Source organism: Miscanthus floridulus, chromosome 5 (assembly GCF_019320115.1).
Source record: "Miscanthus floridulus cultivar M001 chromosome 5, ASM1932011v1, whole genome shotgun sequence".
Classification (NCBI taxonomy): domain Eukaryota; kingdom Viridiplantae; phylum Streptophyta; class Magnoliopsida; order Poales; family Poaceae; genus Miscanthus; species Miscanthus floridulus.
Genome location: NC_089584.1, coordinates 104,530,507 through 104,602,595, shown reverse-complemented (window position 1 = coordinate 104,602,595; position 72,089 = coordinate 104,530,507). Strand labels below are relative to the sequence as shown.

Below are 72,089 nucleotides of genomic sequence, written 5' to 3'. Positions count from 1 at the left end.
GAAACACTAGTTAGCAATGTTATTTTTCCATAGCAAGTATTTCATTGTCATCTACAAAGTTTATATTTGTTGTAACACGGCCTCGGCGGGTGGCAAAGGCCTCCAACGGCGGGGTGTCACCAAGGCGTCTTCGACCGTCTTAGGGCGGAGATCTAGCGCTGACTAAAGGAACTTTCCTAGCTATGCTCGTAGGGTGCTGTATGAGGCTCAGCGAGCTTGTCGTGGATTCCACCTAGGCCAGGCACAGACATATCCGACCGCTCAGGTAGACGCCGCCTCGTTTCGGCTGACGGGCATCTCCGACGATGAGGGCGGAGGCCGCCCTACCCCTGAACTAATCAAACGAACAATCTTGCCTAAGTGTGTGCAGGTACCTAAGCGTAGGCGCCTGTGGTCCGCGCGAGCTCGCCAGCATGGCGCCCACGTGGCCGGGCGGAGACCTACGGATGATGTCTTCGACCAGACCGGTGGAGACCTGCGAAGGCAACGGCGCGCCCCTAAAGACGGAGGCCAGCATCGGGAACCTAGGCCTCTGGGCTGAAGACTGAGGCACAGTGGGCCGGTCGCTTATGGGGGCCCGTTACTTGAAGACGGTGTGGCAGGATTGCCCTGCAAACAAGAGGCTAGTGGCGGAATATTCCGGGAATGTACTGTAGCAGTTGAGGGGCATTATAATAAATTCTGTCAAGAAGTAGTTGAGCCCTATAAATAGGGAACACTTGTAACTGTGCAAGGGGGGTTTGGAGGAATTAATGAAACCATAGCTTTTCATGCCAGCTTCCTACACGCCCACCTGTCGTGCCTATCCCGAGCCTCCGCCCGAGGGCGGCGCCTGGCGGGCAGAGGCCTCTGTCTCCCCCACGCTATCTAAGACCGCTAGTCTCAACATTGGTGCCCACCATGGTTTGGCCAAGACAAACCAACTATGGCAGGGAAAAGAAAAACCACCACCAGAGCAGCAACGACCACGGGTCAGAGAGGAAGGCCTAGGCACACCACTCATAGCACCTACGCAATCTCGCCAGCGGAGGATGGCACCAGAGCAGATGCCTAGGGTCAACAACTGGAACCCCAACATCTAGAGATCCAAGACCCAGAGGCCAACCAAACTTAGGTACAACACTCGAGCAAGAACTGCAACAGCTACAAGCATAGTTGCAAAGAGCGCAACAAGAGAGGGACAGAATGGCAGCAACATTCGTAGCTAACCAGCAAGCTACTCAAGCGTCAGCACAAGCAGCAGAAATAAGGCAGCAGTTGGCAGTCTCACATGCTAAGATGCTAAGTATGCAGCATGTAGTACCTCTGTCAACCTTCGTGATCCTAGCCTCTGCAGCAACACCAACTGCAACCATGCCTCCGCCAGTGATCAGCCCAACCATGACGCCATCTTAGGCGATGTGGAGGCCTATCGAAACCAAGTCCCCACTCTCTGAAGGCATACAACAATCGCCATGGCCAACGGCGTACAAGCCAATCACACTACCAAAGTTCAACAGAAAAATAGACCCCCATCAGTTTATTATGAGTTACGAGGCAGCAGTAGCCTCCACCGACGGAGACGACGCCGTCTTGGTAAAGTCATTCGTTATTGCTGCCAAAGGTGACGCGTTGGCTTGGTATTCCATGCTCAAACCAAGCACGGTCTATTCTTGGGAAAATCTCTAGGACAAGATATTGGCAAACTTCAAGGGGCTAGGAGCATAGTCGCTGACATCCACAGATATGTTCTAGTGCAAACAAATGCAGGGAGAGACACTACACGACTACTTCTAGAAATTCGTGCAACTAAAGGCGAAGGCACCAGACATCCTAGAAGAGATCGCCATTGAAGCAGCGATCAAAGGCCTCCGAATCGGGCCGTTCGCAGCACACCTAGCAAGAAAGAAACCAACTTCCATACAGCAGTTGTATGACAAGTTCGAGAAGTACTACAGATCAGATAATGACCTTCGAAAAAGGCTAGAGGAGCAGGGCCAAAACAGACAGCAAAACTGCAGCAAAAACTCCCAGAAGAGCTATACGAACTAGAATGCATCAAATTAGAAACCAAGCCAGGGGCAGGTGCTCAGCATCGAGGGTCAACCTTACCCCGAACAAGGGCAATTGGTAGCGCCAGCAGGGCTGGAGACCCAGACCAGGAACCAAGGTTGGCAAGGTTACCAAGGCAAAAACTAGAACAAAAACCACAACCAGAAACAACGCAGGCCATATTGCGTTTTTCACGATGAAAGCGCAGGGCACAGCACCAAAGATTGTCCGAAGACAAAAGAGACACAGGAAAGAATGAAGAACAAGCAGACTGCCCAACCTATGGCACAACAGAGCGCAAGAGAGGTCAACAACACCTACACAACTGGCCACCAGCAGTACTGTCCAATGTACCTAGCGCTAAACGCAAACCAAATACATCCCTCCACACTGGCCTCTGCCTACTACCTAGAATTCCTACCGGCATGGCGGTCAGCGCCCTCGCAGCAGCCTCCGGCGAGCAACTATAGGTCGGAGGCAAGCCTGACCTACATAAACCCAAAACCTCCCCACATAACCTACCTCGAAACAAACCAACCGTCATAAAACCAAAATAGGTTCGAGCATCTGTCGCAACAGCAGCACATACAGCAACTGCCTCTACCGCCACCTCACAACCAACCCTCAACACCAAAAAATGAGCCAAACCCAGAAAACCAAGTCAACCCTCATGGAGCACTACCAACAATAGGTATGCTACTGCCAATCGCCGGAGGATCATCAATGGAGTTTCAAACAAAAAAACAGAAAAAGGATCACCTCCGCCAGGTAAATAATGTAGGAGTCCAAGGCCCAACGAAATACACAGATTGGTCTAGAGTCCCAATCACCTTCACAGAAGAAGATCTCCAGCTAGAGAGCTACCCTCACATAGACGCAATGGTAATCAAGACCAACATAGCAGCATGGGAGATAAGCAGAGTACTGATTGACACTAGCAGTTCAGTAGATATCATCTTCGCAAATACCTTCGACCAAATGAAGCTCAGCAAATCAACTACAGCCCTCTGAATCCCCTTTAATAGGATTTGGAGGCAAGCAGATACAAGCACTAAGAAAAATCTCACTCCTAGTGTCATTTGGAACCCAAGCAAATGCTAGAACCGAGTACATAACCTTCGACATCGTCGATCTGTATTACCCATACAATGCCATCTTGGGTAGAGGATTCACAACCAAATTCAACGCAGCCCTGCATTTGGCCTACCTGTGCATGAAAATACCAGCACTCCATGGTATTATCACAGTCCGAGGCAGCCAAAAAGAAGCAAGAAACATAGAAAAAGCTATCTACAAAGCCCAAAGAAATATCAATGCAGTTGAGTCGGCAGACAAAGAACTAGAGCCTCCAGATATGCCCAGAGGAAAAATAGATATGGCAGGTCAAGAAGAGACAAAGATGACCCCTCTAGAAAAGGAGTTACCAGACAGAAAAGTAACAATCAGCTTAGAATTAAGCAAGGCAGAGGAGGAAGAGCTCATGGAAACTCTAGTAAAAAACAAGGATTTCTTCGCCTGGTCAGCCTCCGACCTCCAAGGAGTCAGCATGGATATCATACAGCATGAACTGGATATCAATGAAAACATAAGACCAAGAAAGCAGAAACAAAGAAAAATGTCAGAGGACAGAATCCTGGCAGCAAAGGCGGAGGTGCAAAGATTGCTAGATGCAAAAGTGATCAGGGAAGTCAAGTATTCAGAATGGCTTGCAAACGTAGTACTGGTACCAAAGAAGAATGGCAAAATGAGAATGTGCATAGATTTCATAGATCTGAATAAAGCTTGCAAAAAAGATCATTTCCCATTGCTAAGAATAGATGCCTCCATCGACAAGGTAGCCAGATGCTAGAGGTTCTCTCTCCTCGACTGTTTCTCTAGGTATCACCAAATCTGGATGAAAAAAGAAGACGAAGACAAGACAAGTTTCACAACTCCATTCAGGACATATTGCTACACCAGAATGCCGGAGGGCCTCAAAAATGCCGGTGCAACCTTTGCCAGGATGACAAAGGAAGTTTTGGGCTCACAACTAGATAGAAACATCATAGCCTACGTCGACGACATAGTGGTCATGAGCAAGAGCAAGGATGATCATGTCTCCGACTTATAGGAGACCTTCGCCAACCTCAGGACAGCTGGCCTCTGCCTTAACCCAGAAAAATGCATATTTGGAGTCACAAAAGGGAAGATGCTCGGATATATCATAAGCAGCGAAGGCATCAAAGCGAACCCAGACAAAACCAGAGCAATAATGACAATGGCAGAGCCCAAAAACAAGAAAGAAGTGCAAAAGCTGATGGGAAGAATAGCAGCGCTCAACAGATTCATCTCAAAATTAGCAAAACGCAGCCTACCCTTCTTCCAAGCCCTAAGGGGCGGAGATAACTTCGAGTGGGGGTCCAAGTAGTCGGAAGCATTTCATAACTTGAAAGAGTATCCGACAAGCTCACTGGTGGTCTCCGTCCCAGAATCAGAAAGCCACCTATTGCTGTATGTGGCGGCCTCCGACCATACAGTCAGCGCAGTCTTAGTTCATGAGTTAGAAAAAGAATCAGGCAAAACTCAAAAGCCAGTTTATTTTATCTCAGAAGCACTGTCCAGAGCCAAGCTAAACTACACTAAGGTGGAAAAAGTTGCCTACACAGTGCTGATGGCATCAAGAAAACTAAAGCATTATTTCCAAGCCCACGAAATCTCAGTTCCAACATCGATGTCACTACAAGACTTGCTCAGAAACAAAGAAGCCTCCGGTAGAATAGGCAAATGGGCTACAGAGCTATCACAGTTTGGTATCTCGTATGTCCCCAGAACAACAATCAAATCACAAGCACTAGCCGATTTTGTAGTAGATTGGACACCTCCGACAGAGCCAAAGGTACAACCAACCACTCAAGGATGAATAGCATTCATGGATGGAGCCTAGGGCCAAGCTGGAGCAGGAGCCTCCGCCATCCTAACGGCACCCTCCGGCATCAGACGGAAATATGCAACAAGGCTAGAGTTCAAATCAACAAACAACATAGCAGAATATGAAGGCCTGATCTTAGCGCTGAGCAAAGCAAAGGCCCTAGGGGCAAAAACATTAACAGTCAAAACAGATTCTCAAGTGGTCACTGGCCAAGTAGAGAAAGAATACATAGCAAGAGAGCCAGAACTCATCAAATACCTATCCGTTGTTAGAAATTTGGAGCAGAGATTCGAGGGCTTCACCCTGAAGCACATCCCAAGATCAGAAAATGCAGAGGCAGATGAATTGGCAAAGGCTACGGCAAACAACCTGCCACTGCCACCAAACACTTTTTACTAGATCTTGAAGTCTTCAGCAACTGTGGAGACATCTAAGGCACCAAAGCCCATACTACACCTGCAAAATGAAGATTGGAGAAAGGCAATAACAGAATTCCTAGAAGGCAAAACCACCGAAGAAGATGAAGCAAAAGCAGCAAGAATATAGGCCAGGGCAAGAAATTACACAATCATAGATGGTGTACTATACAAGAAAGGAGTAGTCCAGCCTCTCCTCAAGTGCATATCGCAGAGCGAAGGCATAGAGTTGCTTCAAGAAATACACTCAGGAATTTGCGGGTCACACATTGGCTCTAGAGCATTATCAGCAAAGGCAATAAGGCAAGGCTTTTATTGGCCAACACACATACAAGACGCAGAGCAGATAGTCAGAACATGCAAAGCATGCCAAGCATTCTCTCTAGGGTAGTCAAAACCATCGTCGGAGACCCAGCTTATACCTCCGACATGGCCGCTACAAAGATGGGGTATGGACCTGGTCGGCCCATTACCGCCATCCTAAGGAGGAAATAGATTCGCAGTAGTGGTAGTAGAATATTCTACAAGATGGATAGAGGCAAAGCCGCTGGCAAAGATAACCTCAGAAACTATCAGAAAATTCTTCTAGCAAAACATCATTTGCAGATTTGGTGTACCGAGGATTTTGACAGTAGACAATGGAAAACAATTCGATTCAGAGAACTTCAAAGAATTCTGCAAAAGCATAGGGACAAAATTAGCCTTCACCTCAGTATACCACCCAGAGTCCAAAGGTGCTGTGGAAAGAGCGAACAAAATAGTGTTTTTAGCAATATCAAAAACATTGCTGGGCCTACGCAAAGGAAAATGGATAGATGAATTACCCAGAGTGATTTGGTCACACAATACATCTATCTCAAGATCAACAGGATTCACACCATTCAAACTGCTTTATGGAGAAGAGGCCATGATGCCAGAAGAAATCAAGCACGAAAGCCTCCGCGCAACGAGACAGCTAATGTTGCAAGATGAAGAGTATGCAAAAGAAACAATAGAAGCCATAAGACTGGAAGAAGTCAAAAACATTGCAAAATATTAGTCCCAAACCAAGAAGTGGAGAGACTCTCAGGTGGTAAGGAAAGACATAAAACACGGAGACCTCGTGCTCAGAAGAAAACCCAACGCACAACTTGTTGGCAAACTACAACCGAAATGGGAAGGCCCATACACAGCAACGGTAGCAGGCCGCCCTGGCTCATTCCACTTGACCGACAGCGAAGGTGTCACGACAACCCACACCTAGAATATCGATAGCCTCCACAGATATTACATCTAGGCAGTGTACCAAAGGGCAACCTCCACAAATAATAAGCGAAGGCTCCTCTGTTCATTTACCTTTCAGTTTATTTTTCTTCAACCCAAAAAATGTAAAAGAGCCTGTACTCTTTTCCTCATAGGAGAACTCTAAGCGGAGGTGAGGTTTTTAACGAGGCAGGCTCAATGTAAAAATCCTCTACAAGTATAAAGAGGTAATCCCCAAAAAGAATGCTTGAAAAGTCCAAAACCAAAAGCGGCCAGCTCTGGCGCCGCAACATTCGGTGAACAATAATAAGCACAGGTCCTTTCAAAGCGCCGCCCACAGGCATTGGTAATTTGAAACGACCTCTATGGCCAAATAGGCCTACGACCCTTGACAAAGACCTATCCAAATTCAGACATCAAGGCAGAAATCAACCTGGCCAAACAGGCCTACGACCCTTGAAAAAGACCTGTCCAAATTCAGGCATCAAGGCAGAAATCAACTTGGCCAAACAGGCCTCCGACCCTTGAAAAAGACCTGTCCAAATTCAGGCATCAAAGCAAAATCAACTTGGCCAAACAGGCCACCGACCCTTGAAAAAGACCTGACCAAATTCAGGCATCAAGGCAAAAATAACCTTGGCCGAACAGACCTCCGACCTTGACGAAGACCTAAACAAATTCAGGCAGCATGGCAAAAAACAAAATCGGCCAAAATAGGCCTCCGAAATTAAGAAAAAACCAACCCAAGCACCAGGAGCAACAACATTATGGCACCAGAACCAAAAAAAAGAGGAAGGTCTCCGCCATCGAAAAACAGCAAAACGAGGACAACGTCCGACAAAACCCTATCGCTTAGGCACTAGGCCTATTTACTTCAAAAATCTCAAAAGACACGAACAATACAACCAAGATATAGGCCATTAAAGCCAAGATATGTTCCAACAAATAACGTACCACAAATTTAATAACCAAAAGCCGCCACACCACTATAAAACGGGTTCCCCCAACGCCCTTAAAACCTCAGTCAGCATAAGGCGCAAGGGGGGGAAGAGGGCAGAGCACAAACACAAGCCACATCAATGACCATGGAGGTAGGGGTCTCCTTAGATATCTAAGTCAGCCGTAGATATTGTACGAAAACTCATAAAGTTGGAGGCACTAGTAGACGGTCGGAGACAGTGGGAAAAGATACAGGAACTACGGCACGGTGATGAACAGCGAAGGCCTACGGAAGAAGGGGGATATCGTACGAAATCTCATAACATCCCCCTGACGTCAAAGACCTAACCTGCCATCTCCACAAATAAAACAAGTCCCACGGGGGTGCAGCGTCAGAGGCTCATGCCACTAGATAGCTAAAACACCTAGCTAAAGAAATACCAAAAGTCTCTGTCATCTGCACAAGCTGCGCCAAACCTCTAGTCGGATCAAACACCGATTCAGCAAGCCTCACCAGGCAGACTTCAAGTATGCCTCCGCCAGTCAAAAAACTGCCAACACTTCTACCCTGGCCATCAAGCAAGCACAAAGAAGGAGAAAACATGGGGCGAAGGTCCTGGCCACCACCTCTGTATTGCGCACGTTCGCCCAAGCAAAGGACAACGGTGTGCAAACTCAGGACTAGATGAGATATGTAAACTAGCACAACAGGCTCAAGCCCCCGCACAAATAATCAAGAAAGTGAACCTGTCTTGTATTCCATAAAACATCAAGAAGCATTCTTACAGGACACAAACTTACAATAAAATCCCAATTATTGTGGCGGAGGTCCACGCCAAGCAAGCGCGCGAGTAAACCCAGCGCGCTCGTCGTCTATGTCAAACTTAACTGACTCAAACACGTCGCGCGCAATGCTGCGGGAAAAGCCAAACGTCAATACTCCCAAAGCTCTCTGCTCACATAAATACCATCATTGTAGAGAGTCAAGGGCGCAACATCTTGCGCAGGCTCCCGATTCGGAACCTGCACAAGGTTAAAATTTCCTACAAAACCATTCAGAACAAAATAAACTTTATTCACAAAAGTCCAACTGGACTACAATATACACGCCAAAACAACTAAGTGCTACAAAGAGCCTAGACCTCCGGCGCACCGACCATGGTAGAAGTCCCTGGAACGGAGCCCGCATCAACTGTGGGTGGGCACGGCGCCTGCGGCCTCCGACCACTACCACCGCCGATCGTAGATCCCACCGAAGCGCCAGCGGCGGCGGAGGTACCGCTCGCGGTCGCCGAGCGCGAAACTGACGGAGGCCTGCCCGCAAGACTCTTCTGCGCGTCCTACAGCACAGGCTAAAGTATTAGGGGCACAAGCAACGAAAGCCTTCGCAGCTTCGCAAAAAGCAAGGAGACAAAAATAACGGCTACAAAGACTAGAAATACCTTCGCCTTCTTTTCATCCGCCAGTTTCCGGGCAGCAAATCTCCCAAATGGAGCCCAAAAGTGCCTAATGAAATTTCTCAAGGTTTTTCGCAAACCAAGAGAAGTCTCACCGAGCTCCTCTAGACCCGATAGCGCTCCCTCTGGAATACTTTCGGTATGCGTACACCCACCGCGTGCCAAAAGCTTGGTGTAATTCGCTACTCCCGCTAGCGCCCCGTAGTCCATGCAGCCATTGATCAGACCGGGGAGTTTTGCAAGGTGACACTTTAGCCAGGAGGCGAGGGCGTACACGCTGTCTTCCTCCAAAGGAGCGGAGGTTTCGCCTCCGAACTCGGCGACGGTGGCCTGGTAGTGGCCAACGGTTGCAGCAAGGACCCCCTTGACCGAGTCCAAACGCCTCATCATCAAAGACAGCTGCTCCCCCACCGCAGCTATGAATTCCTTCTCAGAGGCAAGCTCTCGTCGGAGACCCTCGGCCAGCTCGTTCGCCCTACAGGCCTGCTCGGTGAACAAAGCCTCAGCATCTCGGGCCTTGGCGAGATCAGCCCTCAAACCATCCTTTTCTCGTTCCTTCTCCACTAGAGACAGGCGGAGAGCTGCAAGGGAGTTGGACAGACCCCCTTTTTCTCCTTCTAGGCGCTCGATCTCCACCTTGAGTGCTTCAATTGCAGTATCTCGGTCGGAGACCTCGCGAGTGCAGCACTCTTCCTTAACAACAGCCATGTGATACCCCTACGACCAGAAAGAAGAAGACCAAAGCGATCAGCAACGGAATCAAAAACAAGTCTAAAAGCGAACATACACAAAAAAAAGTAATAATAAAAAAAAGAGAAAGGGGCAAACCGCCGAAGATGCACTAGGCTCTGGTGTTCTAGATGAACACGGAGAAGTTGGAAGAAATCCATGTCCCTCAAACGTAGTTTGAAGCGATCTGTTCAAAGAAGAACAAACAAACACAAAACAATAAGGTGAGAAAAGCAAATCTCACAATAAACACACCAACAGCCAAAGACCACCTCCGACGTCTCCAAGAACACCAAGATAACACTCTTCCCAACCTAAGATAGAAGTGTTGGAGGAGCCTGTGTAAAAAAAATAACAACAACAGCTCAGGTCAGAGGGCCGATCAGAAATAGGCAATAACAACAGGCCAGCAAAATAAAAACATTCTATACTCACTCGGATCCGGCGCCATAAGCCCCGGCTGCCCCGGACCAAATCTGACGCCGGCAGCGGCCGTTCGCTCCTCTAGGGTGAGGAGTCCAGCCATGACATTGCCTACAAAGCAACAAGTACACAGTATTAGCACTTGGCATAATATGTAAACAAATAAACCGGGCGAAGACAGTAAACACAAAAATGTGCACCAAATAAACTTACTCATAAAAAGCCCAAGCTAGGCCGCTTGCCGCGCCCCCTAGGCAGAAGTCTCCACCATATCATGCGTCGAAGGCCCAAAGGGCCGGATCTCCTCAGCCAGTGGCCTGGCGGGCGGAGGACTCGAAGAAGACTGAGCCGCCGGGGCCTACTCAGCAAGCATGACCTCCAACTGCCCGACATCAGCCACCGGCACGGGCGAAGGCGCAACAATAGCGGGAGACGAAGGAGCATGCCACAAGATGGCCTCCATGCCCTCTTCAGAACTTGAACACAGCCCGCCAAGAATGTTGGGCATAGGCTCAAGGGCGCTACCATCCGGCTGTTCGCCGACACTCACAGCACCATGCAAGGAGCGCGCCAGAGCAGCGTTGGCTCCCAGACGCCTAGCGCCACTCATAGGGCACACTGGAGCTACAGGAGAGTCAAGATCCTCTCCGCTCGCAACCCGCACGTCCACTGACGGGATGGAGGAGCTCTAAATGTCCTCACTGCCGGTGGAGGCAACGCTCGCACTACTGGCAGAAGACACGGCCGGCGCGATCAACAGAGCACCGCTCTTCTTCTTTTTCGTAGGCGCCCGAGCAACAACGGCACCCTTCCTCTTCTTAGACTCGGCCTTCGCCGTAACATTCTTCGCGAAGGCCTTCTTCTTCTTCTTCTTAATCAAAGCCAGGACCTCGGCGGGAACCTTGCGTTCCTGGTAGACAATCACAACCTCCTCAAAAACTCGATTGAGCCACGGCATGGTGCCTACCATGGCCCTCCGAGATGTGTACTCATGCTCAGAAATCTTGCCAACCAACCCTACGGTGGCTTCCTCAACCTCGGAGATGAAACTGTCTTCCATCACCCCCTCCCCCAAAGACTGACCGAAGCGGGGGAACAGAATCTCGGCCTTCGGCCCAAAAACAGGAACCTTCACTTGTTCTAGCCGAAAGGCTAGGTTGTTTTTGCCTAGGGGCCAGTAGTTAGAGGCCATAATCTCCTCCACCAGGTCGCGGCCACCGGAGTAGCGGCACACTGCTGCAAAAGCCTGGTCGCAAGCCTCCCTCGCTGGAGACACCTCCTCCGGTGGATCCACGCACGTGTGCGGCGCCATCTCCTCCATCCTTGAAGTCAATGGATACTCCGAGACCTCCACACCATCCTCAGTAGTGCTACAGACCCCGTAGGTCTTCACGTAGAACCATTGCTCAAGCTAGCCGTGGTCCCACTTGCCCTTCTGGCAAAAAGAGATCTCCAGGCGGTCTACACCTTGGTTTCTCTTAGACATAAAGGTGCAACTACCGTACTGGTTGGTCACCTCCACCTCCTTGCCCTCTCGCACCTCCTTCTTCTTCTTTGGCTGCTTCTACAGCTCGTAGTACGCGAAGAAGGTGTCCACATCCGGCTCAGCACCATAAGAAACACACGCCCAGCAGAATTTGCTAAGCATAAGGAAGGCAGTAGGAGTCAGATGATGGAGCTAGACATTGAAGGTCTCCAACACCCGGCGAAGGAAGGGAATGTAAGGAAGGCGGAGGCCGCAGGTGAAGAAGTCCCGAAAGACCACCACATATCCCTCCTCTGGTTCCGGAACAGTCTGGCCAGGTGGAGGGATTTTTACCCTCGAAGAAGGAAAACATGATTCCTTCAACATCTCCGCGATTGCCTCTTCAGTAATGGAGGAGGGGCCAAAATCCCAAGACTTTATCGCCATATCTCTGGAATCCGCAGCGATCAGGTCTCCGACGGAAGTAGAGACACTCCCCAAATCCTCCTCCTCTAGCTTTTCAAACTCCAATGCGGAAGCAGAGGCAAGCATGCACTCCTCAAAACACGCACCCCAGCCGGTGGCCCTAACATCGAGAAGGTGGCGATAGGGTCTGAAAAAGGCGAGAAGGCGAGTTTGTGTGGAGGCAGAAAAGAAAGCCACCGCAACAGCAGCCTAAGCGCGAGACGCAGGCAGAAAGACAGAATGCGCGAGGGCAGCAAAAGGCGAAAGCGAAGAGAGCAGAGAGCGATTTATCAGAGGCAAGGAAAGCGAATGAGCAATACAGGGGGACCCTGCCACCAACAACGCCCTTATATAGGCCATGGGTAGGTGGTCCGGCTCCCGCCATACAACGGTCATCTCCGGAGAATTCACCCGCCACACAACGGTCATCTCCGAAAAAGTCGCAAGGTATACAATGGAAACTGACACGGCAAAAACGGCTGCACCGTAGGACAATGGCTAGATTTGCTGCCCAACAGCCACTATCAACAAGACCAGCGGCCACACTAGAGCGGGCCAGGGGGAAAGTAGCGGGGCCTCGCTCAGAGATGCCAATGCATGTGGCCTCTGCCCCCGCGGACGCCTTTGGTCAAGGCGTTTTGAGCTCACAGCACGCTTAGGCGAACCATGGTCTCAAAAGGGGGGGAACTGTTGTAACACGGCCTCGGTGGGTGGCGAAGGCCTCCGACGGTGGGGTGTCGCCAAGGCGTCTTCGACCGTCTTAGGGCGGAGATCTGACGCTGACTAAAGGAACTTTCTTGGCTATGCTCGTAGGGCACCGCATGAGGCTCAGTGAGCTTGTCGTGGATTCTGCCCGGGCTAGGCACAGACATCTCCAACCGCTCAGGCGGACGCCGCCCTGTTTTGGCTGACGAGCATCTCCGGCGATGAGGGCGGAGGCCGCCCTGCCCCTGAACTAATCAAACGAATAGTCTTGCCTAAGTGTGTGCAAGTACCTAAGCGCAGGCGCCCGTGGTCCGCGCGAGCGCGCCAGCATGGCCCCCGCGCGGCTGGGCGGAGACCTACGGATGATGTCTCCGACCGGACCGGTGGAGACCCGCGAAGGCAACGGCGTGCCCCAAAAGATGGAGGCCAGCATCGGGAACCCAGGCCTCTAGGCCGAAGACCGAGGCACAGTGGGCCGGCCGCTTATGGAGGCCTGTTACTTGAAGACGGTGTGGCAGGATTGCCCCGCAAACAAGAGACTAGTGGCGGAATATTCTGGGAATATACTGTAGCAGTTGAGGGGCAATGTAATAAATTCTGTCAAGAAGTAGTTGAGCCCTATAAATAGGGAACACTTATAACCGTGTAAGGGGGGTTTGGAGGAATTAATGAAACTATAGCTTTTCGTGCCAGCTTCCTACACGCCCACCTGTCGTGCCTATCCCGAGCCTCCACCCGAGGGCGACGCCTGGCGGGCGGAGGCCTCTGTCTCCCCCACGCTGTCTAAGACCGCTAGTTTCAACAATATTCCAAACTTTATTTAAGCGCCACATATATGTTCTATAGTATTTTTGTTTAATAAAAAATAGTTTTAAACCCTACTTGATACATATGAGTTATGGAATAGCTTATCATTTAACATTTTTATTGATCATTTTAGGTTGCAATACTCCATCTATTCATTCCATCACATGCATTATCACGTAGTAATTTGTTTAGGGCATAACATTGAGGGTGTTACACGTCGTCCTCAGATCAGACAATTCATCTCCTCCTTTTACCACTATGCTGCATCATCACCGTCTTCCCCATCCCATTGCCGACTTGACATCGGCGCCAGGAGAGGGCGATGGGCATGGACATGCGACGTGCGAGTGAATGGTCCAGTGATTTCTCGCTTCGACGTGCGTATATATTGGGATAAGACGTCGTCATCAGAACAGACAATTCAACTCCTCTTTTTACCACTGTGTTGCATCACGTCGTCTTCCCCATCCCGTCGCTGACGTCACTGCTACAGGAAATCTTTTGCGAGGTGGTCAGAAACGGTTTTTTGAGGTGGGCAAAACAAATGTCTCGGAGGAAAGGTCACGATAAATGGTGGGGTTTCACAGGTGGGCAAACTACCCGCCTTTGTAAATGAAATTCGCAAAAGAAAAAAACAAATCCAGTCCGCAAGTCCAATGGCCCACTAAGCCCGCCCGTTGGGAACCGCCGCTGCCACTGGGAGCACCACCGCTGGATGTAGCCAGCCTCCCGTAGCTGGATTCGGGAGCATACCGCCTCATTGGGCCACCTCGTCGTCGGGATCTAGCCTGGAATCCACCGTCGCTCGCTGGAGCCACGCCACTGCCCCTACATGCCTGATCCGCCGCCGCCAATGAGGTTTTGGCTGGATCCACCGCTGGAGACGAGGTGGCGGTCGGATCCACTACCGGGGACAAGGTGGGGGCTAGATCCACAGCCAAAGACGATGTGGCAGTCGGATCCACCGCCGGAGATAAGGTGGGGGTCGAATCCACCGGCAGAGACGATGTGGCGGCCGGATCCACCGCCGGAGATGAGGTGGCGTCCGGATCCGCTGGTGGAGACGAGGTGGCGTCCGGATCCACCGCCGGAGATGAGGTGGCGTCCAGATCCGACGCCGGGAAAGAGATTGGAGCCGTGTCGCTGTGGTGGGAAAGAGAGGGAGGTGGTGCGCCAGCGTGGTTAAGGGAGAGGGAGGAGGGGCCGACGCCGGCGTGGTTGAGGGAGAGGGAGAAGGGGCCGGTGAGAGAGGAGTGAGAGAGGGGCCGTAGTGCGTGTTTGGTGAGGGAGGAGGCTAAGTGGCTGAGAGAGAGTTTGGAAAGAAACCCTAAGTGGCTAAGTGCGTTATATATACACTGAGGACGTTATCGGGCCGAGATGGCTTGTTTGGGCTCCGAGATGGGCTAGTATTATCCGAGCCAGGCCTTATAGTATGCCCGCCTCGGTTAATATAACCACCTCGGTTAATCGATATTAATTGAGACGGGCATTTTAAGGTGCCCGCCTCGGTTAATAAAAAATAACTGCCTCGGTTAATGCTCGTAGGCCTATTTCAAAACGTTGTCGCAAAAGATTTTTTGTAGTAGTGCGTGTCATCGATGCCAGGAGAGCAGGTCTCTGAAGACTACATTCCCTCATGTCCCTACATGGGGTAAAGGGCGTATTAGGTTTTTGGGAAGTGCCGTCGCGACTGCTTGCTAAACGTCTTCTTCCCTCTACGCCGGTGTTCGTGGATCTCCATTGACAACCTGCTTCATCTACTTTTGCACTATCTCTAGCGCCGATAACCCCACTGTAAGGATGCATACACTTTCTCTGTTGTTCGTTCTCGCGTTCCTTCTGTTACTAGGGGGTGTTTGGTTCGAGCTACTAAACTTTAGTAGCTACTAAACGGTGTAGTCACTTTTAGTAACTCCAGAGTTACTAGAGAGGACTAAAACCCTTTTAGTAGCTTTTAGTCATTGCGTTTGGTTAAAAAATTACTAAAGTGACTAAAAGCTACTAAATTTAGTACCTACTAGGCGAACCAAACAGGCCCTAGCACTAGAGAGTTTGAGGTTGCCTTAGGTCGTAGTGCTAATGTTAAATCACATACCTATAATATATGCTGATGTTTTTTTTCTCAATATCAGAGTTAATTTATGAATCACTAAGTTACTATTATTTCCAACAGTCTTCTCGTGCCCCGTTGGCTCAAGCTCAGCTCAGGTACCTACCTACCTACCGGCCATTACAAAAATCAGATACGAAGTACTGTAGTTCCTAAACCCACCCATGGAGGGAGTAGTTGCTAAGGGCGCGTTCAGATGCAAATTTTTTTGGGTTTTGGTTATTGTAGCACTTTCGTTTGTATTTAGCAATTAGTATCTAATTATGGACTAATTAGGTTCGAAAGTTTCGTTTCGCGATTTCTCATCCAACTGTACAATTAGTTTTTTTTCTATATTTAGTATTTCATGCATGTGCCGCAAGATTTGATGTGATAGGTACCGTTTAAAAATTTTTGAAACTAAACGTGCCCTAAACCCATCCACTGATTCAGGCAACAATCGGTGATCCTTATCCCGACCGCAGCAGCTGCCGCCCATGCCCGTATCTCCATGCGATCCTTGTGCTGCACAGGCCACACGCAAATCCAAGCATCTGCGCCTGCTGCTCTCTGTCATCATTCATCTCTCGTCCCCGCCGACCCGCGCGTGACTCGTCCAGCTCGGCGGATGCAGATCGGCCCAACGCGCCGCAAAATTATTATTATTATATATACTGTGCATATGTGCATTAGTACTCACCTGACACTTGCAACAATGCATGCCATAGATGGATAGACGGATCGGCCCAACGTTTAGGGCCGGTTTAGATTTCAAAAAATTTTGTGCATTATTCGTCACATTGAATCTTACAGCACATGTATGGAGTACTAAATATAGACGAAAAAAACTAATTGCAAAGTTGAGTGAGAAATCGCGAGACGAAACTTTTAAACCTAATTAGTCCATAATTAAATATTAATTACCAAATACAAACGAAAATGTTATAGTAGCCGAAATCCAAAATTTTTTTGATCTAAACGGGGCCTTAGCTCATCTGCACTCATAGCGGCCGCGCCCATGTGTTCCATATCATCACCCAATGCAAAAGGTTTTTTTTTTGTGTGTTCTTGCCCTTTATTTTGAAGTGTCATTATGATTTTGCTCTTGTTTTTTTAATTTTGTGATTTTGCTCTTCACTACTAGCAAGTCAACGCGATTTTGTTCCTGGTCTTTATGAATTTGCCCCTGTTTTGACCGTTGACTAGGGGGCAAAATCGCATTGACTTGCTCGTAGTGAAGGGCAAAATCACAAAGTTAGAAAAACGATGACAAAATCACAATTGCACATCAAAGTAGGGGCAAGAACATAGGAGCCCCATGCAAAAAAGTGCAGCAAGTTTTTATTTGGTTATATATTTATTTATTTATCCGGTCTATGTCACAGCATGCGTAAGCCGGTTCGTTACACGTCACATGCACGCGCGTGAGCTGGCATGCTAGTTGGTTTCTAACCACCACTTGTGTTTAGTTCTGATTCCAGGTGTGCTCCGTGAACGTTGCGGCTAGCTAGAAAAACCCTCGGGTTTATCCGACGACGGACCTGGCGGCGATGTGATTCGTGAAGGGCCGCCGCCCGCCGGGGAAGATCGCTCGCGAGGGCGCAAAAGCTAGCTAGCGCTGCCCTCTGTCCGTCATTATCGGCAGACGATGATGCTCTGTCACTAAAACTAGGCGCGTGTTGAAATGGCGGCGGTTTGGTTGTTGAAGACAAAGGCACGCAACGTCCTTCTGAGTTCTGACCAACGGGGCTGGTCGTAGGTGGCATCCGATCCTCCTCGCGCCAGCCATTTCTTTCGCTTTCATTTAGGCCGGCCCATGTGAAGATTGTTTTGCACGTACGGCCGTTCCCTGAATATTCGATGCGGATCGACAAGCATGGTCTCAATACATTTTGTTGGTACTATATCATCATCAGCAGCCACTAAACATACAAGCACCTTAAAAGGTTCGCGATCGACTTTTGCGTCGGCATATGATTATGAATGACTGGTACGTGTGCAACGTGTCGCCGCCTGCAGGGAGAATTTTCCGGTATCGCGCCTGTGGGCCGGCCGGGAACGGTACCGTACCTGTTAACGGGTTGCAATAATATATGGAACAGATTGGAGTGAAGTGCTAAATTTACGCGCATTTTTTTCCTTTTAGTTACGTTCGAAAAGTGAAGTGCTAACGTGCAACATGCCTGTAATCGCTTTGGACAACTGTAGTACTCCCTCGCAAAGCCCAAATATAAATAAGTAGTTTAGGACACCACGCGGTCCATTACGACGTTACAATTTTACTTATAACTTTTTTTGTTAATTAAAAGACGTCATTTCAAATGGTGAAAGCTACATGCTACGACAGTATTTTTTTTCATAATGTTTTCATATATTAACTTAACGGTTCAAGCTAAAAGAAATCAGTAATGCTGGTGTCAGGGCGTCCGTGTGCCCGGACGCTAGCTTGCTGGGCCTCCAGGCAACTGGCATATGGCTTCCCTAACTCATCTGTTTACTACGTGTCGTCCATAACATGTCCCCACTCCCGACCGCAGCGGCCGCGTTCGCCCGCCTCACTCTGCCTCACTGCCACGGCCATCCCCGCCGTGCCCCATCCCGTGCCGCACGCCTGCCCCAATCCCACAGCATGCGGGGCGTCCTCGCCACGCCCCCATCCACCTCACCATCGCGGGCATGGCGTGGACCATGCCACCACCAACCCGGCGCGACAAGGAGGAGGTCGCTGTCGATCCCGACATCGTCTCCTGCGACCGGCCAAAGACACCGCGTCAGGAAGGGGATGCTGCGGTTACGCCTGGGTGTACGCTGGGCCGTTGCTCTCAACGTCCCCCCCCCCCCCCCCGTCCCAAGCTTGCTGGCTACCGCAGTTCCCCGCCTGGTAGGTTGTGGCCGCCAGTGACGCCGTGTTTCAGGCATTTCATACTTATGTTTCAAGTGTTTCATTTGGATATTGCATAAGTAGATGTGGGATACTGCATATGTTGCAATGACAATATACACATGTTGCAAGCCTATGTTTCAAGTGTTTCATCTGGATATTGCATATGTTGCTATGGATATACACGCATGTTTCAAGCATATGTTTCGAAAAATATACATCTAAGTCCCTAAAACTACGAGGGCTGCACCTAGGCTTGCGTCCACACTTCATGGAAATAGATATACATTATCGTCAAAATCTAGCAGATATCCGTATGCGAATCCAAATTCAAGACATTCTTTTTGTATTCATATCCAATAATATCCGTATTTGCATTGTATACGAATTCGAATAAAAATGTGGTAAATAGTGCTATATGTATTCGATTCCATGCGGATCCTATCAGAATCCATCCTTACATGTACTAGTGTAAATGGTACGGATATTTTTCAACCGTATTTGATTTCAAATTCGAATTCGTTTAGAGGAGTTCTGATCCATTCATATCCGAGTTCGGATATTCAACATCCGATACCATATCCGCATCTGAATACTCAAATCGCATATTTATGATATCGATACTCATTCATATCCTATCTGACATAGCTAGATTCAAATCCGAATTCGAATAGAAATATGAAAACAAATATAATATTAGCGATATTCATCTGTATCCGATCCGATCCGTTTGCCCGCCTACTTACATGTCACCGCACAACCAACATGGCATAGAGATAGACTCGGTTATCGTGTTTTGGACATCACATTATAGGATTAAGTAAGTTCAGAAACTTTGATATCTATTTTATTGGAACCTAATTAAATGACATCCGACCCGACGCGCATTTTACTCCTAGGATACATGTAGCGACGGAGATTGCATGGTACACGTAGCATGGCTGGATTGGCACAGGCTACTTTCACTGTACTCTACCCTGATTGCTACTCCTGCTACTACTTCCAGGAATATGCGCATGGTACAGCCTCCGTTCCCACTGGGACTGGGACTCCGGCAGGGACTGCCGAGTGCCGACTCCCGACTGGGCCACTCGGGTGGGTTGGCTGCAGGCTGTTGTACGTGATTGACATCGAACCACGGCTACACCGGTGCTGTGTGACTGCGAGGGTTTACTGTTGGGCGAAGCGAGGCGCCTACGGAGTACTTTACGGCATGCAGATCTGGCCGCCTGCAATTTCCGCAGCATTTCATTGACCAGCGAAAAATGCAAATACTAGCACTGTCCAAAATTGACGACGAGAAGGAAACAACGGCCCTCGTCCTTGGAGTATTTATAATATATCACTGAACTCTTATTTACCTAGTACTCCGTACTTACTATACTATAGTTACGTTACAGTACTTCGTATGAAGGCTTCTACACAGTATTTTGTCATATTCGATTGCCTGATAAGCCATGGCTGAAAGGACCGTTGACTGATTTGTTGTGAGAGAAAATACTGTTAGTTGGCTAGAAAAAATATGACTTATAAACCGAGCGAACAGTACGTTTAGCTGTAGCACTGTGCCTGTGCCTGTGCGGGGTAGCACTGCACACTAGCGCCTACCAGTGGAAACGGTACACTAGTATAGAAACAGGCTTTACTCCCGGTTGGGAAACCCCTTCAGTCCCGGTTTTCCAACCGGGAGCACGAATCCAGGACTAAAGGGCCCCTCCTTTAGTTTTGGCTTTTCGTCCGGGACAAAGGTGGTGCACCTTTAGTCTCGATTGGTAAGATCAACCGGAACTAAAGAGGCCTCCCGGTCTGGCCACGTGGGGTGGCCCTTTAGTTCCGGTTGGTATTACCAACCGGGACTAAAGGTTTCTTTTTTTTCTTTTTTTTGTTTCTATTTTCAATTGATGATTCGTTTTGGTTTTCGAATAGGTTTTCGAATACGCATTCTACGCTGCTAGTAATATACATATTCTACACGTTTATAAAGTTCGAACATTTTGTACAAACTAAAGTATGAAACTAACATATATATTACATGCATATACATATATTGTACGTTATTTTATGTACATATAATATATATATATATATATATATATATATATATATATATATATATATATATATATTACAAATAAAGCTTGCATTGTATATTTATCATATCCTTGGGATAACAAATTCACTCCATCTGGTTTGGCTTCCATGTTTCGTTGACGTCATTGTAGAACTCGTCGGTGGGGTTGAGAACCTGGTCATTAAAAAATCCTGCTATGGTCTCTTGAATTGCTTTCAGTTGGTCACGTCGTATGACTTTTTTCTTCAACCATAGAGTCTTCAATAAAAGTTAAATGAAAAGTATTAATATATATATATATGTGTTGGTCACGTGATTACTTATATATATGAGCAACAAAAGAAATTGTGAATATATGAATATATTTATATAACATACTTTGAGGATCTCTTCAGGAGTTCTTTTTACGTACGCCATGATGAACTCACAAACATAGTATACGCAGTAGTTGTTCCCCTGTTCTTGCCTCAGAACCCACTTTTACGAGAAAAAAGATCCGGTGAATTGAAAGCATACATGGTGTTAATTGAATTATATATATATATATATAAATGTAGCTAGTACTTACTTTGTGTGCGATTACATCCAGTGGCGCTTTGCAATGCTTCATGTGGTGTTCCTCAATGAAACTTTTCCAAACCCTGTGTCCAATAAAATAAAAAATTAATTTGGCCTTTAATAATTGTTGCAGTTAAGAGATCGGGGTATATATAGTTGCTAGAGAGGCCAAATTACCCTTGGATAATATCTATCATGTCTTGGTACTCTGTTTGCTCTTTTCTTAACGAGTCTAAGATGCTCAACCGACTATTGGCTATATCGATGACCATCAATATCCAGTGATTGTTGCATATGTTTTTATACACAAATATGATCGACATTAACTAGAGTCAACATATATATATATATATATATATATATATATATATATATATATATATATATATATGGGAGATAGCTTAGCTAGTAAGCAAATAATTGAACAAATGTCCATATGATCGACATTAATTATTTAACACTCACTTGAAGTTGTAGGGAAAGAGTATGTTCTTATTTTGTTGGTTCACTAAGAACCTCATGAGATTTTTCTCGAGTTCAGCTTTCCATTTAGGTGGGGGGTTAGGGTGTTTGAATACGCTATTTGGATCAATGAAACCAACATCATTATCATTTATCTTTCTGAGTTCTGTCATTTTATATCTGCATATATAAAAATATAGTGTGAGGATATATAATTTATATATATACATGTAGCTTTATATATATATATATATATATATATATATATATACTTTAATAGTAGAAAATAATCACACTTACACATAATAGCAGCTAATGAGACTTTTATCGAGAGAGTCCAGGTGGCATAGTTGGTGTAATTCTACAAACTCGACATATATAATGTCATCGCCACGGAAGTAATGTTGGTTTCTAACTCTGACAGGAACAAATGCCTCTCCCCGTTCACACGCCGCCATGTACCACTTGTTTAGCAGGTATATTTGCGTACCCAGTTCACCTAAGGCATCAGGGTTGTATAGACTCTTTCCATATTTAAATTTTTTCCAAGGATCCACTTTCAGAGCAGATGGTCCTTCAGCGAGCACTTGGGCAAGGTCTAAACCAGTTTCCTCGTAAAACCGAGTCAGCTCCTCAAAATTGACGTCTAAGTCTAAGTTCGAACCATATTCATTACAAATGACAAGACTGATTGTTGCGATTGTTATCCGAGTTGTGCAACACCTTTCCCTGGTCTAGTCTTTTTCTGCGCCACCTCAAATGACTTGGTGAGAGAGCGGTCGTAGTCCGATTTTGGCAGGGTCTTTTGAGATTCTCGCTTTTTCTAGTCTACCTTCTTTCTTAGAAGATCTGGAGGTAGGAAGAAGTACGGTTTCTCTGAGTTCTCCCTCGCTTCTCGTTGCTTTTTCACCTTTTTGAAGAAACTGTCCACATCTTTTTGTACTGCAGCATTTAATTCCTTTTCACTTTTCTCATAAGATAGTTTTTGTAGAATAACTGGATTAGATGTGGCTTTCTTCTTTGCCGACTGGTGGGCCAACGGCTTTGTTTGTGGGGTGGACCTCTTAGGAGTTGGCTTCTTCTTAGTCATCAAGGGAGGCGGGGAAGGCGTTGGAGACCTCCTTGGAGGTGGTGGCGGTGGCGGCGTTGCCACCTGATTTCCTAGAGCACTATGATGGTCTGGAGATAGGATAATTGGACTTAGGTTGGCGGAGACCCTGCTGTGTGAGTACAAAAAAGAATAATTAGGTATAAGAAATTGTTATTTTTAATCATGCATGTTAATAAAAAATTAGTGAAATTTTTTTTGTTCACTTTTGTCCGCACCTATTGTCTGGCAATTGAGGAAGCGGCGGTGGACTAGAGACCGTAGGAATAATAATGTAGCGCTTACGCCATAGTATGAATGTCTTCTCTGCTTCTCCTAGAGTCTTCTCCCATCACCTCCTGAAATGTCAAGAGCTAGATCACTAAAATCTTTGTTAACTCTATCCACTGAGACGCTAATATATTCAGGTGGTATTATTGCCCCATGGATTCTTGGTGTCTTGGTAGGACCTGGAGGAGAAAAAACACCGAGAGCCATCATGATTATGGCATTCTCTTTTGGAATATGTAGCTCACATGATGTAAACGGTGCAGTGATGTCATCCACAGGGAAACGTAGCATTGAGTCATCTTGATTTGACAACTCTGTGAAAGCGCAGTTGCTTTTTAACTGATCAGGGGGGCTAATATTAATGTTGATTCCTGCATCTGATGCCTGCCTTTGGGCACTCATTGCTATTTGCACTTGCTTTATGATTTCGTCGTGCATTCTAGCTTACATGTTTTTTTCACGCTCTTGTGCTTGAAGCAATGCCTCCCGTGACTCACGAACATATTCCTCCAACCTGCTGATCCACGCTGCTTTCTCATCCTTCCTTCTCTGTCGGCTTCTGTAGGTATTTCTTCCGTTAGAGAAACCATGCTCTCAAGAAATGTTTTGTCCTAAACCTCTTGTTCGGCCACTGTGTTCAACAGTCCCGATGGCATACGTCAGTTCATCCTTCTCTCTATTGGGCCTGAACGCACCAATAGCTTTAGCTTCTAGAGCATAAGATAATCTTTGTGTTGCTCTTTCGAGTTTTGGGCCATGAACCAGCTTCCCGGTCTCTAGGTCCAGTCTTCCCACATGAGCGAAAAACCAATTCTTCGCGCGTTTGGGCTAATTGAGTGATTCTAGTGTGATACCCTTGGCAAGAATGTCCGCTTCCATTTTTTCCCACTTGGAAATGGCAGTCGCATAGCCACCTGATCCCATGCCATGGTGGTATACCTTCTGTTGGTCATTCTCTTGGTTCCTTCTCACCCGTTCCTCACCCTCTTCTGATGTCATGTACTGTACAAAATCATTCCAGTAGGACCTCAACTTCGCGAGCGGGCCACTAGTATTGAAATTCGGCGTTAGGTTCTTCTTGACGTATTTCGTGTATAGGGATTTCTTCCAAGTCTGGAATTGTGTGGCCATCTTCTCCATAGCCCACTTTTGAACTAGCTCCATCAATTCATTATCGTTGATATCATCATAATCATCCGCTTGCAACGTGAAATGTTGAAGGATATCATCCCAAATTAAATTCTTATCAAGATCTGAGACAAAACTAACATGAGGTTCGTTGATCTTTTGCTTCCATTCACGGGCACTGATCGAAAGTCTGTCCCTTATAAGGTACCCACAGTGTTGCACAAATTTCCTTGCATGTGGACCAAGTGGTTCGCCTGTCTTGATATTGAATTCTGATATTATGTAGCGCCCCTCCAATGGTTTTTTCGGGCCTCGAATATTTTTGCTTTTCACCGTTGTGGTCGTCGATCTAGAGGGCTATGTATAAAAAAAGAATAAATAAATATCATGTGTACACATAATAGATGATAGATATTCAAATATATATATACAATATTCAAATATATAAATATATATACCTCGCCAGTATTTTCTTGCACAATATTTTCTTGGTTTTCTTCAAGAGCCAGGTATTGACTCCCGTCATCTACATCCTGCTGGTCACCATCGGCAAATTGAGTGCCGGTGTTGATAATATTCATCATTTCTTCATCCATGTTGTCTCTCGGGGCAGCCATCTAGCTTTTACTCCACTAGATATATCTATAAAAAATAAAATATGTTTCAATAAATAACCATCCGTACTAGTTGACCTTGCTTACGTGATCATCTCGGCGAGCATTTCTCCAGCGGATGGCACCGTACTTGGCCAAGGAAGAGCTCCGATTCTATGAGGAAGGGAACACGGTCTTCCACGACCGTTGCCGCTCTCCCTCATACAATCAAAGCTCCTCCTTAACGTCCGTTACCGCTCAGGAGAGAACATGCTCGCCGAGATGAACATGGTCTGCAAATTCAACTAATACGGATGTTGCCACTTTGATATGTTGAATTATTGGCACTTATTTATGTTAATTGTTAAACAATTTCAATTTATGCATAAATTCTATGAATTTATGAAATCATGCTCAAATATGTGTTCTATATTTGCTACATATTATAAATTAGAACTGTATGGTGTTATACAAGCCAAATATTAGGCTTTAGGAGTTTAGGTTGTTAACAAAATGAACAACCTATCACGCAGGCTCAAAAATACTAGGTCATAGTTTAATTGGTCAGAATCTTTGTGGTGAAACATGTCCATATAGTTTGAGTCTCAGCATGAATGCTAGTATTTGTGGTTAATTATTTTTTAATGGTAAACAACATACCCAACAACGAGATAACTTTGGTTCTTTCATTAATTTTAAGATATGTTAGCTTAGCACCTTGGAGGTACTAAGATATGGTTTCTATGTACTTGTTCATCAGACGTGTGTAGTTACATACATATAGTTGTCTGCGTTTATACCGTTCTTTAAAAAACAACACGAACTAAGAATGCAATTGTTCGGGCTCCGATTCTACGAACGAAGAGCTGAACCATACCGACAAAACCATGACCGGCACCGCAGCCGATGGAAACGAGCAACACAACCGCAAAACCTTGACCGGCAGAGCTGAATGATGACTGACGCTTGCCTGGTGCTCCCAATGGAAATGAGCCACACCGCTGGGCACTGCAGCCGCGTGGAGTCGGCAGCACGAGTTCTCTGCCATCCCACACGTCGCGTTTTACAGAAACTCAAACACGCTCAAACATACAATGCTACTGACAGGCACATACAAGAGAAACTAATTACAAGGCTCGGCCGCGCTCCGGTGAGGCAGCATGCGTGGGGAAGGCTCGGGCGAGCTCCGATGAGGCAACGCGGTGAAGGCTCGGCGTGCTTCGGTGAGCACGAGCGAGGTGGGGGCCGAGGACGAGGACGGCGCGTGCTCTAGCAAGGACGAGCGAGGCGCGCTGGCTGACCGGAGAAGAAGCGCGCTGGCTAGCCGGAGAAGAGGCGCACTGACGAGGCGAGGCTAGGGTGATCGCCTAGGAGCGGCGACACTGTTGGATCGATCTGGTGGAGAAGATGAGGCGACGGTGTGGCGGAGACAGAGAGGAAGAGAACTAGGACGTGGTTTATAAAGGGATACCTTTAGTTCCGATTGGAGATACTAACCGGGACTAAAGAATATTTAGTCCCGGGCTATTATTAGAATCGAGACTAAAGGTCTGAGCTTTAGTCCTGGGTGTACCCACGACCTGGGAGTAAAGGGCATTTGGACAGGCCGCGAAAACTGCAGCTCTATCTTTAGGCCCGGGTGGTTGATCCACTCGGTAGTAAAGGGGGATCTGTCCCGGCTAGTGGATACACCTAGGACTAAAGCTCCTCCTTTAGTCCCGGGTGGTTGATCCACCCGGGAGTAAAGGGGGAGCTGCAGTTGGCTTTCTCCAATTACCATAAGTTTTTTCCTTTTTATATATTTCTTTTATGTAAATATGCAGAGAGTTATTAATTGCCTAATAAATAAAATATTATCCAAAAAAATTATAAAAAAAATTCTTGGACTTGGTTTTGCATTATTATACGCAACAAAAATTTGTAAACTAAACTCTTTTGTTTTACTGTATAAATATTTGACATAGGGTAAATAATAATTATAATTTACACCATGCAAAAATATACTACTTAATTAAAATTATTAAAACTATTGTTTTTCAACAGAAAATTAGTTTTCACATCTTATTAACATTCATCATTTGGTTTTTCATCACACATTCTCCACGGAAAATCCACCGTCTAGTAGAAAATTCATTTAAACCATAGAAAATATAAAAACACGATAATAAAATCTGAAGTCACAATTATTACATAATAGGTCTAATACATCACTATATGTATCAAGCGGGCACAGTAGTGAACTTCTTCTTAACATATATCCCTTGGTTATGATCGCGCCGTAACCATGGAGTGTCCTCATCATTTAGCTGGATGCTTGGGTCTTTGTTCACTGTGAAGGGTGGAATTCGGTCATCCTTTTCATAATCTTCTAATATGTCTGACTTGTCTTTAATTCTGATGATGTTTTTTCTTCCTGAAAGAACTATGTAGCGCTTTGGCTCATTGATTGGGTCGTTGTTGTTTTTTCCTCTCTTCGGTTTTGTAGCCATGTCCTTGACATAGAACACCTGATTCACATCCTTAGCAAGGACGAATGGTTCGTCTTTGTACCCAATATTGTTGATGTCCACGGTTATCATTCCATACTGGTTGTCGACTGCTATCCAGCCTCCAGCCACTTTTACCCATTAGCACTTGAACAAAGGTACCTTAAAAGTAGGTGTATAGTTTAGTTCCCATATCTCCTCTATGCGGCCATAATATGTTTGTTTATTTCTATTAGGGTCGGTGGCATCTATGCGGACATCACTGTTTTGGTTGGTGCTCCTTTTATCTTGGGCTACTGTGTAAAATGTATTCCCATTTATCTCATACCCTTTGTATGTGAGGATATGCCACGATGGCTGCCTAGCCAACAAATAAAGTTGCTCATCAATACTCTTATCACCCTAACATTCTTTTCGCAACCAGTCGCTGAAAGTTTCCATGTACTGACGCGTAATCCAAGCTTTAGACTTCTCTTGAAACTCGGATCGAAGCAACTCTTTATGTGTCTCAATATACGGATCCACCAAAGAGGAGTTTTGTAGAACTGTGTAGTGTGCTTTATTAAAATAATTGTCCTGCATACCAATATATGGTTTCTTCCCTAGTGTCCCCTAGGGATGAAAACGGATCAGATACGGATGGATATCACTGATATTACATTTGTTTTTATATTTTTGTCTGTATTCAGATTTGAATATGGATAGTGTCAACTATGTCGGATAAGATACGATTGGATATCGACGTCATAAATATGCGATTTGAGTATTCGGATATGGATACGGTATCGGATGTTGGATATCCAGACTTAGATACGGATAGATCTCAACCCCTCTAAACAGATTCAGTTTCGAATACGGTCGGAAAATATCCATACCGTTTTCATCCCTAGTGTCCCCTTTCCACTTAGTCTCCCCTAGTGTCGCGATTCAGGAACACCAATCGGGTCAAGGTTAGGAATAAAGTCAACATAAAACTCAATGACCTCCTCTGTTCTATAGCCCTTGGCGATGCTTCCTTCTAGTCGAGCATGGTTGTGAACATATTTCTTTAGGACTCCCATAAACCACTCAAAGGGGAACATGTTGTGCAGGAACACAGGACCGAGAATGCTAATCTCCTTGACCAAGTGAACTAGGAGGTGTGTCATGATATTAAAGAAGGAAGGAGGGAACACCAACTCAAAGCTAACAAGACATTGAACCACATTATTCTGTAGTTTAGCTAGATCTATTGGATCGATTGCCTTCTGAGAAATTGCATTTAGGAATGCACATAGCTTCACGGTGGCAAGACGTACATTTGGAGGTAGAATTCCTCTTAATGCAATGGAAAGCAATTGTGCCATGAGCACATGGCAGTCATGGGACTTTAAGTTTAGGAATTTCTTCTCTGGCACATTTATTATACCATTTATATTTGAGGAGAATCCAGATGGTACCTTGATGATTGCTAGGCATTCAAACATGCTTTCCTTCTCTTCTTTGCTAAGAGTGTAGCTGGCAGGACTTAAGTAATGGTGTTCATCATCTGTTTTCTCTGGATGCAGGTTGTCTCGTTCTTTCAAATACTGCAGGTCCTGTCGTGCTTCAAGTGTGTCCTTAGGCTTCCCATACACACCCATGAAGCCTAGCAGGTTCACACAAAGATTATTCGTCAGGTGCATCACGTCGATCGCGCTACGGACCTCTAGGACTTGCCAATAGGGTAGCTCCCAAAATATGGACTTCTTCCACATGGGTGCGTGGCCGTCAGCGTCGTTCGGAACAGGTTTACTGCCATGTGCCTTTCTAAATACTACTTTCATATCCTTAACTATATTGAGTACATCCTCACCAGTTCGGTTGCCCGGCTTGGCCTGGTGGTCTGCCTTACCTTTAAAATGCTTGCCTTTCTTTCTTAGGGGGTGATTCGTAGGAAGAAATCGACGATGGCCAAGGTACACGACCTTTCGATATTTTTTCAAGAATATACCTTTAAAGTCATCGAAACAGTGCGTGCATGCATTATATCCCTTGTTTGATTGTCCTGAAAGATTACTTGTAACAGGCCAATCATTGATTGTTACAAACAACAATGCTCGCAGGTCAAAGTGCTCCTGTTTATGCTCATCCCACACACGTACACCTGGTCTATTCCACAAAAGTAGAAGTTCTTCAACTAGTGGCCTTAGGTACACATCGATGTCGTTGCCAGGTTGCCTTGGGCCTTGGATGAGCACTGGCATCATAATAAACTTACGCTTCATGTATAACCAGGGAGGAATATTGTAGATACATAGAGTAACAGGCCAAGTGCTATGACTACTGCTCTGCTCCCCGAAAGGATTCATACCATCCGTACTTAAAGCAAACCTTAAGTTTCTTGCATCATTTGTAAACTCCAGGAATTCTCTATCGATTGCTCTCCACTGGGACCCATCAACAGGGTGTCTCAACATATTATCTACCTTATGGTCTTCTTTGTGCCATCGCAATAACTTTGCATGGTCTTTGTTTCTAAACAGATGTTTCAAGCGTGGTATTATAGGAGCATACCACATAATCTTGGTAGGGATTTTCTTCGTGGGACGTTCGCCCTCAACATCACCAGGGTCATCTCGCCTGATCTTATACCACGATGCATGACATACCAGGTATGCATCTAACTTCTCATACTCCTCACCATGGTAGAGGATGCAGTCATTAGGACATGCATGTATCTTATGGATTTCTAATCCCAAAGGGCAGACTACCTGTTTTGCTTCGTACGTAGTGGCGGGCAATTCGTTATCCTTCAGAAGCATCTTCTTTTGGATTTTCAGTAACTCCCCAAATCCCTTGTTAGATACACCATTCTTTGCCTTCCATTGCAGCAATTCCAGTGTGGTACCCAACTTTTTCTGCCCCGCATCACAAGTTGGGTATAGCAATTTCTTGTGATCCTCTAGCATGCGCTCGAACTTGATCTTCTCTTTTTCACTTTTGCATTCTCTTTGTGCGTCATGAATGGCCTGATCAAGATCATCAGCGGGCTCATCTTCTGCCCCTACCTCTTCTTCAGCTTCTCCCATTGCAGTATCATTGAAGGCCCCATATTCAGCAATAATGTCATCATTGTCACATTGTTCTTCTTCACCTTCTTCCATTACAACCCCGGTTTCTCCATGCTTCGTCCAACAAATATAGTTTGGCATGAAACCCGACTTCAACAAGTGTGAATGAAGACTCCTTGAGCTAGCATATTCCTTCAAATTCTTACATATGGCACATGGGTAGCATATGAAACTATCACGTTTCTTTGCCTCGGCCACATGTAAGAAAGAATGCATGCCCTCAATGAACTCTTGGGAGCGGCGATCAGCATTGTACATCCAATACCGTCTCATCTGCATTACATGACATACATACCATATTAAAACCTAGAACATAATTAGTTAATTATACGATATGCATGCCACCACACAAGGTATTAATTTATGAAAGTCTCACTACAATGTAGACAATCCTAACTATCACTAAAAAACTAAAGCTAAAATGCACTTCAGTAGCATAAGAATTTCGCGACCAATCCCAACTAAAACAGACAGATCATGCGTTTGTTCAACATCTATGGGCTTCTTCTGTAGGATCACTACCTCATCAGCCGCCGTAACCGCCTGTGCAAGAGAGTTTTGCATGTGTTCAACATACTCTTCCTCCCAGTACCAGCCTGAACATCCAGTGTCATCCCACTGAAATTTAAACAAAAAATTAGAACTTTAATCACAATCATCATGAAAATAAGTATAAATGAACCATAATCATCAAATGCGACAAAATAACTCACATTGCGATCCGGACATTTGTAGAAGATACGGCTCTTATTGGGACACTCCTTTCTCACTCGGTACTCCATCATAATCTTTTTCTCACACTTGCCGCATGCAATGAGAGGGAGGTCCCGGGCCTCAGTCGCTTTGTAACCCGATGAGAGGCCGAGGACCCAGAAGCAGTTGCCATCTACTCTCTATACTCATTTTTAATATAATATAAATTTCTCATTTTATAAACAAATAAAATTAAAAAAAACTCTAAAATTCTCTATATCTCTAAAGCATGAAGTGGGCTATGCATGCTAGAAATGAAAGCTCAATACTAGTTTTGAATAACTAGTTTAACCTTCCTTCATCCAAATATGCAAACTTTAAAATGATTTTGAGCTTAAATGGCTTACAAATAAAAAAACCTACCATAAAAAACCACATATATCTAGTCCACAAAATGAAATAAGCTACTGATAAAACATGAGAGTATAAAGTTGGTAACCTTTAGAACCGAAGAATCGATGGAGGAATGGAAGAAATCTTGTGATCACCAGTGATGAGGAAAAAGAGAGGCCGGTGATGAAGCAAGAACACTGAGCTCGAAGTGGCTCGGGCTCAGGGAGCAACAAGGGGTATATAGGAGGGGACCTTTAGTCCCTGTTGTAGATAGAATCCGAAACTAAATGTCCCTTTCTAGTCCCGGACGGAGCCTCCAGCCGGGAGTAGACTTTTACTCCCGGTTGGAGGTACAAACCGGGAGTAAAAGTGAACCTTTAGTCTCGGTTGGTAGCTCCAACTGGGACTAAAGGTCCCCTGCAGCAAAAGCCTGCCGCAGTAGCCGTTGGGCAGGGACTTTTAGTCCCGGTTGGAGCTACAAACCGGGACTAAAGGTCTCTCTAGTCCCGGGCGCGAAAAATACCGGGACTAAAGCCAAATTTCGATTCCATGCGGATCCTATCAGAATCCATCCTTACATGTACTAGTGTAAATGGTACGGATATTTTTCGACCGTATTCAATTCCAATTTCGAATTCGTTTAGAGGAGTTCTGATCTATTCATATCCGAGTTCGGATATTCAACATCCGATACCATATTCGTATCTAAATACTCAAATCGCATATTTATGATATCGATACTCATTCATATCCTATCTGACATAGCTAGATTCAAATTCAAATCCGAATAGAAATATAAAAACAAATGTAATATTAACGATATCCATCCATATCCGATCCGTTTGCCCGCCTACTTACATGTCACCGCACAACCAACATGGCATACAGATAGACTCGGGTTATCGTGTTTTGGACATCACATTATAGGATTAAGTGAGTTCAGAAACTTTGATATCTATTTTATTGGAACCTAAATGACATCCGACCAGTTCCGAAGACCCGACGTGCATTTTACTCCTAGTATACATGTAGCAACGGAGATTGCATGGTACACGTAGCATGGCTGGATTGGCACAGGCTACTTTCACTGTACTCTACCCTGATTGCTACTCCTGCTACTGCTTCCAGGAATATGCGCATGGTACAGCCTCCGTTCCCACTGGGACTGGGACTCCGGGAGGGACTGCCGAGTGCCGACTCCCGACTGGGCCACTCGGGTGGGTTGGCTGCAGGCTGTTGTACGTGATTGACATCGAACCATTGCTACACCGGTGCTGTGTGACTGCGAGGGTTTACTGTTGGGCGAAGCGAGGCGCCTACGGAGTACTTTACGGCATGCAGATCTGGCCGCCTGCAATTTCCGCAGCATTTCATTGACCAGCGAAAAATGCAAATACTAGCACTGTCCAAAATTGACGACGAGAAGGAAACAACGGCCCTCGTCCTTGGAGTATTTATAATATATCACTGAACTCTTATTTACCTAGTACTCCGTACTTACTATACTATAGTTACGTTACAGTACTTCGTATGAAGGCTTCTACGGAGTACTTAGCTGTAGCTGTAGCACTGTGCCTGTGCGGGGTGCACACTAGCGCCTGCCAGTGGAAACAGTAGGCATGGCACCAGTGATTTTTTTTAATTTTAACACTTTTTTAAAACTAATTTTAAATCTAACACCTCCGATTTTTTTTTAAAACTAACACTTTTGGCCGCGCCTATTGCTCTAGCGCGATCAAATACCTGTGCCGCGCCATGCATGGTGGCGCGGCACAGGGCTGACGTGGTGGCGACCAGGAGCGTTGACCGCTGACGGGGCAGGGCCTGCTGCGCCAGGGGTCATGGCGCGTCTGGGCCAAATAAAACCCCGCGGCCAGTCATGCCAGCCCGAGCAGCAAGCCTGCCCGCCGTGCCCGTCGCCAACCCAGCGGTACCTGAACGGTTTAATCGGAACGTGTCGCGCCGATGGTGGGAGTTATTGTAAGTATTGTTTGACGTAAAATGAATAGTAAATTTGTTCCTATATTTTGTTAAATTTTTTCAAGGCCGAATAGAGAAATTGACGGTTTAATCGGCGGCGACGCGACCTTGGACCCCGGCTTCCTCTACCCCTCGCGTAAGACGCCGACCACCGGTGTCGAGATACCCCGGGACTGCCGTTTTTTGAACTAGTTTTTTGAAACGAATATGAAGCAAATAACATAAGTTGACAAGCTGCCACATAAGTTTGACTTAAGTTCGACATAACATAACCAAATAAGCCTGCAAGTTTCGAACCCCAATAATAGTTTGACCTAACAAACTAAGACCCAGGTGTGTAAGGATTCCTCGGACGCCTCTTTCTCTTTGGATTTATTGGCAACATATTGGGAGTGTAGCCAACGTCGGTGTGGTCGCGTCGCTGGTGCGTATGGCTCGTACCCTACAAGTATGTGATATGCACGATTACTTAGAATTCTTTGTGATACTTAGTTCATGTAGCCTACGTATTTAAAGAAACTACCTTTGTTAGTACCTGTGATGCTCCTTGGTTGCTAAGCGGGCACCACCTAGCTGAGACATGCCGATCTCGTCCTGCGGCCAATCTTCCCACTCGTCATCGTCGTCATCGTCGTCCTCGTTGTCCTCGATTGCAGGGTCCTTTCCAACGCTATAATGTGGTGGTGTACGCACTGCGGAAGTGGCACCTGTCACCGGCTGAGAATAGCCGGCTGGCGTCCTCAAAGAGGTTGAAGACATACCACCCGACCACGCTGGGAGTGACGGTTCCTTATAAGGAGTGTCCATGCAGCTCAACTTTTGAGATAGCTTTCTTCTGCATAAAGTTAGCGCATTTCACAAACGCATATACACTAAAGAAACAATTTCGGAATGGACTAGTTTATGTTTACCTCCACAAAAACCTCGAGAATGCCTGGCCCCTGCCCTCTAGACTCGTGAAGCCGGTACGCTACTTCGTTGGACAGCCTCGACAATTGTGTCGCCTAGGTTCAGAAACGCGGTTGAACAGTTTTAGTATACATAATTAATACCAAATGGATAACAAATTGTACCATTCAAGTATCTTACCACGTATCTTTATAGCGGAGCTCTCTGTAGCTGTGTGTCCTCTCTAGTGACAACGTCGTACACATCTTCGATCATATCTTCCTCTGAGTCCTCGTCAATCGCCTCCTTAGTGTACGGGGGCTTGATATGTGTCCTCGTAGACCTATGAAGCCAGCGCAGATACTCGTCGAAGGTGTGCTAATCGTGTGGAGGACCCGCATGGACCGGCTACCGTTCCATGGTCTCCCACAAGTGGATGTGCGCGCTGTGTGTCACACGCCAATCCTTGGTTTTATACCTCTTCCTGCGGTCATACCTGCAACAAAACGATATTAGTTGTACCACACACACCTCTAGATTGTAGCTCTATTATTAATCGATAACGCACCCGTGCAATCCTTGGTTGGTGGAGTAAAGAGGTGGTGGACAGCCTGTCATTCTTCCAAACTGTCTGCAGACCCTGACGGGCAAGTGAATCTCGACCACGTGGAAGAAAATAAGAGGGACGTTGCAGTGATACTCCTCTGAGTCGTCCCTAGTGACAGGACTGAGATAGTACTGGAGCTCCGGAGCATCCTAACGACACCAATGCACCTGAACATTTTGTAATTGAGTTAGGCTGTGATATAGTGTAGATCGAACAAGACACATATATGATTATAAAGAGAGCGTAACCTGGTGCTGTGTCAGGACGTCGAGACCGTCCGTGTACTCCCTATACTTGAGCCTCGCATTCCCTCTAACTAACTTTGATTCCGTCTAGATAAACAGAGCTGTAGAGAGTGTATCCTGCCCGTTCCATTGCTGCATTGAACACGATAATAAATTAGCCATTAATAAACTCATCATATGTAACCATATCGAAGAATATAATGAACACAAGTACTTACCGGTAAACCCATATTAAGGGGCCTCCCAACGGGCAATCGTTCCCAACACCAAACCTAGAGTAGGTACGAGCAACCGCCAAGGTTTGCATATCCTGAGGTGCGACGGCAGGCAACGCATAGCTGTCGATACGTCCATGCCAGGATAGCGCTGCCCCAGCTATACGCCGCTATGTTCTCCCACGGCTGGCGTAGTATGTCAAGGAAGATCCAGCTGATGGTGTTGCCTGAGGCGTTTGGAAAGAGGAAAGCACCAAGAATGTGCCAGAGCCACACTCGAGCGAACCTGTCGATCTGAGGCTCCTGAGCCTGTGGGTCCAAGTAATCAAAGCGCTCCGTGATCCAGGACGACGAAACACCAGAAGTTTTCCTGAAATTTACCAAAGAAAATGAGACCCGATGGCTGCAGGAAAGCAATACAAATATTAAATAGGCTTGAATTTCTCACTTATTTTTCTTGGAAGCCTCGTCGTCTGGTGGAAGAAAGTCAGTAAACTAAGCCAGCTCCCTCTAGTGATCGTTGTCAACTATCCCTGTCACTGGAAGCCCCCCCAACCGAAGGCCTAAAATAGCCTTCACGTCCTGCAACGTCAAGGTTATCTCGCCACAAGGTAGGTGGAACGTGTGGGTCTCAGGCCTCCACCTGTTATAAGAATAGAACGACTGTTAATTGTCTCAAATTTGTTACAAGAAAATTTACGTACAAAGAATGTACTTGCACTTGTCTACAGCTGCGGTAAGTAGTGCTGAGTCAAGGGGTGAAAGACTGTGGTTGACAACACGGACAAGCTCGAGGAAGTCGGCACGCTGTATGTACGGCGCGTAACGCTCGTCCCACTGGTGCGCCCTGGTGTGCGTGCGGGGCCTCAAAGCAGGCAAGGCTACCTCTGCGTCGTTGTCACTCAAGATGTGTGCTCGGTGCTGGATGTCGTACTCCACCTCAAGAATGGGGTACAACAGGTGCTGCGTGGGATGGGCCATCCTGTTACAAATTTATAAACAAAATGTTAGAGTACTCAAATTAACAAAATTCAAATTAACATTATCTAGCATTGCAAAGTAAAATATTCCTAATAACGTTCGAATGGAATACGATCCCTCGACCGGCTCGCTACAATCCCTAACTAAATAACTAACTATAAACTAAATAATAACCGGATCTAGCAGCGACAACCGCATCGCTACAATCCCTAACTAAATAAATAACTACAAACTAAATAATAAATACCTAATCAATCCCTAAACCCAAAATCCTAACATAAAACCTAAAAACTACATACGTATATCACAAACTAATTATCCTAAAGCATTAATAATTATAATAACATTGAATCGAGAGGGAGGTACCTTAGGAGCGGGTGGCCTTGACGCGTCGGGGTTCGTGGTGCGGCCGACGGGAGTGGCCTGGCACGGCCGGCGAGGGTGCGGGCGGGCGATGGCCGGTGGCGGGGCGCGTCGGCTGGCTGGCTGGCGGCGCGGCCGGGCGGGCAGGGGTGCGTGCGGCCGGGGGCTCGGCCGCGGGGTTTTATTTGGCCTAGACGCGCCATGATCCCTGGCGCGGCACTGCCGCGCCAAGATCGGTGGCGCGGCAGGCCCTGCCCAGTCAGCGGTCGGCGCTCCTGGTCGCCGCCACGTCAGCCCTGTGCCGCGCCATGCAGGCATTTGACCGCGCCACGGCAATAGGTGCGGCAAAAAATGTTAGTTTTTTTAAAAAAAATCGGAGATGTTAGATTTAAAATTAGTTTTCAAAAAATGTTAAAATTAAAAAAAAATTCGCACCAGTCCGGCAGTCCCTAGAGGCCAGCAAGGCAACAAGCTAGTCGAAACAAAGGAAGGCGAGGCCAACAAGGCAACAAGCAGTCCATAGGCCATATATAGCTAATATATTAGCTAGCTAACTACTAGCATATTTGAGATATACTAGTTGCTAGTCGCCTAGATCTGCTTGGATATAAACAACTTAATTATTATTAGCAGCTAACTATTAGCTTGATAGCGCTAAACATGGCTTCACAGTCTTGGCACTTTGTGAAAGACTACGTCACTGTGCAGCATGCACGGCGAATTCAGGCGATCTCTCGTAGTCGTAGCCCCGTTCGAAGTTCGAACAGCACAACTCCCATCACGTCTTCATACGTCGCACTGATGAGTCACATCTATCAGCGGCAAAGCAAAAGATAGGCGCCCGTGCGGAAGCTTGCATCGCATGCATGGAGGCATGTATAATATCAGCCACGGTCCACGGACATGCCTGAAAGCGAAGTTGCGGCGATCCATGGCTCTCCTATCTCAATTTGGTAGGGGACCTGCAGTCCGGCCTGTTGCTTTCTCGGTTCCTTCCTGATAAGCTCGGAACTCCGATCGATGACGTGTCAAAATAAATATAAAATCTCGACTCCTACCCTTCAACTGACCATTGTTGGCTACTCCTACACACGTCACACGTACCTGCATACATTTTGCTAGACTATTAGAATACATCTTTTTGGTTGATGGTAGGTAGGGAAAAAATCAATAGGATATGCCACCTCGAGGGTGCACGTCGCAATACGTGATTCATACTGCAGGGATACAGAATAACAGAAATGCACATGTTTCCTCTTTGAATCTCAAGAAATGCACATGTTTTTTTTTAGTGGATGCACATGTTAGTTGCCGCTTGCTGAGTTGTTATTATTATCTTTCATGGTGATGGAAGAATCCCTCCCTCCCTTTTTTGATCGGGGCCAGGCGAAGTATAGATAGAGCTACGCTGAATATCGAAATTAATTCTGTGATGGTTCATTAGGCCCAATGACGATATGGTCCGATCCATTGAGCTTGACGATCAATTTCAGCCCAATAAATAGGCGCCGTCTCAGCCCTCAGTCCTGGTACATTATTCTTGGGCTCTCTCTCTCTCCTATCAGGATTCAGGATACCTGCATACATTGTTCTTGGTCTCTCTCTCCTACCAGGCCCAGTTCCAGCTTGATAACATAAATGAATCGACCAAGTTCCCGATTGAAAGGTATCCTGATTTAGCGGCCATTGTTGATTGTTTCTTTTGATAATAAAGGCACTTAAAAGAGTGCCTCACATCTCATATATCTCAAAGAAAATGGAGAGTGGTACAAAAGATGGACAACAAGACACAAAACGACCTCTAGAAAAAAAATAGCAGTATACCAAACCCTCGAATCGGTCATCTTCTTCCTTCGGCCGTCCACCACCTGTCGGAGATTGAAGATCGCACGGTAAAGACAGAAAAAAAACAAACATCTACAAACACCATGTCTCAAGAAGAAGCGTAGACTTAATCTCAAGGAATGATGAAATTAAAGAGCAAAAAAAAGTCGTATTGTTTTAGGTGTCTATCACAAAAGGTCATGTAATGGAAGAGAATGCAATGCAACACTTACCGGTGAAAACTGTGTCACAAAGGATTGTCCTTCAACAAAAGAAGCAAAAAAAAATAACAGCAAAAAAATATTCCTTTCTTCGGCAAATAAAATGCTAGTATAAAATTTATTCACATGCCAACGTGAGACTCTTTGAAGGGTCCATGACTGCGTTTCAAGTCAAGTCGGAGTTGGAGAGACTTATACCTGGTTGGAGCTGGGATGTGGATGACGGAAGTGTTAATGAGTTTTTTAGAGTTACCGTAATTCCTTCTGTGACCGATTTAGATAGAATTGTTCGCTGGGGCCAGTAGAGGCTACAAGTGTCAAAGCAAAGATGGTGGCCTATGTGAAAATTGCGGAAATTTTCTACAACTGGAGGTGTGGACCCAATATTAGTAGGGTGGTGAGTGGCAAATTTGACATGAAGTTCACGGAGGAAATCATTTGGGCTGTGTCAGCTGTGGACCTGTCACCTGTGGTTGCACCTACCACTGGTCGGGGTAGATACAGAGGAAGGAGAGGCAGGTCGGAGAAGAACGGGGGCCGGGAGAATATCGATTTCTGTTAAGTTGTTTGGTTCTTTCTTTGTGAGGTGCTGTTCTATCTAACTTGTAGTTTCCGTCCAGGCAAAGCCCATCCAGCGGCCCATGGCCGTATCATGTGGCGGTACCCAACAAATCCATCTGTTTATGAATTGTGTAAATGTTTTTTTATAGCAGAAAAAGCACGTATAGTCACCCGGTTCGCTTGGGCTTGTTTGACTTATAAGCTATAATTTTTCAGCCAATAAATAGTATTTTTCTCTTACATTAAATCAGCCAACAATATTTTCAACCATAGCTTATCAGCCAAACAAGTCCAAGTGAACAGGGTGAGTATCTAGCCACGCAATCGTGTGGACGATTCAGCTAGTTATATGGTTCCTTAACTATTGACATTTGTTTTAGGTGCCTACGAGAACATCAAATGAGAACGACGTTTACCCACTAAATGCATGCATGCCGCGCTTATTACATCTAAGACTTTGATTGTGACCAATCATTGTTCCGAAATTGTAGCTGCAGGTAGGCAGTGGCATCTTTTAGCATATAAGGGCGTCCCACTGGCTATTTGGCTAGCTATTCTGACATCGATAGAAAAAAGTAGAATAGAGAGTAGTTATTAGCGATGAATAAATAGCTGATCTATTTCACATAGTCTCAGAATCTGAGAGAAGAACATGTGGGTCCAATAGTACATAGAAAAAATAAGAATATATAAAATAGTCTTTATTTTTATTGCTTACCTTCACGTAAGCTGGCAACGTAGATAGCACAATTGCAGACCCTATCTACCTAGTATTCTTTGCATTGTACCCACCAATACCATAGGAGTTTGTCTTTGTCCCCTCGGTCGTCTACTCGTTTTACATGTGACGAGTCTTCGGAATTTTGGGGTTGTACTATACAAGTACGAATCATTGTAGGTACTTCGATTACTAACCGGGACGACTTGGAAGAATGTTGCCACTTGCCAATGGGAAAGGTTGGGAATTCTCCCGAGTCATGTTCCATCACTTTTGGTCCTGCATTTCTACTCCCATCACGATCAAATGCCCTTGTTGACACGACTATGGTGTCCAACCTTTCACTCGCTCGGACGTCACCATGATAACCTTTCACCAGCTATTGCACCGCAACAGAGAACGATGATGAGACTGAGACCACGGAATCAATCAATGCATTATGCTCGCAAGGACATGTGGGACCTACGAATAAAATGAGGAAGTCAATAGTCGAGTCAAGCCAAGGCGGCAAGGTCGGTTTGAGAAATTGCTAGCTCAGCCCTTAGCAGCCATGGAGACGGGCATAGAAACATAGAAATACTTCATATACAACTAACAAATGTATCTAGGTATCTGTGCGTTGCAACAGTAGTAATAATAATAATAGTCGAGTCAAGCTAAGGAGGCAAGGAAGGTTTTAGAAATTGCTAGCTCAGCCCTTAGCAGCCATGGAGAACGAGCATGGGACATGGAGATACTTTATATATAATGTAGGCCTATTTAACACAGCTCACAACAGCTCGTCAACAACTTCACGAGCTGTTGTGGGCTATTTTATTTGCTAAATAATTATTTTCAAAATAGTTTCACCTATAAAGTTATTTTTCTATGCCTCTCACAAAGACATGAGTTGGGATGAAGCTGAAAAAAGTAGCTCATCCTAGCTCTCTCTTCCATCCATGTATGAAGTTATTGGTGAAGCTATTTTGTCAAATAGTTTTTTTCAAAACAGCTCAACTTCACCTAGAAAGTTACTCATGAAACTTAGTTTTACTAGTGAAGTTGAGCTATGTCAAACATGACTGTAATATTATAGGAACCTAAATGTTTCTGGAACAGGAACGCGATTGTTCGTGGAACGAGAAACGTTTCTCTGGTCCACGTTCGTTCCGGCTGCTTAAGGCTCGGCAAACTGCAGTAGTAGCTTCCCCGTTGCCCGTTGTGCTCACTGCCATCTCGATCGCAAGAGGGAGAAAGACGAGCGCTTCGAGCACAATGATCGCGCCGCCCAGCGCTGTTCCATGTTTCTCCGTGCTGTTTCTCCTCGTGGTTTCATCATGCTCGGGCGACGACGTCGACTTCATCTACCAAGGTTTCCAGAGCGCGAACCTGACCCTGGACGGCTCCGCGTCTGTGCTGCACGGGGGCGCGCTCCAGCTCACCAACGACAGCAACCGCCTCGTCGGCCACGCGTTCCACGGCTCTCCTGTGCGCTTCCTCGATCCACCGTCGTCGTTCAGCACGGCCTTCGTCCTCGACATCGTCACCGTCGGGAGCGGCGGCGGCCACGGCCTGGCCTTCGTGGTGGCCCCGTCCACCGTGCTTCCCGGAGCGGCCCCCGAGGTCTACCTCGGCGTCCTCGGGCCGACCACCAACGGCAACCCCGCCAACCATGTCTTCGCCGTGGAGTTCGACACCGTGCTGGACCTGGAGATGAACGACACCAACGGCAACCACGTCGGCGTCGACGTCAACAGCCTCGTCTCCAACGTGTCGGAGCCTGTCGCGTACTACGCCGGCGACGGCGATGCCGGCGGAAACACCAAGGCCGTGCCCGTGACGCTGGAGAGCGCGCAGCCAATCCAGGCGTGGATAGACTACGACGGCGGCAGCGGCGTCCTCAACGTGACCGTGGCCCCGGTGTCCGTGACAGACCGACCTCGCCGGCCGCTGATTTCGACAAAACTCGACCTGCGACCGATCTTCAGGGAGGATATGTACGTCGGCTTCTCCTCGGCGACCGGGAAGCTGGCGAGCTCGCACTACATCTTGGCGTGGAGCTTCCGGACCAACGGGCTCGCGCAATCCATCAATCTCCGGCGGCTGCCCAAAGTTCCGAAGACGAGCACGGCGCTTTCCAAGCTCGTCATCATCAAGTTCGCCGCCGTGGCATGTGCGGGGACACTCGCTCTGATCGCCGCGGCCATGGTCATCGTGCTCTGGCTTCGGAAGAGGGCGAAGCTCGCTGACACACTGGAGGACTGGGAGCTGGAGCACCCTCACAGGTTCCCGTACAAGGACCTCTACAAAGCCACCAAGGGGTTTAAGGAAAGCGAGCTCCTTGGCGCGGGCGGTTTTGGCCAGGTGTACAAAGGAGTGCTCCGGCAGCGCTCTGGCGGCGACGAGGGTAGCGATCAAGCGGATCTCCGCCGGCACGAGGCAAGGGATGAAGGAGTTCGTCGCCGAGGTCGCGAGCCTCGGGCGCATGGGCCACCGCAACCTGGTCGAGCTGCGCGGGTGGTGTAAGCACGGCCAGGACCTGCTCCTCGTCTACGAGTTCATGCCCAACGGCAGCCTCGACGCGCACCTGTTCGGCACGGACCGGAAGGCGCAGCTGCTGGCGTGGGCGCAGCGATTCGCCGTCCTCAGGGGCGTCGCCCGCGGCCTGCTGTACCTGCACGAGGAGTGGGAGCACGTGGTCGTGCACCGCGACGTCAAGGCCAACAACGTGCTGCTCGGCGCCGACATGAGCGCGCGGCTCGGCGACTTCGGCCTCGCGCGCCTCTACGAGCACGGCGCGAACCCGGCAACGACGCGCGTGGCGGGCACCCTCGGGTACATGGCCCCCGAGCTCACGGTGATCAGCCGTGCCACGACGGCCACCGATGTCTTCTCCTTCGGCGCCCTGCTGCTTGAGGTCGCGTGCGGGCGCCGGCCGGTGGAGCCGCCGAGCGAGGCGACGGACGACTCGGACGTGATCCTGGTGAGGTGGGTCCGCGACTGCGGGCTCGACGGCGACCTGCTCCGAGCTGTGGACCCGAGGCTGGAGGGACGCTACGACGAAGGGGAGGCGAAGCTGGTGCTGTGGCTTGGCCTGATGTGCAGCCAGGCTCGCCCGGAGGCGAGGCCCAGCATGCGGCAGGTTTGCCGGTATCTGAGCGGCGAGGAGGCATTGCGGGAGGATGCGGTGCTCGTTTTCACCGGCGCCGACTCGGTCGAGTTCATCGGGTCGTCGCTCTCCATAACGTGGTCCTCCTCCGGCGGTACCATGTCGGCCGGCTCTCTGCATGGTGGTCGGTGAACTACTACTATCGTATAGAAAGCTGTTAAGGTGCACACACATCGTGATGGGCGTTCGGTTCTCGGTTCGGTTTGATTCCCTCGGTTATGGATGAAATTTGGTTCCTAGAAAACGGAAACCGATCGGTTAAAAAAAATTTAGAAACCGAGCATTTCGGTTCTCGGTTATTTCGGTTCAAACTGAACTAACCGAATTTTTTCAAAAGACATTAAGACAACAATAAATATACGTGTTCAAAGGCAAATTTATGCAACACTATATTCATTTTTAATAATAACAATGTATAAGAAAACGATAGCAATATAGTAACACAAATATATAGTAGTTCAAATATAAAACACTACACATAAACCAAACATAATCCTATAAAATATAAGTAAGTGAAGTATAATTCATGTAATTCAGTTCTTTCGGTTAATTCGGTTAACCGAGAGTAGAAACCGAATTTTCTTCGGTTATTTTGGTTCCTCAATATCAGGAACCGAGTAAGAAACCGGTTCTTTCAGTTTGGTACTGTAGCACGGAGCCGGAGAAGCTCGAAATCATGGCTTCACCGGCTCCGGCTCTCCCCAGTTCATTTTCTGCCTCGATTTCCGAAACGGCTCCTGCTACAGTATCGCTAAGCGTGCCATATGTGCAACAGTCATGGCAAAAGAAAAGTTCGGGAGATAACAGTAACCAAAAAAAGAAAGAAACCTCCAGGTTAATGCAAAGAGTGGTGGTATTTTAGGCTTATGCCCAATGCTTCAGGAAGAGAGGCTTCAGCTTGAGGCGTGCCAGAGAGATAACAGTAACCAAAAAAGAAAGAAACCTCTAGGTTAAGGCCCTGTTCGCTTTGCTAAAAAGCCATGGCTGAAAATACTGTTCGCTAATTTGTTGTGAGAAAAAAACGATGTTCGTTCGCTGAAATAGTACGGCTCATAAGACAATGGAACAGAGCCAATGCAAAGATTGGTGGTATTTTAGGCTTCCCAGTGCTTCAGGAAGAGAGGCTTCAGCTTTCTCAACACCCTATACTATCATAATCACTTGAAGACCAATTATCTTAGCTAAAGCAAACTGCATACCAAGTAAATAACAAATCTAACGTGCAGTCTAATCCTACAGGCTAAATTGGATAGGCTACAACAAATCACTAGTTCACTACAGAATAAACTTCTGACAATCTCCTGCAAAGCAGGCAAATGTTCATCGGGACATTAGGATTTTGGTATTCGACGATGGTCTCGGAATAGCATGTACATCTAGCAGTCAGAAGTATTCTGTTACAAAAAGGTAGTTAACAGCACGGTGAACTGCTAGTACTAATCTACTATGGATTAAGACCCTGATTCTCTTGTGACTGTTTAATAAAGCAACAGACCAGATAATAATACTGCACTAAATTCAACCTGTTAGTTCAAATCTTGGCAATATGGATGGCAAAGGTTCAGTAATCAGTGGAAACTACACCAAATTAGCACAATCCTGTTTGGGTCATTCCAAACGATTATCCTTTCAAACACTTAGACTATGATTTATTATTCGTATTACATGATATAGATAAAGCACAAGGAATAGCTCTATCCACTTCGATCTACAATCAGAAGAGCCTCCAGACCTAGTACTACAGTCAGGTATGGATATTTGCATGGCTGTGGCTATGGTGGGCGGGGTCGCAGCCGTGGCAATGGTGGCAGAAGTTATGGCTACTGGAACTGCTATTACTGTTGTGTTCATGTACACAAGTTTGGCTCCAACACTTTCTGTCCCCGTAGAGTACTGACTACTGAGTATACATAGAACTATCAATAGTTGTCAAAGAAAGAGTGCATCGATATTTTCCGCCACTAGATAGGAACTGATACCGAATGAGTGTGCAGTATTCACAGTTTTTTGAGCTCGCTACTCTATGGCATTGGATAAGGTCGATTTGTGTTAACCACTTGCCCTAAAACATGACATCGGGTATTATGAAACAGTAAGGTTGTGTAAATGGCTTATGCTCCCTCTGTGAAATAGACTAATTTTCCACGATGATGTCTCGATTGGATTTAGTCATAACTTCAAGGCATTATCGGAGTGGATCCGTCTCAACTCTGAACCACGACTTCAGCAAGAAGGAAAAACTGAACCATAACAGATATGCTACAGTCATGGCAGAAGAGAGGTCACAACAACAATCAGAAAGGAAAGAAACCTCCAGAGTAATGTATAGAGTGATGTGTGAGATCAGGTCAAAGGAAGAAGAAGAGGCTTCAGCTTTCTCAACACACTATATTATCATAATCACTCAAAGGTCGATTCCATTAGCAAAAGCAAATTGCATAGGGAGTAAATCTAACGCTCAGTCCAATGCAGTGGACTAAATGGAAAGGCTCCACTATATTATCATAATCACTCAAAGGCCAATTCTGTTAACTAAAGCAAATTGCACAGGGAGTAAATCTAACACAGTCAAATGCTCTGGATTAAATGGAAAGGTTCCACTATACTATCATAATCACTCAAAGGCCAATTCCATTAACTAAAGCATATTGCACAGGGAGTAAATCTAACACCCAGTCCAATGCTATGGACTAAATGGAAAAACTCCAGCAGATCACTACAGAATTGGCTTCTAAGACGATCCAGCAAAGCAAGAAAAGGTCATTAGGACCACTAGGATTTTTGTTATTTGGCTATGATAGCATGTACAACTAACAGTCAGAAATATTTCATTACAAAAATATCAGGTACGTTTTGAGCTATGATGGATTTAGACCGTAATTAGTTTGTGATTCCTGAAAGCAGCAAAACAGATAATGATACTGCATGTTAAATTCCATCTTTTAGTTCAAGTATTGGCAGTATGGATCGCCTAAGGTCAATGAAAACTATACAGAAGAGAACACCAAGTTGGAAAACAGCACAATCCTGTGTGGGTCATTCCAAACGATTTTTTATTCAAACATGTAGACCATAATTTATTATTCATATTACATGATACAGATAAAGTACAAGGAATAGCTCTATCCACTTCAACCTACACTCAAAAGAGCCTCCAGACCTAGTACTACAAGGTATTAGGTATAGATCTTTGCGCCATATCATGTTCACCAACCATTGATGAAAAAGATCAGGAACAGAATTCCAAAACAAAAGAGCAGTTTGGAGGGTTAATTGAACATAAAACTTTATATCTTACCATTGAGATTTTTCTGGAGTACATCCATCACAGAACCAAAGTCAGCCTTCACACTGATTGGTGGATTAGCATACTGGCAAACCATGTCCTTGATGTTTTTGTCATGGTAGTCGATCTTTGACTGAGTGAACTTCAGCCCATGAGCCGTGCTAACAACCACAGTGCAGTCATTAGGCCCAATTATACGCTGATCCCGGAGCTTAAACAAAGCAGCAAGTGCAACCCCAGTATGTGGGCAAGCAAACATCCCAGTGCGGTCAGCAAGAGCCGTCGCATCCATTAGCTCCTCCTCTGTAGCCTCCTCCACAATACCATTAGTAGCCTTCAGCGCGACCACCGCACGGTCAACAGATACAGGATCACCAATCTGTATAGCAGATGCATATGTAGTTTCAGCAACCTGTGGCTGAAACTCAGTCCAGCCTGATTTGTAGTACCGGTACAATGGATTTGCATTTGCAGCCTGTGCACAGACAAGCCGTGGGACACGGTCAACAAGGCCAAGAACGCGGCACATCTCAAACCCCTTGTAGAATGCATAGATATTCCCAAGATTGCCTCCTGGAACAATGACCCAATCCGGCACCTGCCAATTGAACTGCTGCAATATCTCGATGGCCGCTGTCTTCTGCCCCTCAAGGCGAAGTGAGTTGAGCGAATTGGCAAGGTAGATTGGCAGCTCTGCAGTGACCTCGCGAATGAGTCGCATGCAGCCATCAAAATCAGTGTCCAGAGAGAGCACGGTGGCGCCGTTGGCGATTGGCTGGATGAGCTGCTGCAACGAGATGCGGTCCGCTGGCAGGAACACGATGGCGGGGATCCCCGCGGCCGCGCAGTAGGCCGAGAGCGCCGCGGAGGTGTCTCCCGTGGACGCACAGCCAACACCGTTGATGGGGCGCGAGAGCGGTGCGCGGCGGAGGCGGTTCACCTGACTGACGAGCACGGTCATGCCGAGGTCCTTGAAGGAGCCGGTGTGGGAGATGCCACAGTGCTTGACCCAGAGGTCGTTCATCCCGCCGAGGTGCTCGCGGCCGAGGCGCTCCGCCCAGAAGAGGTTCGAGTTGCCCTCGAAGAGGGAGACGATGTGGTCGGAGTCGATCTCGGGGAGCACGAACTCCTTCTTGGACCAGACGCCCGAGCCGTAGGGCCACGCGGTGCGGCCGACGCGGGAGTCGAAGAGGTCGCGCCAGTAGGAGCCCGGGTAGCGCGCCAGCGCCTCCATGTCGTGGCGCACGTCGAGGAGGCCCCCCGAGCTGGAGCGGTAGACGACCTCGTCCAGCGAGTAGCGCTCGTCGGGGTCGCCGCCGGGCGCCGGCGGGAAGGGCTCGTACCACGCCGAGAAGCCCTGCGCCGGGCCGCGGAGCCGCGCCGCCTCCTCGCGGATGTTCTCATCCGCTGGGCGGCGGTGCTTCGTGGCCGTCGTGTCGGAGGAGGCGCAGCGCGCGCGGCTCGGGCTGGCGCGGGGAGGCAGGTGGAGGTGCGAGCCGGCGGCGGGCGCCCGGACGGATGGTTGGCGGGAGTGGGAGAAGAGGAGGGAGAGGGTGGAGGCCGCGGTGGAGGTCGCCATGGTGCGGTGAGGCTTTGGCGGCGAGATTGCAGAGGGTGGGGAAGGGGGGCGAGATTAGGGGGGAGCGGACGCTGGTGACGTGGACGAGGGTTTAGGCTTTTTGGAGAGGAGGGAGACGGAAGTCGTGTCGGTCGGCGAGGGCCGATGCGTTCGGCCCGGTTCCCGTTTATGTTCCGCTGGTGGTTCGCCGAGCTGCTATGATACGCTCTCCGTCACGAGAATCACGCGCTGAGCTGAACGCACGTCGTGTCACGCTGGAGGTTGAGCCTCTAGGCCCAGTGCTCCACGCTTCAAATGCTCTAGGGGCGAACCATCCTAACCACACAGATGAGCAAGCAACACGATACCTATTTTAGCGAGCAATTACCTTATTTTCGCGTGCTTTTCAAGGAGTAAGCTTGTTCGCTTGTTAGTTTTAGCCAGCCAAAACCAGCCAGCCAACAATGTTTTTCTCTCACAATAAACCAGCTCTAACCAGCCCAAACCCGTCCAAAAACCGACCAGCGAACAGGACGATAGCCTATCCTTTATGGAAAGCATCATCTATCGCATGTTGAGAACGTGGAGAATCGCTGCCCATGGATTTTGGATGCGGATTTTGCATGGGCCCGCTGAACCATCGATACCACCACAAAGGTTCACACCGGAGGATGTGATAAAAACATCGGCGGCTCCCTTCATATGGATGCAGGATGGAAGTATCACGTGCTCTAAAGGGAAGGAGGCTGCCGCCAACTGTTGCGAACCCAGCACGAGCAAAAATGCAATACTGCTGAAGAGAGTAGACAATATACAAGGAACATTGATGGATCAAAGAGAGTACGTAGAAGCTGAAACTAAGGCGCTAAACGGAGTGTCGATTTTTCAAAATTTCGAAGTTGCACGCAACATATGATGATATGAAATCAAGAAGGTAGTATATAATACAGAAGAATGTTATGGGATCATGGATTCGCAGTTACTTAGATTGTTCATATCACAGTATGCTCCAATTAAACACTTCAGCTGTCAGAATTTTCTTGCAGGGAAGATGGCTAACATGCAAATGATGAATCAGGTGAAGCTGACTGCAGTGTGACTTGCTGCAGTTCCAATCTCGACTCTCTTTGGCATGGGAATTAAGGACATGTTTGGATCCCCTCTTCTAAACTTTAGAGCTCTAAAAACTTTAGAGCTCTAAAAACTTTAGAGCACTTTAGCTCACCTTTTAGGTTTAAAGCTCTAATGTGAGGTGGGCTAAAGTTTAGAGCTCACTTTAGACCATATGTTTGGAGCTTTAGCTCTAAAGTTTAGATGAGCGAATCCAAACAGGCCCTAAGTCGAACACTGCAGTTTATGGGGCCCATCATCTATTTAGCATTTCGGATGACTGTGCAGTGTTCACGTAAGTTGCGCTCTTGTTGAATCCTTCGAGCACCATTATTCGCACTGCCTCCAAGCCCCTATGCAACGCAAAATCAAGCTGCACAAAGAGATCGCTTCCGTTACTTTTCCTTGCCTCCCCATGGCCCATGGATAAAATAGAAACACCCAATTATGTGTTTGCTAAATTGGCTGAACCAAAATATCTTAGGTACAGATAATAGTGAAAACCTCTTCTTGCTCTTTCTTGTTAAAAGGCCGGAGAACAAAATTTGCAGGATCCATCTTCCCGGGTGGTCGTCCAATGCCTGCAGCAGGAATATTCATTCTGGGCAACTGAAGAGAAAAGGAGTGAGAAAGGGCATACCAATTCTTAGGCGTGGAAAATCGTGGCTTTGTTTCAAATGATTGACGATGCTTCTCATCCTGCAAATAGTGGCCAAATGGTAAGTACAGAAACAAGCTCTTCTCCAAACAATAACAGTGATGGGAAGGTCACAAAGTCCGTGCAACCACTATGTCCAAATTTACACATTGATATAGAACCTATACGAAATTATGAATAAAAAGAGCATGGACTATTTCCTTATAGGAATTTAAAAGAGGGAGTAATAAAACTACAAATGAAGTTGTTACCAAAGTTTTAATGCTGGCCTGCTGCATTTTGTAACAGGTAGGCACTTTATAATCAAGTTTCTAAACATCAATGTACAGTTGCTACTGTGTGTTGACGGACAACACAAATCAATGAATCATATGATCAAATATCCTTCTCTTGGATGAACTTGAGACTATGGAACAATTATCTGTCTCCAAAAGTATGTGGTCTTCATCAGAATTTGTATTAGAAAGAACACTGAAATAATGACTAATAAGCTATACATGGAACAGATATCAGAAAGTAGATGAGAAATGGAGTACCCATTATGTCCGCCATGCCCACCCTTTGGCAGCAGGCGCAGTTTTGCAAAGGGTAAATCCAGATCATCATACATCTGCAGAGAAGAAAAGAATGTGGACTAGTTAATAGTGATTTTGCAAGGTGACAATGACATTTATAGTGATATGAAATGCAGCTAGTGAAGAGTAAATATTTACCACAACGACTTGATTAAGTGGTATTTTGAAATATGAAACCATCTGCCCAACCTATACATAACTCAATATGTGTAAAAAAAAAAGATACAAAAAAGGAATAATACTACAATAGCATTCAATGTTTCATTGGAATCATTGTACTTACAGACTCACCGCTTGCATTCATAAAGGTTTGTGGCTTGGCAAGCATAATAGGTGCATCACCGATGCGACCTGGATAATAATGAATTAGTTTTAGTGAAGAATGCTTTCAAGCATGCATGGAATTACAAAGAAGTAATAATGCATCTACTTTATGTTCAATATTCAGTTATAGACATGGCCATCCCTGCAGGAGTGCGACCTGTGCGACGGCACAGGGCCTCTGTTTTCCAGGGCCCCGAACTCCAAAGTTGCAGCACATCAAACCTATTAATCTTATCAAAATTTCTAGTAAGTAGCCAAGTAAGCCAAATCCCCAAGCGGAAGCATCGTTTCCAACCCCGCAGCACTAGTTCGACTTTCATCTTTGACTTTTATTCTCCCAATCTTGATCAGCGTCTGGCGTCTCAGTGTGGGTGATTAGGCTATACGTGTCAGCGTGAAGCTATGTCGCCGTCTGTTGTGAGGCCATGGGCGGTGGATATCAGGAGTAGGACATGCTGCTCATGGCCTGGTGCTGGTCCACTTTACTTGACCTGCTGAGCAAAGGGCAGCAAGTGCTGCGCTGGACTGCTGGTTGCATCTTCCTTCGGCAAGCTAACAACATAATTTTCTTTTCTTTTCTTCAATTGTACTCAGTCTTTTGTATGAACTAGTGAACTAGTACTGGCTTGTTTGTTGTCTGATGTATATATAACACATATTCCTTAATTTTGTTTTTTCTATCTTACATATTCATGTGTAAGAACTTGTCGAGACGTCGAGTGTTTTAAGATCGAAACCCTTTCTTCTGAAAATCAGTCTAGAAAAATATGAATCGAATTACTAAAAACATAAAAAACAGAAAACTTAATATTAGAAGGGAGCTATGGAAAGGTCATGCAACCAAGAGTTAATTCTGTATAATTCTTGATCGTTGCAATGTAATACAGTATTTTATTATTCTACTTTGCTAAGTTGCTAGGGCCTATTTTAGAATTTAGCATGCCAGGACATCCCTGGTTATAAGAGTATCCGAAGGCCACATGTAGATTGCTGTAAAAACTCTTTCAGGTTGCGACAGATTTAATTGCGAAAGGAAGTGAGAAAAGAATTGGAACACAGTTTAGCTCTTGAAAGCATTCTATCAAGATTAACATTACAAACTTCAACACATATAATAATACTTCATGTAAAGAAAAATACTTTGGTGTGATTGTTACCTTTTCCAACCATTGCCTTGAACTGCATACTGCTCAGAGATATACCCTCAGCTTCTGCTATAACATCGATCATCTCGAATCCAACCTGAGAATAATTAGACATGATCTCAAATTCTCAACTCCGTACAAAGATTATCCATTGGAGTTTCTATTTTCTAATTATACCAGTACACAATAAAGTCCTCTGCGCACAAGAGAAAATCTGCTCTCTGACTACGAATCATACATTTCAGTGTTTCTTTTTTAGCGTTTCTATCTCATTCTGTAACAAGAAACCAAGTCGACGAAACAAGTTTCAAATTTGCATATACCCTTTGTTTACATCCTTAATACCTATTCAACATTTGTATTCAAAAGTTTAAGACTCCAAAATTTTGGAGTTCCCACCGTGGAAAACGGCAGCTTTCACGACGAACAGGGTAGGTAAGGCGCTTACGTTGTGGCGAGTTCCCTGGTACACCTTTCCGGGGTTACCCAGCCCGACGAAGAGCCACGGCTTCCGCGCGCCGCCGTCGCCTGTACCTGCGGCTGATGATGGAGCTGCTCGACAGGCGAAGGAGGACGCTGGGACGCATCTTGTCCTTGCGCGGGGGTGTGAGAAAAGAGGAGATGGAAGGCGGGACGCCGAGGCGCCAGAGAGCAGCCGCATCGCCGTCGCTGCCGCCGCCGCCGCCGTAGCGCCGCTGGTAGGAGATGAACCTTTGGGAGGCTTGGGATGGGCTGGGATTGTCACACTGGGCTTCATAGCTTAGGGCTTTAGGCCAAGTTTGGCCGACAGCCCAGCTATCAATTTTTTGTTATTAATTAATTTTGAATTTAGCAAAAATATATGTATAGGTTTTGAAAACTTTGCAAACAAGGCTGTATATCTAAACATTATAAAATATCCAAATAGTTTTTAATAAAATCATAATAAATTATGAATTTTTACTATTAAATTTTATCTTTATACGGATCTACTATCTACTGTATGTCTGTACCTATCATATTTTCCTGCAATCTCATAGAGCCACGTCACCAGGTCCTCTCTCTCCTCTACTGCTCTACGGTCGCACTCAGAAGGGAGACCGAGAGATTCCCACTCTCAATTAACACATCAGGCAACCACTTACCACTCCCACTACCTGCAATTGAATTGATGCAATCAGAAACTGCCAGGCAACCAAGAGGCCGATAGATGGTATTATTTATATTCTTTCCCTCATGTATCTGATGGCCGCAAACTTGCATTGCATCTCGCATGGCCTGAGCGCGGCCCGACATTCATCTTCCCTTCCCAAGCTTTCTCCAGTGGTGGGTGCATCCAGGCTATGGCGTACTCGAAGTAGCTGGGCCGGTGGATTCCTGGCTTCCTGCAGCAACGGATGCGGCAATGGAAGGCTGTGGCGGTGGTGAGGACGAGATGAGCGATTTATTGTTGTTTTCTTCTTTTCTTGTCCTATGCCGAAGCCGAACTATTTGTTGCTGGTCTGCGGTAGAAGATGGGGATGAAGAAGGTCACGGGCTTGCTCCGCGCGCAGTTCCTGGGATAAGGCCTGTGACGGTGGCCCACCGACGGAGCTAACGGATGAACACATGTGTATCTCTGCGTTTCCTAATAATCAGATACTCCCAGCGCTCCACGACTAGCGGCAGTGCCATTCGTCCATCCGGAGGCATCAGGTAAGTCTTCATGCCGGTCCTCCCCCATGGAATTCTACAGTTCGTCAGACTTCAGACTACAAAGCCACTAGTTAACTTACGACGTTATTATAAGTGCGTGCCATCATGCACAGCTTTCATGCATTGCCAGTTTGCCACCAGCACACCACCACTGGCTTGTCTGTCCCACCCCCAGGCCCCAGCTCTATCGTTTCTCCAGTCTCCACCATGGCTCTCAGTCTCCTCCATCTTGGCTTGTTAATAATGGCCTCATCACTATTCACGCCCACGCCCGTCTCGGCATCCAACACCACGGGCGCCGACCTCTCGGCCCTCCTCGCCTTCAAGGACAGTCTTTCCGACCCTGGCGGCGTTCTCCGCGGCAACTGGACGGCCAGCATGCCCTACTGCGGATGGGTCGGCGTCTCCTGCGGCCACCGCCACAGGCTGCGCGTCACGGCTCTGGTGCTCCCCGGCGTGCAGCTGGCCGGTGCCCTGGCTCCCGAGCTCGGCAACCTGTCTTTCCTCTCCATCCTTAACCTCAGCGACGCCGCGCTCACGGGGCAAATTCCAACCAGTCTCGGGAAGCCTCCTTTCCTTCGACCTCTCCAGCAATTATCTCTCGGGCATCGTCCCGGCCTCGCTCAGCAACCTCACCGCGCTCGAGATCCTCAATCTCGACTCCAACAACCTCACCGGTGAAATCCCACACGAGCTGTGCAATCTGCAGAGCGTTGGGTTTCTTATTCTCAGCAGGAATGACTTGAGCGGGCCGATGGCCCAGGGCTTGTTCAACGGAACGTCTCAGTCTCAGCTGAGCTTCTTCAGCCTTGCATACAACAGCCTGACGGGGAACATTCCTAGCGCCATCGGTATTCTGCCAAACCTTCAGGTCCTCGAGCTGTCGAGGAACCAGCTTTCAGGGCAGATACCGTCCTCACTGTTCAACATGTCCAACCTGCTAAGGCTGTACCTCTCCCAGAACAATCTCTCGGGACCGGTGCCAGACAACCAGAGCTTCAACCTCCCCATGTTGCAAGACGTGTATCTCAGCAAAAACGAGCTCGCCGGCACGGTGCCACCAGGCTTTGGGGCGTGCAAGTACCTGCAGAAGTTAGTTCTGTCATACAACAGCTTCACCGGTGGAATACTGCTGTGGTTGTCAACCTTGCCGGAGTTGACGACGATATCCCTAGGCGGTAACGACCTTTCTGGCTAGATCCCCGCCGTCTTGAGCAACATTACCGGCCTCACCGTACTAGACTTCACCACGAGTAAGCTGCATGGGGAGATCCCACCGGAGCTGGGCCGGTTGGCGCAGCTGCAGTGGCTCAACCTCGAAATGAACAACTTGACAGGTACCATTCCGGCCTCCATCAAGAACATGTCTATGCTCTCCATCCTTGGCATATCCTACAACTCCCTGACTGGACCTGTGCCACGAAAAATATTTGGGGAATCTCTTACCGACCTCTACATCGATGAGAATAAGCTCAGTAGAGACGTCGGTTTCATGGCCGACTTGTCAGGTTGCAAGAGCCTCAAATACATCGTCATGAACAATAATTACTTCACCGGTAGCTTCCCCAGCTCTATGATTGCGAACCTCCCCTCCCTTGAGATCTTTCGAGCATTTGAGAACCAAATAACTGGACACATCCCTAATATCCCGGCATATCAGAGCAGCATCTCGTTCATTGATCTTCGTGACAACCGATTAAGCGGGGAGATTCCACAATCAATCACGGAAATGAAGAATCTTAGAGGTCTTGACTTGTCTAGCAATAAGTTGTCTGGGATTATCCCCGTACATATCGGCAAATTGACAAAGCTGTTTAGCTTGGGCCTGTCCAACAACAAACTCCACGGCCCTATACCAGATAGCATTGGAAACCTGAGCCAGCTACAACTATTAGGATTATCAAATAACCACTTCACTTCAGCAATACCCCTGGGGCTATGGGGTCTTGAGAATATTGTAAAACTTGATCTGTCTCACAATGCCTTGAGCGGCTCTTTCTCGGAAGGTATTCAAAATCTGAAAGCAATAACTTTTATGGACCTTTCTTCCAACCAACTCCATGGCAAAATACCACTTTCACTGGGAGTGCTCAATACACAGACCTACCTAAATTTATCAAAGAACATGCTCCAAGATCAAATACCAAATGCAATTGGCAACAAGCTAAGTAGCATGGAAACATTGGATCTTTCGTACAACTCCCTGTCTGGTAAAATTCCAAAGTCCTTCGCCGATCTCAGCTATCTCACAAGCCTAAATCTCTCTTTCAATAAACTGTATGGACAAATCCCAGAGGGCGGTGTGTTTTCAAACATCACTCTACAATCATTGGAAGGGAACACTGCACTGTGTGGCCTGCCACACCTTGGGTTCCCACGCTGCCCAAATGATGAGTCCAACCATCGCCATCGATCTGGTGCCATAAAATTTATACTTCCAAGTGTTGTAGCAGCCACTGTAATAGGAGCTTGCTTGTTCATCCTGATCAGAAATCATGTCAACAAGAGGTCAAAGAAGATGCCAGTCGCTAGCGAGGAGGCAAACAACTACGTGACAGTCTCCTACTTTGAGCTTGCCCGTGCCACAGATAACTTCGACAATGATAACCTGCTAGGAACTGGAAGCTTTGGCAAAGTATTCAGAGGCATAATGGATGATGGGCAAATTGTCGCGACGAAAGTCCTGAACATGAAACTGGAAAGAGCCACTATGAGCTTTGATGTTGAGTGCCGTGCACTTCGTATGGCTCGACACCGAAACTTGGTTAGGATACTCACCACCTGCTCCAATCTGGACTTCAAGGCACTAGTGCTCCCATACATGCCAAATGGGAGCCTAGATGAATGGCTGTTCCCTAGTAACCGTCGTGGGCTAGGATTGTCCCAGAGGATGAGCATCATGTTAGATGTGGCTCTGGCACTGGCTTACCTTCACCATGAGCACTGGGAGGTGTTAGACACAACAGTGCCTCTAAACCATAGATCAGGGGCAGGCATTTCTCTTAGATGTGAAAACTGTTGATGTACCTTGGTCTAGGTCACCATTCTGTCCATGGCGCCACAGCGGCTTGGACGACGGTGACACGGCAGCTCGGTGCAGTGGTCTAGCGTAGTGGAGTCGAGGTCCAGTGGCGACGACGGAGTCAGTGGGGCTTCCCGTCGCTGGCAGCACTACTGTAGATCGGATTAGGTTTTCTGTTGGTGAATCACGGCGGCTCAGACCAACCTCGTAGTTAGAGCTGTGATCCCCACCTCTCTTTTATATATACTGTGCGACAGGGGCCCACCAACCATATTAGGGTGGGCGCCCCCGATCAGGGCGCAGAGACAAGGGCCCAATAGGTCGTTGGGCCTATTGGTGGAGATCTACCATCTTTCAATTTCATATCATTTACTTTTGTTCATTCCATTATAGATTAGCGTATAGAGCATGTTTTATCGTCACGGTCAATTGCCGATAGATTTAACATCTACAACACACCACCCTATTTTAAAATAGATACTGAACTTTGGGCTTTCTTTTGTTCAGGAATTATATGCTTTTTCTTAAACCCATGCTAGCTATATGTTCTCTGAATACGTTGGATGGTAAGCCTTTTGTAAGCGGATCCACGAGCATTTTTTCGATACTTATATGCTCAAGACTTATGACATGATCCCGGACTTTATCTTTCACAACAATATACTTTATGTCAATATGTTTGGCAGCACCACTTGACTTATTGTTGTGAGCATATTGTACTGCCGAATTATTATCACAGTATTACTTAAGTGGTCTATAGATGTCGTCAACCACCTTCAAACCGGGTATGAACTTCTTTAGCCAGTTCACCTGCCCCGTTGCCTCATAACACGCTACAAACCGTCATACATTGTGAACGATGTAGTGACGGGTTGCTTTGAGTTTTTCCATGAAATAGCTCCCCTTGCGAGAGTGAATACATATCCAGAAGTGGATTTTCTATCATCTCCCGTATAATCAGAATCTAAATATCCCACTATATGAAGTGAATCAGATCTTCTATACGTCATCATGAGGCCTTTCGTTCCTTACAAATAACGTAAGACTTTCTTTTCTAATTTACAGTGTTCTGTTCCAGGATTGCTCTGGAATCTGCCAAGTAACCCGGTAACAAATGCCAAGTCAGGGCGCGTACATGCTTGAGCATATTGCAAACTTTCGACAGTTGAAGCATATAGAACCACTTTCATTTGATCGATCTCATATCGGTTCCTGGGGCATTGAAAATCCCCATATCTGTTGCCCTTGACTATAGGAGCAGGTGAGGGACTACATTTGTGCATACTGAATTTCGTCCTAATACCCCTTTACTTCTATCTTGGTGAATCTCGATCCCTAGAACGAACGAAGCTTCACCAAGATCTTTCATATCAAATTTTGAGGACAAAAACTTCTTTGTCTCCAGCAGTAGATTGACATCGCTACTAGCAAGTAAGATATCATCCACATACAGGACAGGGAAGATAAACTTCCCATTCTTAAACTTTGCATAGACACAACTGTCCTCAACATTTTCTTTAAAACCCAAAATTCCTTATTGACTGATCAAACTTCAAGTACCACGGTCTTGAAGCTTGTTTTAATCCATAAATGGATTTTTTAGGCTGCATCCCATTTGTTCTTTTCCTTCCATGACAAAACCTTTCGGTTGTGCCATGTAAATATTTTACTCCAAGTCTCCATTGAGAAATGCTATCTTTACATCCTTCTAATTCTAAATCGTAATATGCCTCTAATGTCATTATGATTCTGAAGGAATCCTTACATGAGATTGGAGAAAATATCTCATTGTAATCAATTCCTTCTCTTTGCGTAAAGCCTTTTGCCACAAGTTGCGCTTTATCTCTCTCTATATTCCCTTGAGAATCAAGGTTTGTTTTGTAGACCTATTTATAGCCTACTGTTTTGACTTCTTTAGGAATTATTTCCAAGTCCTAAACTTTATTGGCATTCATTGATTTCATTTCATCTTCCATGGCCTCAAGTTGCTTTGATGAATGATCACTTCTCATGGCTTCTTCAAATGAGGTGGGATCATCCTCCATTTGAAATTCCTCAGTGTTGTACACTTCATAGTCAGCAGAAATAGCTGTTTTCTAACTATTTGAGACCGTCTAGAGACCTCCATATTTGGCACATCTTCTATTTGAGGCTGTTGTTGCTTCCCCTTATGTGTGGCAATAGGTTCTATAGGATCCTAAAGAACAGGTTCCTCATGGTCATTCATTGTTGACACAGGCGGAATAACAACAGGTGCTGACACCATAGTATCTTGCACTGTCGGTGCAGCGACAGCAGATAGTGAGAAAATTGGCTCATGAATTATTGGAGTGGACACATACACCCGCTTCTCTTCAAGGTCAATTTCTTGAGCTACCATGCTCCCCCTCATCAATTCATCCTCTAGGAAGTCAGCGTGTCTCATTTTCACAAACTTTGTATGTCTCTCTGGACAGTAGAAATAAAAACCTTTTTATTTTTCTAGGTAGCTATTGAAATGGCAACTTACTATTTTGGGATTTAGCTTCCTAATATTTGGGTTAAATACTTTAGCCTCAGCAGGGCTCCCCCACACACGTAAGTGTTTAGTGAGGGTACTCTTCTTATCCACAACTTATACGACGTTTTGGGCACCAATTTACTTGGTACTCTATTGAGAATATGAATGACAGTTTTTAATGCCTCCATCCACAGGCTCATCTGTAAGGTGGAGTAACTTATCATACTGCGCACCATATCTATCAGGGTACGATTGCGTCTTTCAGTTACTCCATTCTGCTGAGGTTCGCCCAGTGTAGAATACTGAGCTACTATGCCATTCTTCTAGGGTATGTCGACCATAGTACTCCCCACGGTTAGACCTAACTATCTTAATCTTTAATATCTTAAATTTATCCAATGCTTATGTTCTTTCTTTGATTGGATAAATGTAGCCATAATAGGAGTAATCATCTGTGAATGTTATGAACGAATCATAACCATCCATACTTTTTATAGGAGACTGACCACAGATGTCTGTGTGAATAATCTGTAAAATTCCTGCATTTTGTTTGGTATCTTTCTTAATTTTCTTTACGTACTTTCCTTTAATGCATTCTCTGCATTATTCTAAATCTGAGAGCTCTAATGGAGGAAGAATATATTATTCTTAACTAGTCTTTCTATTCTCCCTCTCGAAATATGACCTAAACGACAATGCCATAATTTCAACGACGCATCATGAGCTCTCTTATGTCACCATTTCTAGAGTAACTCTCTGTCACCAGCTGCTTTATTAGCTTGGTAGCATATGTCTTTGAAGAGCCAGTGAACTGACTCTTTATTCTATCGAGGTACTCGGTGACCATGTCATACTCTGGGATTGAGACCACAATTACAGGCTCAATCATGTTCTTTATCACAGCCAAACATTTCTTGTTGATAGTGACCCACTTCCTATGCACAAGGGCATAGGACATCTTTTGGGATTCAAAATCCCTCTCTTTAGTTGTCCAAGTAGCATCAGCCTCATTTGTCTCCCTCACTAGTGCCACATGATCAGTGGGACACGGTGAGGTGACTACCCAGTCCATCTTAGCCAAGATGAAAACCAGGTTAAATCTTTTCTTAACATAAAATAACACCATTTGCATGCCTTGATTCCAACGTTGGTCAAAAACAAAACATACAACTGTTCTTATACATTAATTCTACATCATCGTTGGGCAGAAATAGAATTAATGCATAAAATCATTAAAATTATGATATTGTTATTAACAACGTTGGTCAGAAAATAACAACATCATAATCATGTCAAAATCTCTTTTTCTCCAATTAAATATCACATTGGTTCAAAATAACTGGAGAATCAACAATTTCTTTAGCAGCGAAAAACTCTCTTTTTCTCCAATTAAATATCATCTTGGTTCAAAATAACTGGAGAATCAACTATTTCTTTAGCAGCGGAAAATAATTCGATTTAATGAATTTTGCCCACAGGACAAATCTCTTTTTTTTATTTTCTTTAAGCCATTTATTCATTTTCCAGGAAATAAACATTTGCTGAAAAAAGAAAAAAACTGATTCATTTCGTACTGTTCATTCGGCCTAACAACCAAAACTGCTCGGCCCGCTTCCTTTGCGCGACGCCCGGCCGCACCTAGGCCGCAACCTGGGCCTGGGCCGGCAAAGCCGCTCGGTCGCGCGCACCCGCCTGGGCCGCATCGCTGGCCCATTCAATCTCGGCCGCTCGTCTGCATCGGACGGCTACGCGCGCGCATCGGTTGAACAAAACACGACGGGCGCCCTCCCCCGAAACCCTAACGGCCATTCGGCCTCTTTGCTCTCTCTCTCTCTCTCTCTTCGCCGCTCTCTCTTCTCTCCTCACCACAGCGAGGCGAGCGGCGACCAAGCGGACATAGCGAGCGAGCGGGTAGCCATGGCGCCATCGCCGGCCCCCTCGCCGACGTGCGCGCTCCCCAGTGGGTGAGCGCGCCGCCATCGAGCGGCTTGGCCATGGCGCCCCCTTGGCCGAGGCCAGCGAGCAGCGACCTCAGCTCAGCCCTCTTCTCCTCGCACGCCGGCGAGGCAATAGCGCTACGCAGCAGCGAGGTAGGCCACCCCTTCCCCTTCTTCCCCTTCTTCTCTTTTGGAATTAACCCGATTTAGGGATGGGGTCAAAAATTAGGGTTAGGGTTTTGGGATTTACACTGTTCTTCTTCCCCAAAGAGACTCTATGGATTTTAGGGTTCGGCTTTGATTCTTTTCTAGGCCGAATCTCTCTTCTTTTGTTCTCTCCTTCACCCGGTTAGGGTTAGGGTTACGTTAGGGTTCGGTTGAACCTGATTCGGTTTTTTTTCTTTTGATTTTGATTCAAGATCTTTGAGATAAGCCCCTTCCCCTCTTCGCTTTCTTCTCTTTTGGATCTGCTTTCTTGATTTTCTTCTTGGATTCAACCGATTGGGCATTAGGGTTAGGGTTCATTGTTGTTCTTCCCCAAGACTGATTCACGGGTTAGGGTTCGGCTTTGAGATCCTTTCCAAAAACCAACACCATTTCTCTTCTCTGTGTTTCACCCGATTAGGGTTAGGGTTAGGATAACCCTCTTTCTTCTCAGATCCGAATAGGGTCATTTCTTTTCTTGCCGTGGGCCAGCGAAGACGGCGGTGCGACATCTTTTCCCGGGCGATGGCGGTGGTGACCGGCAGTCAGTGACGCCCACCACCCTCCTGTTCTCTTTTCTATTTTCTTTTACCTAGTTAGGGTTAGGGTTTCAATCTGAAATGGATTGAACCCTGTTCTTTCTTTGATTTCTTTTCTATGCCTTACCCCATACTTTAACCTTCGCTCTGATACCATTGTTAGACACAACAGTGCCTCTAAACTATAGATCAGGGGTAGGCTTTTCTCTTAGATGTGAAAACTGTTGATGTACCTTGGTCTAGGTCACCATTCGGTCCATGGCGCCACAGCGGCTTGGACGACGGTGACATGGCAGCTCGGTGCAGTGGTTCCAGCATAGTGGAGTCGAGGTCTAGTGGCGACGGTAGAGTCGGTGGGGCTTCCTGTCGCTGGTAGCACTACTATAGATTGGATTAGGTTTTCTGTTGGTGGATCATGGTGGCTCAAACCAACCTCATAGTTAGAGCCATGATCCCCACCTCTCTATTATATGTGCTGTGCGACAGGGGCCCACCAACCATATTAGGGTTGAGCGCCCCCGATCAGGGCGTAGAGACAAGGGCCCAATAGGCCGGTGGAGATCAACTAATAGGAGGTAGTCCTGCATTGTGACCTCAAGCAAGCAATGTGTTGGTTGATCAAGATATGACGGCTTGCGTAGCCAACTTCGGCATTGCAAGGTTGCTGCTAGGCGATGATACTTCCATAGTTTTGAGGAACATGCATGGAACAATTGGTTATATGGCACCAGGTATGTAACTGTTTGCAACTTGATAGTAACTCATACTATCTCATCACTTGTGCTGCATCACTAACAATGTCTCTGTTTGCTTACTTTGCTATGAACTGGCATAACAGAGTATGCTTCAACCGGTAAAGCGTCAAGGAAGAGTGATGTTTTCAGCTATCGGATAATGCTTCTCGAAGTCATCACTGGGAAGAAGCCCACCAACACCATGTTTAGCGAAGAGCTAAGCCTGAGAGAGTGGGTCAGCCAAGCTGGTCCGTTAAGACTTGCTCATGTCTGGACCATACCATCCTTTTTCTAGACAAGGAGGCAACAAGCAGTGGAGATGTCCAACACGCCGGCTGGTCATCTTGCGAAGGATCTCCCAGCAGGTGGAGCTGCCTACTATAGATATTGGACTTGGGTTTACAGTGCTCATGTGACTTGCCTGAGAAGAGGGTGTCAATGAAGGATGTGGATGCCAAGCTCACAAGGATCAATGAGAGTATACTATCCTCCCAATGATTTGGTCTACAACTGAAGACAACAATGTATCTCTCAAAATTCCTAAACAGTTTGTTAAAAAAAAAGAACAATACTGCAAAGTTAACATTGAAGTTCATACGACCAAATGTTTAGATCAGTCAGGCCCTATTGCGGCGATTCGAGTAGGCAACTGCAAAATGTTACTGAATGCTTTTGCATTTTTAGATGGCCCATATGTAGCTAAGTCGGGAATGGAGTGGATCTTGAGCTCTGCAGATTTGGTGTTCTTCGCTTTATGGGAGTGTTTGGTTCATGTGTTAATAATCTGGCTAGCTAATTAAGTCTGAGGAGCTAAAGTTTGGCTTCAATAATGCAAGAACACTTATTTCATTGTATATAATGGTTAGCTTAGTCTGGCTTCTATGGGCAGTGGCGGAGGGTGAACTAAATTATGGGGGGGGGTTGGCGAATTAAAAAAAACTTGACAACCGTTCACCCTTGGGCTTTTGCAAAGAAAGCAGAGCACTGGCGCCAGAGCATCTCACTCGGTTCCCCGCTGCTTGTAGCCATTCACCCTCGGGCCATTGGCCACAAAATGCGTGGATGTGCGCCACGTCCGCGATCCATGATGCCTGCGCTCGCCTCTAGCTCGCACCTATGCCATGTGATGCCACCACCATGACCCCGCACTGCTGACGCCACCCTGTCCTTGCCTTGACCGCCGATGCCAGAAATTGGGGGCGCTAGTGGGCGCACAACCACCCCACGCTCCCAAAACCCTAGCATAGAGGTCATATCCGCCCTACACGTACCTCCTCTGCTCTTCCCCACTGTTCGGTGCTCGCCATGGCCGTGGCCTCCCTATAAGAGGGCACCCTCGGTGCCCTAGCGCCCCTCCTACACCCCACCGCCACTCTGTGGCAACCCATGAACCACCATAATTCCCTAGAGGAGGAGCAGGAGGGAGGAGAAGGAAGGAAGGGAGGAGCCGAGCCCGCCAGAGATGAGGACGATGACGATCGCCATCTTCCCTGTCGTGGATCGACACGGCGCTGCTACACCTCAACACTGCTTTGACTCACCACTGCACTGCCATCTTAGCTACCCCAAGCCTACGGTGAGCCCCCATCGAACCCCTCTGCTTGCCCTCGTGTTCATGCCATGGCCGCCGACGTGGTCTTCCAATCTGGGCGACCCAAAGGCCTCGCCTTTGGCCGTCACACACACCCACACATGCGCACACATGTACATAGGCCAAGAGCTAGCCTTGCCAAGCCTCGGGTGCTCGAGAATAGTGGTGTGCCCTCGCCATGTACCGCACGGTCACCATGGCCGAGGGCACCCATGGCGCCGCCGTGTTCCGGCCTTACCCCACCGGTAGAGGTAGCGCAATCACCCCAATGAGATTCGCGTTGCCGAGGGACATGACATGCTCTAGATAGATGACGAAGAGAAGCCTCGGGGGCTGCTAGTCGCCTTGCGACGCCGGTGCGGCTGCGCGCTCATGCCACCGCCATGTCATGACCATCTCGACCGACTTTGGCTGCCTCGTAGACGACACCTAGCCGTCGAGCTTCGCCTACCCCGCACACCCCACTGTCTAGTCAGTTGGAGGAAAAGCCCCCACCTTGCCTTGGTCTGTCTAGGCCATGCGCTCATCGGAGTTCCACCATGTGCCCTCGCTGTGGAGCGGACTCCACCGTGCCTGTTGGTCATCACTAACGAGCCCTTTAGCTCTCTGGTGACTCCAATCAAAGGAAAGGAGCCACCTGGGCTCCAATTGAGGTCGTGGCCACCGTGTTGCTGCCCACCTTCACCGCTGTGGCCACCTCGCCTAAATCCCTTAGCGCTGCTCCTGGAGCCCTAGCCATGTCCTCCATGGCACGGGGAAAGCTAATGGAGCTTTCCCCAGAGCCTCACCGTCGCCTAGAGCACCTCACTGCTATCCCCACTCCGTCATGAGCCACCGCATCGCCATGGTCGGCCATGCCGAGCCCCAAGGTACCACCTGTAGCCCCTCGATGCAATCACCATGACCCCACATAGCCGTAGAGCCCCTTATCCATGTGTTGGTTTCCGGCTTTGGCCAATGAGGCAAGGTATGAGAGTGAGTCGTCCTTGTCGCCTAGAGAGTGTGAGATGTGTGTGATGGGATGGGAGAACATGTGGACAAGATGGGTTGAAACTTGATGAATTATTATTAAAACTTGACATACTCGCATAGGAAAACTACAGCCACAAATAGGTCTTTTGATCTATGTAACACCCCGGTGTTATGCCAGCATTTAGGCACTGCAAATCATGCATATCATGCATCATAAAGCATCCTAATCATACATGCCTAATCATGTAAATAACAACTGAAACACTGCTTCGAAACATATGAAACATGTTCGTGAAACGTCAATGTTGCATACACCTGTTTAAGAGTTATTTTGCCCTGATTATGTTTGCTAGGCTAGTAAAACATGTTTGGCTATCATGGTAAATCATCTAGAACTGTTTAGCACAATTTTTGGAGCAAGGTTTGTATTTGAATTATTGCCAAATTTTGCTTTTAAAGATAATTCTCCAAAATTAGGGTTTTGAGTTAAAATTGACTTTAATTTTAGAATTCAAAATCTATCAAGAATTTGGCTTTGGTCATAAAAGCAAAGTTGTAGAGAATTACATTCTAATCAATTTTCATTTTTGGTACATTTTCAAAAGATGTCATTTTCTTACTCAAAATGATATTTGAAAGCTGGCATTTAAAAAATTTCTTGAAATTATAAATTGAAAAAGGCTTCCCTCATTTCGTGGGCCGCCGCCTCGTTTCCGGCCCACGGCCGAAGCCGGCCCGGCCTACAGCAGCGAGCCTCCCACCACACCGCGTGCCTCGCCAGCCTAGCCCAGCCCAGCGCTGTGCCTGGCCTGCCTCTGCGCTCGCCCGCCCGCTGATGCGTCGCGCCGCACCGCGTCCCGACCAGCGGCAGAACACGCCCGCCGCATGGCGGCCATGCGACGTCGACGCTGCCGCGCGTCGTAGCCATCCTGCGCCTACTCCCACGCACCCGCCTACTTCTGCTAAAGCCGCTGCGCTCGCCTTCACTCTCCCGCGCTGCCTCTCTTCTCCGCCCGCGCCGAGCTCGCTCTCTCCCCCTCGCCACGGCCACCACAGCCCACCGGGCAAATTTGCCGCCTCTCCTCCACCTCGGCCAGCAATCGAGCGCCAGTAGCTCCACCTCGCACTTCGGCACTTTGTGCTCGCGCTTGTGCCGACTGTTGAGCCCAGGTAGCGCCTTCTCACGCCTCGCCACCGTCGGCCATGGCACCACCGTGCTCGGCCGCCATCGAAGGCACTCTTCCTCCCTTTCTCCTCCTTGCCTAGCTACATGCCCGCATTCGCTAGCTTCTCGTGAACCGCATGCGCTTGCTCGCTTGCTCTGGCACGGTCGGTAATGGCCGCTGGCCTCGTTGGCCGAGCTGCATCGCCGCGACGTCACGGCGCCGGCGTGGCCTTCGCCTCGACCGAGCTAGGCCGAGAGGCCATGGGCCAACGCCCGGCCAGGCCGCCTCCCTTTCCCGTCGCTCGGGCCGCGCAGGCCAAGTGTGGCAGTGGGCCGGCTGATTCCCGTGGGCCGGCCCAGTAGCAATAGGAGTATTCGTTTTCAATTTTTCTTTATTATTTGAAAATAGAAATGGTTTGGAAAATGTTTGGATACTCAAATTTGCTCTAAATCTGTTGAAATAAATTTTGCTAGGTTCCTTATCACCAGATCTACTTGGGAAAATTATTGCATGTCATTTTTGGGATACTTTTCTATAGAACTTTATTTAATCATGGATATTGCTGATAACTTGAAAAATATGTAGAAAACCTATAGGCTTTAGAAAAATATGATTCCAAGTTTGTTGATCTTCTTATGTAATGTACTTCCTAGGAAAAATATGTGTCATGCATGTGCTGTAGAAAAATTATGAGGTGTAGTTCAAGTGCCTTTAATGGCTGATTTTTGTTATTTTTGCTAGAGAGCAAACTTTGTATAAAATATGCACGTGATAATTTTTGTACAGTAATTGTATGCTATGAAGAACATAGGAAAAATGCTAACTCTATTGTTTGACACTTTTTGCAGTACAAAGTATTTTCATGTTCATAATCATGCCATAGCTTGTTATTTTTGTGTAGGCTAATCCACTCATTCAAATACCATGAAAATCTGATAGTAGACTATTTAGGGTAGTACTGTGCTGTAGTAATTTTCTAAGATTTTTCTAAGCAATAAAAATAGATGTTGCTATTCAAACCTATTATTAATTAAGGTTTAATCAAGTGTTGCTTTAAGTATGATTAAGAAATTAGTGAAGCTTTAGTGTATCTTTGAAGCATTTAATAAGATGTGTTGATTTAGCATATTAGTAGTAGAAGAGAATGCAGTAGATGACATGTGCTTGTAGTATATGTTCTTGGATGATGTTGACTACCTTGCATTCAAACATATCCATTGTATTCATCTCATTCGATGCACCGATTGCATAAGCGCTTACGCATATTGCATCATACAGGATCGCAAACCGAGAACCAAGTCATCATACCCGAGGAGCCTAAGGAGCAGCTCGAGGTGCAGCCACAGGAAGTGCCCGAAGCCGACAAGGAGGACGTTGAGGAACTTCCGGAGTGCCCCAATCACCACCCGAGCTCCTTCGAGAGAGGTAAGCCCCAGAGCATTTTCTCTCGGTTTGCAATTTTTAATTAAATACTTTACTTTAATTAATGCATTATGGTCAGGAGTTGTTTGCAACCGTTGCTGCATTATACCTTGTTTAACTTGGTTATACTATATCCTTGTTACCCTGGTATCTGCAGTCGAGTCAATGCTTAGCTGGCTTAGACCGGTAGAAGTCGGGTGATTTCCTATCACCTGCGAGCTATAGGTGGTTACCTAGATCTGCTTGGATGACTATGAGGTCATGGTATAACTAAATGTTAAATGAAGTTGAGACCGGATGAAGACTTGCAGAGTTTTAGACTGTAGTGCTTTCCGTCTGTGGCGATTAAGGACCGACCGTTGTTGGGCCTCGAGTCATGTTGAACGTATGCCTTACATTTAGTTAGCCGGATAAAGTACCTTTCGACCACGAAGCTGGGAGATTATTCGGGCCGAGTAGATTGCTCACAGTGCACTGTGCCGGAGTAGGTGTGGTAGGACACGGGGGCGAGATGATAAGACCAAAGTGCAGTCGGTCAGCCCCCAGGTACATGTGGTTCCTGGCAAACTCGAGATTCCTGGATAGTTGACTCGGTGATCAATATCTCACTTTAGCGGGTGAGTGAGGTTTGTGTAAGGAATAAATCACCAACTGGTTAGGAATCGATTCGAATCACCATCGCTCTTGGACAGTGAGCACTTGACTTGAGTTACTTCATCGTAGTAATGTTGATGGAACACTTGGACAGTTATAATGAATATGACATTATGGAAGTTGTTTAATGATCATTGGTTATCATTATCTGCTTAATCACATGTTTGCTCTAGTATAGGTGCAAATCTAGTCGACAGGTTAATAACAATTAACTTGACAATAATGCTTTTGAAAAGGGTCTTGAAATGCTAAAAATGCTTCTTTTTGCAAATGAGTCAGCTACCCTACTATAAAGCCCTTCATAATCCTTGGTGTCACTTATTTTCGGTTATGTCGGGTAAGTCTAGCTGAGTACCTTCTCGTACTCAGGGTTTTATTCCCACTTGTTGCAGATGGGCAGATGTATTACGGCTACTGTATCAACTGCCTTTATCCTACGATGGGTGATGCTTAGGACCATGGACATGGTCATTCCTTATGTCTCGTCTAATGCTTTTGTTGGAGATGATTATTTGCTGGCACTATATTTGAACTCCGTATGAGTGTGTGTGGTTTGAACAAATGGCTTCCGCTACTTTTATTCGAACTTATTTTGTAATAACTATGTTTAAACTCTGGTGTATCTGAGATGCAACTTTTTATGTAATATGTGATGGTGACCGCTAAACTTATTATGATCTTGGCTGGAATGGAAATTCGTTTGAAATCCTTCGTGATTTCACGGACTACCGGGTTATAGAGGCTTAAGTTTGCTAAATCGTCTGCTCTAGCGGATGATTTTCTTACTTAATTTCATATAATTGGTCGGTTCTGTTACAGCTGGCATCAGAGCATGGTTTAGCGTGTTACTGTTCACAAGTGTATTTAAAATAAAAAGACATTTGGAAAACATGATTTTCAAACTATAAAGTGTGCCAGTGGTCATATCCTTTATGCCCAGTTAAGGACTTTAGGTGGCTTAATTAAGTACTGACTTGGGGTTCTTGCATCATATTTCTCTTTTGTCGCTCATACGGCATGCTATTGTATGAGTGCCACTTGTTTGAGTGGTAATGTATGGATCATTTGCCTCTACGCCTCGGTAAGTGTGAGTTGTGAGAGCATGATCGGATACACCGCCGATCTAGGATGAATGCTTATATGATGCTGGAGTAATTACATGTTCTACGCATGTTTGACAAAGGTATCTCATGTGTGGGTCTTCCATCTATTGAGGCGATGCCATCAATAGGACGATGGTTCGGGTAGTTACTACCGTTGTACACGTATCTGGGGATTCGTGTAGAGCATGTAGATAAAATTTACTGCTTTTATGCATTCATTAGGAATTAGGCTGAAATGAATCTTCTGTAGGTACGTAACAACGCTATCATGTAGAACATATTAGCTACGTATTTGAGAGATCGTGTGTATGCCACCGAATTCGTCGTTAGAAATTATTCATTTCATAAGTTTGTGAGAACGTACGACACGTACATACATCATATTACTTGTGCATTTCATTCATGTCATGCATTCCTCCCCTTATAAATTGATTATCTCCTTTTGATAAAAGTTGTATCACCTAAAATATGTTTCCCTAGGGTAATGAAAGAACTTTTGCTATAGATGGCCCACATGAAGCAGACCGCCCGTAAGTCCATCGGAGGGAGAGCACCTCGACGTCCGTTGGCCCTGAGGGAGCACCGCACCACGGACACCTTCTTGAGCGAGTTTGGCATGCTGACTTTGCTTTGGAGAGTGCTCCATGATGTGGGGTACCCAGGGGGTCAGGAGCCGGTGTACTCCTAGAATGAGAGCCAGTTAGCAGAGGATGGACTTGCAGTGGTGGAGATCACGGTTTCTGCTGTTGGTGATGCTCTAGATTGGGATGGTTGGCACTTGGAGTTTGAGGGTCGCACTCCTGCTGAGGGTGCAAAGGGAGCAATCTTCTGTGTCATCAGGGATATTATGAGCAGATTTCCCAGTGAGCTTGCAACAGCTCTAGCTGGCACTTTTCCTAGGGATGATCCTCGTGATGCCATTTGGATTCAGCCTCAGGGAAGTGCCTTGGTCAGAGGTCCAGCTGAGGGATAGGCTAGCGACAACCATTCTATGAGTGCTATGTTTGCCGCCATCAAAGCGTATGAGGGTCTTGAGAGTACCTACTAGACTTTGACTGGCTTGCGTTGTTAGGATAAGCTCAAGGGGAGAAAGTAGAAGAAGAGACAGGCACGTGCTATAGCTAGTTTGCAAGAGCAGTTGGCTGATATGAACTTATAGCGAGACCAGGTGATTGAGAGAGGTGATAGAGCTATGCAGCGGGTGCATACGTTGACTCAAGCCAACAACAATGCAGACCACATGATTGGACAGTTGGTTCAGGAAAGGAATGAAGCCTAGGACGAGAGGGACCTTCTGCTACAGAGGGTCGATGAGCTAGAGGAATACAACGGCAACCTACACGAGGAGTTTCATGCGCTCTACAATGGGGTTGGCCCATATGCTCCACTAGACGTTGCTGACATGGACATCGACGATGACAATGAGGACGAGCCTGTAGTTTCACCTAGGGGCGATGGTGACGTCTCCAATCCCAACGATGGCCCCGAGGAGTAGGCTAGTTGCCTTGCGCTAGTATCTAGGTCCTGTCATGATGACCTTTCTTTTGTTGGCATGTAACCTAATGTGTTTTGCTTCAAACTTATGAGACTTGGTGTGTGGTTGGAACTTGATTAAGAATGCGATATCTGAACGCATAAAATTCTAGTGTATGTATGCTGGCAATTTGGTTATATGGACGCGATATTTGCTGTTGAAGTAATTTGATTAAGTGATGTTGTTTTAATTAGGATGCGATTGTTGTGTCTCTGTTTTATTGTATGAATTTATTCTCTCTAGTAAATTCAGTACGGCATAATTTTTCCTTCACTCACAATTATTATAGCTTCACTCAATCATTACTTGTTGCTGGAATATGCAGATAACAAACACTCACCGAACCACGTATGAGGCCGCTGAGACTGGTGCTAACGGTGCGGGGACCAGTGGTGGTGGTGGAAACCACGGCAACAACAATGAGCCTCCCCATGAGCCGCATTTGCCACCTCCTCCCCCATTTACCCCCGAGATGTTCCTCGCACAGTTGCTCGGGAGTCAGCGCAACACGGAACAATCCTAGAAGAACATGGAGGATTTTCTGCGTACCATCGCCAACAACATTCAACGCGATAACAATCAAGGTGATGGCATGGGAGTGAACCAATATAGCAGCTTCAAAGATTTTATGGACACCAGGCCGCCAGTATTCAAGGAAGCAACAGAGCCACTCGATGCTGAGGAATGGATCAACACTATGGAAGATAAATTCCATGTGTTGAGGATGACTGAGGTGTTGAAAACGGAGTATGCTGCACTTTAGTTGCAAGGACCAGCAGGAATGTGGTGGAAGCACCATCGCACCACCTTCCCTCCAAATGCTCAGATTTCATGGAGAGAGTTTGCTGAGGCCTTCCGTGGAGTTTATATTCCACCCGGGCTGACCGAGATGAAGTTGGGAGAATTCTTGGCGTTAAATCAGGGCACCAAGACCGTGACGCAATATTTGCATGCCTTCAACAACTTGTGTCGCTATGCTCCCGACATGGTTGACACAGATGCTAAGAGGATAGCCAGTTTCAAGAGGGGACTCAATCCAAAAATGATGAAGCATGTTGGTACCAACAACCGTGTCAGATTCAATGACTTTATCAGCGACTGTCTAAAGTAGGAGAAGAACAACAACGCCAGCACCACAGCCAAGACATGCAAGAGAGCCCTTGAAGGTGGTCCATACCAAGCTAGAGCACCTATGGGAGGTCATCCTCCATATTGCCCA

At 46.6% G+C, this 72,089-nt stretch overlaps 2 protein-coding genes and 2 pseudogenes across 2 annotated transcripts; 2 read left to right on the top strand and 2 right to left on the bottom strand.

The window, feature by feature from the left end:
• Positions 1–41,246: 41,246 nt before the first annotated feature.
• LOC136452866 (L-type lectin-domain containing receptor kinase IV.1-like) lies at positions 41,247–43,391 on the top strand (annotated as a pseudogene).
• A 2,803-nt stretch (positions 43,392–46,194) lies between these two features.
• LOC136452865 (threonine synthase, chloroplastic-like) lies at positions 46,195–48,079 on the bottom strand. Its single transcript, XM_066453452.1, has one exon. It carries the CDS (start codon positions 48,025–48,027, stop codon positions 46,450–46,452), a length of 1,578 nt encoding a protein of 525 aa, XP_066309549.1. The 5' UTR covers positions 48,028–48,079; the 3' UTR covers positions 46,195–46,449.
• Positions 48,080–48,934: 855 nt separating this feature from the next.
• On the bottom strand, positions 48,935–52,577 carry LOC136452864 (peptidyl-tRNA hydrolase, mitochondrial-like). Its single transcript, XM_066453451.1, has 8 exons — positions 52,267–52,577; positions 51,831–51,915; positions 50,633–50,700; positions 50,488–50,538; positions 50,311–50,384; positions 49,757–49,815; positions 49,621–49,697; positions 48,935–49,489 (listed from the first exon to the last, which is right to left on the bottom strand). The coding sequence occupies exons 1-8, from the start codon at positions 52,573–52,575 to the stop codon at positions 49,373–49,375; spliced, it is 840 nt and encodes a 279-aa protein (XP_066309548.1). The 5' UTR covers positions 52,576–52,577; the 3' UTR covers positions 48,935–49,372.
• A 1,072-nt stretch (positions 52,578–53,649) lies between these two features.
• LOC136452863 (receptor kinase-like protein Xa21) lies at positions 53,650–62,926 on the top strand (annotated as a pseudogene).
• Positions 62,927–72,089: the final 9,163 nt, after the last annotated feature.

What these genes read in the sequence shown, in the direction of transcription:
- LOC136452865 (XM_066453452.1), bottom strand. Translation starts at nt 48,027, where the DNA reads ATGGCGACCTCCACCGCGGCCTCCACCCTCTCCCTCCTCTTCTCCCAC.
- LOC136452864 (XM_066453451.1), bottom strand. Translation starts at nt 52,575, where the DNA reads ATGAAGCCCAGTGTGACAATCCCAGCCCATCCCAAGCCTCCCAAAGGT. An exon ending in CAAGGCAATGGTTGGAAAAG is followed by an intron (nt 50,701 to 51,830) that starts GTAACAATCACA and finishes ATTATTATCCAG; the next exon opens with GTCGCATCGGTGATGCACCT. An exon ending in TGAATGCAAGCGGTGAGTCT is followed by an intron (nt 50,539 to 50,632) that starts GTAAGTACAATG and finishes AGTTATGTATAG; the next exon opens with GTTGGGCAGATGGTTTCATA.